At 34.0% G+C, this 61,724-nt stretch overlaps 5 protein-coding genes and 3 non-coding genes across 12 annotated transcripts; 4 read left to right on the plus strand and 4 right to left on the minus strand.

Moving 5' to 3' along the window:
- Positions 1–3,586: 3,586 nt before the first annotated feature.
- LOC115718411 (uncharacterized) lies at positions 3,587–12,654 on the minus strand. Of its 2 annotated transcripts, XR_009686160.1 has the most exons (4): positions 12,508–12,654; positions 11,091–12,384; positions 10,677–10,983; positions 3,587–3,651 (listed from the first exon to the last, which is right to left on the minus strand). XR_009686160.1 is itself a non-coding variant. In XM_030647188.2 (3 exons), the coding sequence occupies exons 2-3, from the start codon at positions 11,925–11,927 to the stop codon at positions 10,840–10,842; spliced, it is 981 nt and encodes a 326-aa protein (XP_030503048.2). In that variant the 5' UTR covers positions 11,928–12,431; positions 12,508–12,640; the 3' UTR covers positions 10,732–10,839. The 2 variants fall into 2 exon arrangements, 1 of the variants encoding a protein (XP_030503048.2); XM_030647188.2 differs by lacking the exon at positions 3,587–3,651 and having other exon boundaries at positions 10,732–10,983; positions 11,091–12,431; positions 12,508–12,640.
- Positions 3,636–5,652, minus strand: LOC115718510 (putative F-box protein At3g44060). 2 transcript variants are annotated; one of them, XM_061110228.1, is made up of 4 exons: positions 5,567–5,652; positions 5,525–5,533; positions 4,086–5,357; positions 3,636–3,972 (listed from the first exon to the last, which is right to left on the minus strand). In XM_061110228.1, exons 3-4 carry the CDS (start codon positions 5,349–5,351, stop codon positions 3,793–3,795), a joined length of 1,446 nt encoding a protein of 481 aa, XP_060966211.1. In that variant the 5' UTR covers positions 5,352–5,357; positions 5,525–5,533; positions 5,567–5,652; the 3' UTR covers positions 3,636–3,792. The 2 variants fall into 2 exon arrangements, with proteins under 2 accessions (XP_060966211.1, XP_060966212.1); XM_061110229.1 differs by having other exon boundaries at positions 5,564–5,651.
- Positions 12,655–14,410: 1,756 nt separating the features above from the next.
- Positions 14,411–17,041, minus strand: LOC115720833 (uncharacterized). 3 transcript variants are annotated; one of them, XM_061110230.1, is made up of 3 exons: positions 16,759–16,943; positions 16,035–16,294; positions 14,411–14,999 (listed from the first exon to the last, which is right to left on the minus strand). In XM_061110230.1, exons 2-3 carry the CDS (start codon positions 16,270–16,272, stop codon positions 14,680–14,682), a joined length of 558 nt encoding a protein of 185 aa, XP_060966213.1. In that variant the 5' UTR covers positions 16,273–16,294; positions 16,759–16,943; the 3' UTR covers positions 14,411–14,679. The 3 variants fall into 3 exon arrangements, 1 of the variants encoding a protein (XP_060966213.1); XR_009686161.1 differs by lacking the exons at positions 14,411–14,999; positions 16,759–16,943 and adding an exon at positions 16,960–17,006 and having other exon boundaries at positions 16,035–16,291; XR_009686162.1 differs by lacking the exons at positions 14,411–14,999; positions 16,759–16,943 and adding an exon at positions 16,960–17,041 and having other exon boundaries at positions 16,162–16,294.
- Positions 17,042–36,995: 19,954 nt separating this feature from the next.
- LOC115721633 (small nucleolar RNA R71) lies at positions 36,996–37,102 on the plus strand. The gene has a single exon (XR_004012640.2). It is a non-coding gene; the product is annotated as a small nucleolar RNA R71 (small nucleolar RNA).
- A 2,213-nt stretch (positions 37,103–39,315) lies between these two features.
- On the plus strand, positions 39,316–40,047 carry LOC133034175 (secreted RxLR effector protein 161-like). The gene has a single exon (XM_061109211.1). The coding sequence runs from the start codon at positions 39,316–39,318 to the stop codon at positions 40,045–40,047; it is 732 nt and encodes a 243-aa protein (XP_060965194.1).
- A 10,497-nt stretch (positions 40,048–50,544) lies between these two features.
- On the minus strand, positions 50,545–52,569 carry LOC115721226 (F-box/FBD/LRR-repeat protein At3g26920). The gene is made up of 3 exons (XM_030650482.2): positions 52,393–52,569; positions 50,971–52,245; positions 50,545–50,869 (listed from the first exon to the last, which is right to left on the minus strand). The coding sequence occupies exons 2-3, from the start codon at positions 52,180–52,182 to the stop codon at positions 50,684–50,686; spliced, it is 1,398 nt and encodes a 465-aa protein (XP_030506342.2). The 5' UTR covers positions 52,183–52,245; positions 52,393–52,569; the 3' UTR covers positions 50,545–50,683.
- A 2,954-nt stretch (positions 52,570–55,523) lies between these two features.
- TRNAG-GCC (transfer RNA glycine (anticodon GCC)) lies at positions 55,524–55,594 on the plus strand. Its single transcript has one exon. It is a non-coding gene; the product is annotated as a tRNA-Gly (tRNA).
- Positions 55,595–55,598: 4 nt separating this feature from the next.
- Positions 55,599–55,683, plus strand: LOC115721602 (small nucleolar RNA snoR114). Its single transcript, XR_004012613.2, has one exon. It is a non-coding gene; the product is annotated as a small nucleolar RNA snoR114 (small nucleolar RNA).
- Positions 55,684–61,724: the final 6,041 nt, after the last annotated feature.

Raw genomic sequence — 61,724 nt, forward strand, 5'->3', positions numbered from 1 at the left:
CCCTAAGTCAAGAAAAAGGGAATGGGGGTCCCCTAACCGCTGGAAAGAGGCCCCCTCCGGACACGTGTCACACGGGAAACCCTAGAAAGATTCCCTGAACAAGTGTCGGGTGCAGTAAAATTGCAGAAGGTGGTTTCACACAATAAGGGGAACAAAAAGAAAAAGACCCTATTCTATGCCCTAAACAACCATTGAATGAAGAACGTATGGTCTTCTTCAACAAAAATGCACAATAATAACAGAGGCATGATAATGGCGATCCTACAACTAAAGCAGTAAATGCAAAACAGAATACATGAAGAACCTAAACACTTGCATACCCAGAAATCTCAAAATGCGAACCCAGAAAAGAACAAACAGAACAAGTAAAAGCATGTCACTACCAAAGGATGCAGGAAACTTACAATGAAGTGTTGAACTGAGGGTCCTGACGTGAGTCGAGTAAAGACGAGAAGGACTGATAGCAGCAAGCAAGGAAGAACTGGAAAAAATGGCAAAGTGTTCAAAGGTTTCGTGCTGGTTTTGAGAATTTTCTCTCTAGGAAATTCAAGCAAAATTGGCAAGAAATGGAAAGTAACCGAAATGAAGGAGAGATGGTGGCTTTTATAGGCAAAGGTGCATGAGGAACAGGCGTCACCACCTACCAATCGAACGGTGGGGGAAACGCACGATTCAAATACCCAAAGATCAACGGGCCAGATTGATTTGCAATAAAGGCGGTGGAAACGTTTGAGTATCCGTCTGACACCATTAATGCGCCGCATCAATCAATGGGCATGAAACGAATCGACCTCTGCAAAAAGCGAATCGCTGCATTTAATGCCATCATTAGACGCACCCTCACGCGCTCCAAGCTCGTGCCGGGAAACCGAGGAGTCGGCCGGAGACACCTCTGCAAAAAGCGAATCGCTGCATTAAATGCCATCATTAAATACACCCTCACGCGCTCTAAACTTGAGCCAGGGAACCGAGGAGTCAACCGGAGGCACCTGAGCAAGCCTTGGTTTATTTTTCAAGTAAACAAGGCTTGGGGGGTAAATGTTGCCCCTGATTTCACCCAATATACGTGGACCAACCGAACAGGGACACGTGGATCAGATAACTTATGAATATTTGCTAAGTCTTTGTATGCCACAAGGAAATACCCTAAGCATAAGTCCCGGAGGAGGCACCCGGAGTGCAAGGCGCTCCCGGACGCTCGCATAGCATAAAGCCTCTCCGTGAGGTGTCAGGCTTCTCCTGAGCAATCAAGTCGCATTTAATGCTGCATGGGAGGAAGCGTGTTGGGACTGCAACACGCAATAAAGTCTGACGGCACAACCTCCAATCAGCAGCGCCACAGTAATGATCATTTAAGTCTAGCGACGGCTACACTGCGAAGAGTCACATCAATCACAAGGCAAAAAGGACATTCTTCATAAAAACCCTACAGCACCTAGGGATTTGACCATGCATTACCCATGGTATATTCATTGGGAATACCCAACTTTATGGATACTTACAGATACACTTGTAAGAACAATTCTAGGGATTATCCCACCAAAACACTATAAATACCCCCTCAAAGCTCATTAAATGGGATCGAGAATCTTGGACTGCATATGAGCAAGAAGAGTAAATACTCACCAAGAACATTCTCTGTATTTATAAGGGTGACATTCTCTCAAGTGTAGAATCTGTATTAAATACATCCATTAATAACAAAGACTCGTGGACTAAGGCTCATTAACGCCCCAACCACGTAAAAATCCTTCTCTCACTTTCTTACAGCTCAATAGTATAATCATATTTTATTAGTTGCCGAAAATCTCGGTCAACAATATGTAAATATTATTATTTTGTTTATTAAATTAGTAGGTTTAATAAATAAAAAATAAAATAAACATATATACACAAAGTATTTTATATAATTAGTATGTTTATTATAATTGTAGATATAAAAATAGACATAGCCAATTTATACTATACTAAAATAAATATATTTTCTTTTTATTGTTTCTATATATTCATTATTTTCTAAAGAGTAAGTAAACGAATTAAATACAATTCTTACATCAAAAAAATAAATAAACAAATATAACTTTATAAACTCCAAATATTATTTAATTAAAAAAAAAATAAACAGGACACAATAAACAAAAACAAAAGAAAAAGATAAACAATTTTTTTTATATATATATATTATTTATTTTATAAAAAATTACTAAAAAATAAACATGACACAGATAGAGTAATATAATAAACATATGTGAATATTATTATTTTATTTATTAAATTAATATGTTTAACTAATAGAAAATAAAATAAACACATATATACATACAAAATATTTTATATTATTGATATGTTCATTATAATTGTAAACATAAAAATAGACATATCTAATATTTATACTATACTAAAATAAATATATATTTTTTTCTATTGTTTCTATATGTTGATTATTTTCTAATGAGTTAGTGAACGAATTTATTTATTGAGAAACAATTCTTACATTAAAAAATAAATAAACAAACATAACTTTATAAATTTCAAATATTAATTAATTAGAAAAAAATAAAATATAAATTGTAGATAAGTGGAAATTAAGATTTTTAAAAATCAGCTAATAATGATATTGGACATAGTTAATTAAAAAAAATTATGATTATATATGTTTTGAATTTTAAAAATATATGACGTGATTTGTATGACAAATACAAATTTTATTGTTTATTATTAGTATCTTATTATGTTTTGTAATTATTAATTTACAATTTTATGTAATTAGTAGGCTTACTCATTAATACTATCTAAATTAATCATAAAAATAGTTATACAATTCTAAATATAATAAGTTGACTCATTAATATATCTATTATAATTTAATTAAGAATTTGTATGAATTTTTGTAAATATGTTTTCAAATGTGTAAATTTTTAAAATTGTGTTTTTTGCACATTTTTTATAATTATTTAAGAAAATGTATACATTTATATAAAATGCCTAAATTTATTAAAAAAATAAAATAATATTACAAATATATAACACATAACATATTATTACAAAATAATTATAAAATCACATAAAAATTATAAAATTACAATAAAATAAAGCTAATAACTTCAAAAATAATTAAAAACTTACTAAATTAATTAAAAAACTAAACAATTTATCATTCTAATGAGATCTTTAAAAAAAAAATAATGAGATCTTTATATCTCATTTAGATATGGTCAAAATTCATTCAGAGTCCATGTGGAACTAAGCAAGCTTAAGGCATGGTGGCCTAATCTCAATTCTCAACCTGAAGCTGGATCTTTGTGTTTGTGGTACATACTACTGGTGTTGTTATGAGAATTGAGAATTGTTGCTGCCAACCCAAATCGATATGAAACTCATCATAGACAAACATATCAATAAACAGCCTATGATCTTCTTATCCAAAGTTCATTCATACACATAAATATAACAGGTAAAAAAAGAACAAAAGCCATGCCCATTGTTCTCTTCTTTATATTTGTGTATCAAGTTGTTGCAATTATGTAATAATGTGTTTATACTGCAGCCTTAGAATATTCCAAGACTATTTCTTCAGGTGCTCATATAACAATATCATCAATAAGTAGGACAATATCAACTAGTTCACAGTAAAATATAAGAAAGAAATATCTCATTCTTTTGCAAAGTAAACTAGTCAAGTTCATCATCCAAAGCTACTAATAAAATAAACATAATCTCATAAAGGACTACGGTACCATTTTCTAATCTAAAACTAATAAAAGATAGTCATTCTTAAATATTTTAAAGCAACTAAAATATCTGCATTTTGTTAATAGACAATGTTTCTAAGGATGGTGAAATCCAAATCAACGAGTCCTTCAAATCTGATATTATTTCAGGATTATTACATTTAGTAATAACTTTGAGATGCTTCCAATTGAGCAATGGAGAACGACATACCCTCGTGAACTTTTCGGGCCAAATGAGAGCCTTCATGCATTGCAAACATATAAACATATTACTTCACAAACAGTAAATAGATTAATATACAGCATTGAAATAAGGCCACAAAATCAAATAAAATTAAAACACAATACAAGTACCTCGCATTCTTCAACATGTAGGCTAATAGTATTCCAAGAGCAATTGAGATTCAAAAGAAAATTCAACATATCAATATACCAGGCTGCATCATAATCTTCCTTACAAATCACAATTTTTCCACTCAAGGAATTAGATGACTCTATTGATATGGTTAGATCGATATAACCTTCATAACAAAAGTATGATAACTTTGGAACTGATTCAATTGTAATATTGCACGGTTCAAAGTGACAATTCTTAAAACTGAAACTTTTCAACTGTTGACTCGAGATTCTAAGATGTTTTTCATATTGTTTAGGTCTGAATGTCAAAGTCAAATTCTCAAGAAGAGGATAATAAGAAATAAGAGCATTTAACGATGGCGGCTTAATAGCATCGAAAACCAAAACAGTACCATCAAATGAGAGATTTCTAATTTTCTTGCAAGCAGAGAAATCTATATTACTCGGGAATCGACATGTTATTACCAAAGATTCAAGATTTATGGCTTCAACTTGCAAGCCATCTAGATTTGTTGTATATGTCAGTTCCAAGAACTTAAGGCTTAAACTTTGCAGCGGAATCTTATCACCACTGCGCAAGAATTCATACTTATGTAACCGCAATTTCTCAAGACAACGACAACCCAACAAAAACTTAAACACAACATCATCTTTTGCTTTATCTGATTGCTGAATTTCTTCCAATGACAAAGCTTTTAAAAATGGAAAACTAAATGAATGAGAAGAATCCAATTCTAAACACTTCAACTCCAAAACAGTCAAATATGTTCCATTCTCTACAACTTTGGGTAAGCAGTAGTACTCAGGATAGAACCTATTATTCTTTCTCTCTAGGCCTATCCTAAGATGTAATTCCTTGACCTTATTCTCAATTGCAAAAGCTAACCATTTATCTAATATACCAGCTTTACTTCTTTGATAGAAATCATACATGTCAAGATCAAAACTAGTTATGACTGAATCAACAATATAATACATAGCTTTCTTTCGGTGTTTCAAATACTTATCCACATAACTATAAAACTTTTGTCGACTCTGTTTCCATTCGAGTTCACTGGCAATATCATTGGAGAAAAAGAGTGTGGGGACTGCATACCAGATGAGCTTCCAACGTTTCGAAAGAATGCATGTTTTAACCACTTGATCAGTTGGGAGAAACGATAGAATGTGTAAGATCACTGAATCAGTAAGTTTCGAAATTCTGTCTTCACCACCCACCATTGATGTACTTTTAGCCCTTTTCTTCCAGCCATTATCATCCATTATAAGCTGAAATCGATCAAAATTGGATTGTGAACATTAAGAGAACCAAAATTAACATAAATATCAATTAATTTCATACAATACTTGATTTTAAATAGTTGGTAAATTTGAGCATATACATTGTATATTATATACAAAAAGAAAGAAGTAAAAGATGATTAGTTAATCCTTACATGGATGAAGATGATGATGATGATGATGATGATGATGATGATGATGATGATGATGATGCAGATTTAGGGCTTAGAGCTTCAAAGTTCAAAGGACTGAGATTTAGGGCTTTTCACCAATAAGTAAACCTCATTATTAAAAAATAATAATAATAAATAATTTTTAAAAAATTACTTCTAATATTTTTTTAATTTTTTTTTTCTAAATTATAGAGAAATTCTATAATGTACCTTAATGGGAATAAATCGATACATTTCTATCTATTTTAATATTCAAAATAATTTTTTAGTCAAATTTTTTCTCATGTCATGTAAATTATACTTATTTTAAGACATCCTGTAAAATTTTAAAAAATTCGAAAAAGTTTAACACGCCAAAAATTAAGTTCAAGCAGTGTGTTATACGCGTGACTATTTTATTTTATACCCGTGTAAAATAGACTATTTGAATATTTTTTTATATATTGTAAATTTTTCTGAATTTCTCTAAATTTTGTAGAATATCTTAAATAGCTATAACGTACATGAATATGAAAAAAAAAGACTAAATTTTTTTTCTGAATGCCGAAACAAGTAGAGGGTGCATCAGTACATCTCTTTTAAAGGGGTGCATTGTTGAATCACCATATTTTATATTAATGTGAATACTTATTTTAATTGAGAAATTCTACAATGCACCCCCTTAAAATGGACACATTGATGTACCCTTATATGTTTTAGCACCCGAAATAATTTTTAAGTCAAATTTTTTCTCATGGTCATGTACGTTATAGTTATTTATGACATCCTGTAAAATTTTAAGAAATTTGGAAAAGTTTAACACGCCGAAAACTACGTTCAAACAGTGTATTGCACGCGTTACTATTTTATATTATACGCATGGAAAATAGATTGTTTGAACATTATTTTCTATATTATAAATTATTCGGAATTTCTCAAAATTTTGTAGGTTATCTTAAATAGCTATAGCATACATGAATATGAAAAAAGTTTAGACTAAAATTTTTTTCTGGATGCCGAAACAAGTTAAGGTTGTATCAGTACATCCCATTTAAGGGTGTGCGTAGAATCACCCACTTTAATTTAATTTACTTATTTTTCTCTATATCATGTACATATATTTTTGAAAAATTCTACAATAAACCCTCTTACAATGGGTGTATCGATGCACCCTTATCTATTTCTGTAATAAAAAACTACTTTGTTCAATTTTTTTTTTATGATCATATACATTATACTTATTTAAGACATCTGACAAAATTTTGATAAATTGGAAAAAATTTAACACGTCGAAAATAGTGTTCAAAGAGTCTCTTGCACGCGTGACTTTTTTATTTTATACGCGTGTGAAATAGACGGTTTAAACATTGATTTCTATATTGTTAATTATTTCAAATTTCTCAAAATTTTGTAAGATGTCTTAAATAACTATAACGTACACGACTATGAAAAAAATTTAAACTAAAAAATTCTTATAGATACCGAAACAGTTAGGCTTGCATCAGTACATCCATTTTGATAGGGTGTATTGTAGAAACACCTTATATTTTTTTTTTCTAAAAAAAAATTATATAATTTTTTATTTTATTTTTTTTCGTCAGGTATATTTTTTTAAGAATTTAAATTGAAAGAAAAAAGTTAAAAAAACATAGTATAATTAAAAATATAAATTTTATATAAAATAAAATTATTAAAAAAAGATGTTCTTAGAAATTTTTAGAGTGTAAATAGTTTTTTTTTACTAATCCAATAAAATTATAAGATTATTCTATAATGTACACCCCAAAAAAAGAGTGCACTAATGCACCCCACTATTTCGAAATTCAGAAAAAAAAAAAATTGTCCAACTTTTTTCACATTCTTACATGTTATAATTATTTAAGATATTTTACAAAATTTTACAAATTTCAAAATAATTTACAATATAAAAAATAAGGTTCAAACAATATGATTCACACAATAAAATAAAAGAGTAACACATGCAACATACTGTTTGAACCTTATTTTTGGCGTATTATTTTTTTTTAATTTCTCAAAATTTTGCAAACTATCTTAAGTAAACGTAACATGACCATACAAAAAATGAATTGGCCTTCTTATACACTAGAATGAACTATACGTCCCCTTTTTTTATGCACTTGCTTTAGTTTTTTTGTAAAATCTATATATAGATAGCTTGCATGTTTTAGTAGCACTATTTTTTAGTAGATACCTTTAAATACGTAATAGTATAAATAGTAGTCGCACAAAGATTTACATTTTAATTTAGGTATAAATGTATAATGTAAAAAGACGGTCGACACTTAGATTTACAAAAATAAGGTTTTACTTTAGGGATGCACGATAAGCTACTTCTATATATATATTCACCTAAACTGTTAGTTAAGAACGAACAAAAATAAGAAAATAGAAAAAAAGACATCTAATCCCATCAAGTCTGTCTGATCATCTTCAAAACATTATCTCTTTCTTTTTCCTCAACACAGGCTGCTTATAAACTTTAAAGTATAATAAGCATGCTTGTATTCAAGACTTTAAAGTATAATAAGCATGCTTGTATTCAAGACTCTAATTTCATATAACAACATATAATAGCTCGTTCCATACCCTCCGGCATACAAGCATGCTTTTTATACACTCTTTGTTTGTTTTGTTTTGTTTTTCTTTTTCTTTTCTTTTTTTTTTTTTTTTACACAAACAAGGTTACATTAATACTATTTTATTTACCAAAATACCTATTTAGACACCATTTCAACTGAGACCACTATACACACATTAAAAATAATTCTTAAATCTATAAATTTTTATTTATTAATAAAACATAATCATAGTTTAAATGCTACTGCAGACATAGATAAATAACATCCTGTCGAATTACTTAAATTTGTATATTCTATTATTTATATATATATTTATATTTATATGCGTAGATAAACATATATACATATACTTGTGCTTATAATTAATACATACGTATTATACTATAATTACGTCTATTCATATAATTTATATAATGTAATATATTTAATTATTATGCAATATTATAAGCTCTTATTTATATCTTTTTTGTTCTTATTATTAAATATTTAGCTAGAACCCCTAAACAAACAAGAAAAGAAATAACAATCTTTATAGCTCTCCATGGTGTGAGCCTGTAAAAATCATGATACAAAACAAGTTGAGTTGAGAAAAAGTCTTGTGGGAGCCAAAAACGAAAGTGAGTTGGCTTCGGTAAGCACAGCAAAATTAGATTTTTCTGATGCTCTTTGTGGCGAGACAGTTACATGTTGTTTGGGACTAGACATGGCAAAAGTTAAAAGTTGCAATTTCATTATTGTGGAGAGCAACTCTAAAACAGTGATCAATATTCTCAATAGCATGGAGGCTAAAAGAGAGATTATGAACTACTCTGCCTTTTGCTAAAGAATATCTCCTTAGTTTGTTAGTTGTTTATTTTCTAGTATTGGTAAAACTTGTAAATTTATAACTCATAATGTGGCAAAGTGGACTTTTACCCACAATCAGTATGGTTGTTTATATGTATCCTTTATTCCAGTAAACATCTTTTGTAATGACCGTGAGGTCTAATTTTATCTATCAATGCACGTTTTAATTTCAAAAAAAAAAAAAAAAAGTATTTAACAAGAGTCGGGTTCAAGGGTTGTTTTCAGGCTTCGGCTATGTCCTTGGCAGCTCGAAGACCAGCAACAACACTGTAACAACCTAGAAAATAGAGCATAATGCGGAGCACTGTAACAACCTAGAAACTAGAACATAACGCGGGCGCCCGACGCTAATGTAGAGGTTACCGCCATATGATCATAGCTTAACTGCACAGAGAATCACCAGAAAGTTTCAATTCGTTAATCTATAAAAACCAATAATTTTGCTGTCATAAGCTATTATTCAAGCTAATTGAATGTGTTCATAATATATTTAATTCAAATCTTTTCTTCCCAAAAACTATAGCAAATAACTTCCAAAATATCCCAAATAGCTGGTATTCTAGAATTCAATCCATCACATCTTTTTCATATTTTATTATGAAATCAATGCTTTTTTTGTAATTTTATGTATTAAAGAAACACTTTCACTTATACAAATAATGTATGTATAAGTTCTTATATACACTCTGTTGCCCAACAACAAGACATTAGGTCTGATGATAATCTTAATCAAAGTGAAGGTCACAGGATCAGATTATTGTTTTGACCAGCACATTCATAAGATCCAAGAGTTATTCCTCTAGGTACGAATTTCTAGCATAAACTCATACAAATACAGAGACTAATACTACCAATGATCATCAATCAAAACTTTGGATCAAATAAACAGAAATTTTAATAATTCTCATCACACCTAGACAGAAGTATAGCATGATAATACCTTACTTGGCTTAGCAGAAAAGGGATGATCTCACCATAAATCGAAGGCAAAGGCGTCTCCTGTACATATTCCAGAAATTTTCTTGTTTTACATCTTCAGGAGTTCCTTACAAAAACAAGAAGAGACAGTTGAACAATATAAAAGGTTTATCGGTTGCCTTAAATTCATTTCTTCCCTCACTTTTATTTTGTGAAGACTTATTTCCCCTTGCTCAGGAATGAGAATCCATAGATTATGCCAATTGTTCTCTTCTTTATACTACAGCAGAACCTCTATCCAAGAATACACTTTGGACTAAGTAAATTATATTCTAATTGGGATATTATAACTAAATAGAGTTACACTAAAAAAAAAAATTAAAAAACTAAAAATTATCAATGTAATAATAATAACAATAAATAATCATTAATACTATATCATAATAGAAATATTTTAAAGTAAATATAATTTCATACATGTATTATAATTTAAAATAAAATTATTAATTTTACATAAATAAATTTACAAAATACATGTATATATTTTATTAAGATGTAATTATTCTTATATATAGGTATACTTTGTTAATACGAGACTTAAAAAATGTATAACTAATTACAATTTAGAGATTATTCTTATTTATAACTCGCCTAAATCGGGACTTGATTTTTTTATAACAAATTAGTAGGTTATTCTTGAATAGAGTATTCTTAAATAGAAGTTCTACTGTAATATGTTATACTCATCATAGAATAATAATTAATGAGTAAGACAATATCAACCAGTTGACCTCATTCATATGTAAAGTAAAAGTAGTCAAGTTCATCATCAGTACAAGGCTACTAATAAAATAAACAGAATCTCATAACGGAAAACAGTACCATTTTCTAAAACTAAAAAACGACAGTCATTCTTAAACTAAAATATACGTTTTTCATTAATAGACAGTGTTTCTAAAGAAGGCGAATCCACGTCAACGACTCCTTCAAATCCGATATTCTTTCAGGATTACCATAATTAGTAATAACTTTGAGATGCTTCCAATTAAGCAATGGAGAACGACACACCCTCTTCAATTTTTCTGGCCAAATGAGAGCCTTCATGGGAACATATAAACATATCACATAATATATGGCAAATAGATCAATAATATGACATTTAAAGAAGGCCACAGTCAAATAAAATAAAAACATAATAAAAGTACCTCATATTCTTTAACATGTAGGCTAATCGCATTCCAAGAGCAATTGAGATTCAAAAGAAAATTCAGCATATCTGTAAACCAAATACTATCATAGCCATTATATCCATCATTGTATCCCTCACAAATCACAATTTTTCCACTCAAGGAATTAGATGGCTCTATCAATATGCTTAGATCAAGATAACCTTCATAACAAAAGTATCCTAATTTAGGAGCTGATTCAATTGTAATATTGCACGGTTTACAGCAAAGATTCTTAAAATTGAAAAATTTCAAGCATTGACCCGAGATTTTGAGATGTTCATCATTTGTATACTTGAATCTCAAAGTCAAATTCTCAAGAAGAGGATAATTAGAAATAAGAGCATTTAATGATAGCTCGAAAATATCACCAGTATCATCAAATGAGAGATTTCTAATTTTCTTGCAAGCAGAGAGATTTACATTGTCTGCAGAATCACCACTTATTACTAAAGATTCAAGATTTATAGCTTCAATTCGTAAATCATCCTGATTATCTGTTCTTTTCAGTTCCAAGAACTTAAGGCCTAAACTTTGCAGTGGGAGCTTACCATCACCGCGCAAGAATTCATAATTATGTAACCGCAATTTCTCAAGACAAGGACAACCCAACAAAAACTTAAACACCACATCCACATTATCTTTTGAAGTATCTGCTTGGTGAATTTCTTCCAATGACAAAATTTTCAAAGACGGAAAACTAAATGAACAAGAAGTGTCCAACTCTACCCCATCTAACTCCAAAACTGTCAAATATGTTGCATTGTCTACTACTTTGGGTAAGCAGTAGTAGTACTCAGGGTAGTACATAAACATTCTCTTTTTCCCTAGGCCTATCTTAAGATGTAATTCCTTGACCTTATTCTCAACTGCAAAAAGCTAACCATTTATCTAAGAGACCAGCTTTACTTCTTTGATAGAAATCATTTATCTTAAGATTAAAACTAGTTATGACTAAATCAGTGATATTATCCATAGCTTTCTTCCGGTGTTTCAAATATTTTTTCATATAAGTATAAAACTTTTGCTGGTCTTGTTTCAATTCAATATTATAGGAGAAAGAGATAGTGGGAATAGAATACCAAATGAGCTTCCAACGCTTAGAAAGAATGCATGTCTGAACCACATCTTCAGTTGGGAGAAATGATAGAATGTGAATGATCACTGAATCAGGTAATTTCGAAATTCTGTCATCATCATCACCAGCCACCATTGATGATGATGATGATGTGGTTTTAGCCCTTTTCTTCACGCCCTCATTATCCATAATAAGCTGAAATCAGCCCAAATTGGATAACGAAAATTAGCATAAAGAGAAATCTGTCAAGGAGTTACGGAAGTAAATTTGAGCATATACAAAAAGAAAGAAGCAAAAGTGTGATTAGTTAATCCTTACATGAATGAGAATGATGATGGAGCTGCATAAATTTTGACAAGAATGAAGGCTTAAAGCTTCAAACTTCAAACTGAAAAGGATTGAGAATTTTAGGGCTTGGCTAAACAGAAATGGGTCTTCTTCTTTTTTATCTTAATTCTTAAGGCATAAAGGGTCAATGCACTCGTGTGAAATTAATTTAAAGGTAAATAGCTACATAATTACTCAAAATTTTAAGTTTGTAAGTGTCATAATCTCAATATTTATTTCTAGCGGCATAAGTACCCAATATTTGTAAAATTGTAATTTTTCTCTAATTTTGTTAGTACAAACTCTATTATTTTTTAAACAGACCGCATATAAGGTCCAAATTCTAGAGTATTGGGTCTAGACAGAAACATGTAGTATCAGTTACTTTTAAATGTTCTTTTAATAAATTCAAAACGGAGTCTGTACTGATAAAACTAGAAGAAAATTACAGTTTTACGAATATTGGATACTTATACCGCTAAAAATAAACATTGAGTTTATGCCACTTATAAACTTAAAACTTTAAGTACGTATGCCGCTATTTACCATAATTTAAAATGATAGTCATTTCCACGTGACTTCTGTGCTCTCTTTTATTTATTTATTTATTTTTAAAAAAATCATACAAATTTATAAATAGCAATCTATTTTTCTAAAAAAAAAAATAGCAATCAGTTAAAATAATACCCCATAATTTAGAGATACGATCAAGATTAAAATTTAAAAAATGAATCAAACAATTAACCGTCTAATTCTTAAACAATTTAACAAAAAAAAAAACTAAAAAACAAATCTGATTAAAGAGATTGCAGCATCACAGTTAACCTTAACAACATCTATATTCAGTTTCATCTATAACTCAAAGGATACAACAATAAAATTTTTTGCAGCAAGTTTATTGAGGTTGAGCACTCAACTATTGTGCAAAGTACGTAATTGGACTACTAACAACCCCTTCAGTCGTAGAGAACTTGTTATTTTCAACCACTAATAGCGATTTGATGGTGAGTCATCAAAGAACAAAAAAAAAACCAACAACGAAACAAACAAAACAAAAGCATGTCACACAAACAACACTAAAACACTCAAAATCATGTCACATAGATAAGACTAATCGTAATAGCAAAAATTGAATTGCAATAGCAACACAACCCCAACCATATCATTTTCTTATTGGTATATTTAAATTAATTTTTAAATAAAAATTTAATGACCTAGACTAATGATGGATTGCCATGTGACCATTAATTTAACAATTTGCAATTAAGTACCAACGAAATTTCAAATATATAACTTAAATATTATTACCGTAAAAAATTAAGGTAATTACTCTTTTGCTTGAAGGGCCATGTATTATTGTATTGTATCTTAATAATTATCTCATTTTCCTTTCTATTCCAACTCCCTTTTCAAATTCTTAATAGAGTAATTTGCGGTATAAATACTTAAATTTAATTTTCGGTTGTAAATAAATACTAAATTTAATTGTTAGTTGTAATAATACCTAAGTTATAATTCTGAAACTTCTATAAGTACTTGACTCTTAAATTGTCATGTGATAATTCCTGATTGGTATAAATTATTAAATGTTTATTTTTTATTTAAAAATTAATATAAATATACCAATAAAAAAAATGACATGGGAATAATGTCTTGACATTTAATAACCAAGTACCTACAGACATTTTAAAAATATAACTTAAGTATTATCTACAATCGAAAGTTAAACTTAAATATTTACGCCGCAAATTACTTTTTTTTAATATTGTACAAAAACACAACACACTTGTTTCCTATGCTCTCGATCCTAAAATATGAACTCAAATGAAACAGATTAATTTAATCAAAGACAAAAGCAATTTAAGACAAACACATGGGATTATGATTTCTTGGTCCACATCCAATTTTGGAATCACTATTAAGTTAAGCATCGAATTAAATTAAGTTAAAGTAACTCATCATAGAATAACAATTAACAAAAAATGAAAATAATGCCATTCTTAAATTTTTCCAAGACCATTTCTTAGGCTGCTCATGGGGTTTGAAATGTCCATTCAGAAAATTAGAAGACGACTCTTATTATTAACACAAAAGAAACAAGTAAACTCTATTATTTTGCTATTTCTCAAATCATGAAAGATACAAAATTCGTTTTGCTTAGAGTCAAAGAGAAATACCGCCCGACTCGGCCTCGAGATACTTACAGATCCTCTCCATAACCTCTCTACCCTTGGCACTATTTTGCACAAATCTCTCCGCACATCGCTGTTCCACCTTCTCCGCCATTGATGCCAATGCCGACAAAGGCTTAATCTGAATGCTAGTCTCCTGTCGACACATCGTCCAACTATCTGGATTATCTGGATGGGGATCATACTGAATCTTCTCCTGCACTTCTATGAACTTCTGAAGGCTGATATTACGAGTGGTCAATTGCATCGACCGTGAATGACCATCTACAACGATTGATTCAACACAATGACTGTAAGAACCATTATTCGAATCCTGAGTCGACTCCGTCTCCGCCCTCACCCCCAGTCAGTTAGAAACCTCGTACGTTTCTAGGTAAGGCTCCTCCCCTGACTAAAAAGGTTAGTCCTTCTCTGTCGTCACCTCCTTCATCTGTGTCAAAACGAGTCACTCGTTCTTCATCGTGTCTACAACCTCCATCAAAACCTGTAGGACCCCCTCGTCCTCCATCTAAGGTTTCTATTCCTTCCCCAACCAGTGAAAGAGTTCAACCAAAACGAAAGTCCTCCCGTGATACCACGTATCAACCACCTGAAAAGAAATCCAAGACCAAACCCATTCCAGTACCCTCTACAGACTCATCTCCCAAACAGTCGTCTAGAGGCTCTAAAAAATCTTAACTTCCCAAAGCACCTATATCAACTGTCGACCCAGCCTCTGTACAATGCTTTGTTGATGCCTCTAAAGCCTCTGTTTATCAAAGATGGTTTGGTAGTCGTGAGCTTTAGTTCGAACAAGTGGTATCAGAGCCAAATCTCAAAATTAGCCATGTGAATGTATCCCCGGATTTCCAAACAAAAAGAAGGTGAAGCTTGCTAGAGTCGTCGGAGGTTTAGATCTGGTTCGAAGGGATTTCGAATCTTGCTGGTGAAGGGATTCATCTAGCTTACTCAAGGGGATCTTGAGTGGTTGAATCGAGGGATTCTTGTATTCGAAGGGATTTCGAATCTTGCTGGTGAAGGGATTCATCTAGCTTACTCAAGGGGATCTTGAGTGTTGGAATCGAGGGATTCAAGTTTAGATCTATAATCGTCTAAGGGGGGGCAAAGTGGTCCTTAGTTTGAGGGGAGGATTGTTGGGTGTACATCCAAAGTCCCACATTGGCTAGAAATGGGAAGGATCTTGGGTATATAAGGATGAACACTATCTCCATTGGAATGAGGCCTTTTGGGAAGGTGCCCAAATACAAATCCGTGAGGGCTTGGCCCAAAGCGGACAATATCATTCCAATGGAGAAATAGATGGTTTCCGACGGTCCTTACAATGACAGATATCCTGGCCGATGATTTTGCGAACAAACCACGGTCCAGGAGCATGGATAGTGATAGCACGAGTGGTGTAAAGCTTTCCAGAATCAGAGTCAAGCTTGTAATTGAGTGTATCAACTTCAAGGATATGGGATAAGATTCGTTTGTTCTCAGGGTCAGCAAATTTTCGCCAAGATGCAGAAGTTACCCGCTCCCATGGGTGCCTGTATGTATACTCTTGTTTGTATGCTTTAACCATCAGGTTTTTTGTTACCCCTCTGCTAAAAAAGGAAAAAATATTTGCACTTTAAAAGGTTAGATGTTATACACATAGAAATCAAAGAACTAAATATATTTATAACATCACAAACCAAAGACAGCAGCATTGATTTTGATTGGCACTTGATGAGCAATGTACTTAGATTATTACCCCATATACACAATCTTATATAGCTAGCAATCTAATGAATATGACATCATTAAAGTAACTTTGGGAAGGAATTGGCCATTTCTTCATCCAAATATCAGACCCAAAACAGAAGCAAAATCTATTCTTAAACTTGAAAATGGACTTCCAATCTGACAAAGAACAGAACTAATGCTACCCTATTCAAAATTGGTTCTTTTAGTAAGCTATTCAAGGTTCAACAATTTCAAATGTACTTGTTGAGCTATCTTATACTAGATTGTAATACTTTGAAAGAGAAAAAAAATAAGAACTAACAATAATAAATAAGTAATTCACCTGAATCAAAACATCATAAAAGTAGAGTTGCAACAGATGGTGATTGTGAGCTTTGCTCCATCTTAAAAATCATTCATAAATAATTACACATACATATATATACATATAGTATGCTATAATAAAAACACCTAATCACTCCCCATATCTATGAGACAATTAAGTTACATACATAAAATTATGTATTAATAATTAACAACATACCTGATTTTCCTTCAACTTTAATTCCTCCTTTGTCTCAGATTGTGGATCTAAAAATATTTAAATCAATACAAATGAATAATGTTTTTGAAGATTGTAAGATATGCTGAAGATTTCATCATAAATAAGATAAAATCAGACAGAAAAATCAGAAAATTTACATTGATAAATAGAGGGTGAAATGGCAGGGACGATGATGGTTAAAGGTCGTGGCTGAAATCGCAGTGAAGCCCTAACAACATAGAAGATTGAAGAGATCGGAGAGCAATAGGTAAGAGTAAGACGACAAACGTAGGGTGTTCTACAAAATTTACAAACGGCCCAACCCAAATAAATCGCCAAAACCAAACCGAATAAACCGACAAAAAATACAACCCGAAATAATACAATGAAAATCCAAACCGCCCAATGAATATATTGGGTGGTTTACAAATTATTCTAAACCGCCCAATTAACCCGAATAAATCGAATTAAACCGATTTATATATTTTTTTATAGAAGTGTATATATTATATCACATAAATTATATTTATTAGTTAAACTATTTTGTATTTAAAGTTTAGACATTTTAGTGTTTAACTTAAAATTTAGACTTTATAGTTAATAATTTTTATTGTATTTGGATATTGAAGTTAAAGTTTAAAATCTCTACCATATTTTATTACTTTTTTTTTAATTATTTTATGTTTACTCAATTATATTTATCTTATATTAAGGTTCTTAAAATTAATTTAAACTATAGTATTTTTTAACTTGAAATATAAATAATATATTTTTATTTTTTTAAAAATCTAATTATTTGAATAGTAGAAACTAACAATAATAATTATAAAAAAAAGTGAAGAACGGTTTGGACGGGTTAACCCGACCAAACCGACAAAATCATTGGGCGGGTTGAACTTTCTCTAATTTTTGATTGGGCGGGTTACGATTAAATATTTGCAACCCGATATTTATATTGGGTTGATAAAAATATGCTATAACCCGACTAAACCGACCGACGTACACCCCTACGACGAAGTGTGTCTGACTTGTTTGTTGGTTTGGCTAAGTGAGAAGAAAAGACTCGAAAAGAGGCATTTCGCCATGGGCTTGGGTTTGGGCTTGGGCTTGAGCTTGGGCCGGGCTTATACATATCACTTAGGGCTCGTTTGGAAGGTTGTATTAGGTCGTATTGTACTGTATTATATTAAATTGGATTATATATCATATTTTTATATAGGGAGCTAATAATAGGTTTTGTAATTTTTAACTATTAATAGGTATAATGATTTATAACCATTGATTTAATCAAATGACTTAAATTAACTCTTGGAAACTACACCATAATTAATATTTTTTATTTATAATTAATTTTAAATATTAATTTGGATCCAACTAACAATACTCCAAAGCTAACTCCAAACCTATAATTTTCTTACTTATTTACCTTATAACTTTTTATAATTTTAATTAATTATTTTTTTAATTTTGAATTTATACATTAATTTTATTTTCTACTCAACAATAATTATAGTTAAAAGAGTACAAAATATTCAAGTTATTTAATCTTAAAATAATCAATACAATCAATAATATAATCATAGTGTAAGTGGTAAAATTCTCTTACATAAACTACAATGTTTATATTGATTATTATAAGTTGAACATGTTATAATTTTCTATAAGTATAATTATTGTTTTAAAATAAATTTAATTAAAATATATTTTTATGTAAGTTTAAAATTAAAAAATATATATAATTAAAATTAAATTTTTAGTAGATGTAAAATAAAAAGTAAAAAAAAAAAAAATTATGGTTTGGAGTTTTGTCACTTAAATCTATAATTAATAATATTCAAGATTAATTATAAATAAAGAAATATTAATTATGGTGTAGTTTTCAAAAATTAATTTGAACCATTAGATTAATTCAAAGGTTATAAATTAGTATCTCTATTGATAGGTATTTTACCTAATACCTACTGTAATAGTCCCCTTTTATATAATACTATATTAAACTTTATTGTATACTAAAATATTATATATTTAAGTGTCCATAAAAGTTAATATCACATATAATTGTACATAAATATATTGTATAAAGTACAATTCAATATAATATTATACGTACAATACAATACGGTGTAATATGGCGTATGTTGACCGAGGTTTTCGGCAACTGATTAAATGATATATAAGAAAGGTTGTAGGAAGTTTAATACATGAGATTTTTACGTGGTTGGGGCATTAATGAGCCTTAGTCCACCAGTCTTTGTTATTAATGAGAGTATTTATTACAGAGAATGTTCTTGGTGAATTTCTCTCCTATTTTCTCTCTTTGATTCCTCTAAACCCAGAATCCTCGACCCCTTTCTCAGTATGTTTGTGAGGTATTCATAGTATTTTTTTGGGGTGATCCCTAGGGAAATGGCTTTGGCACAGTCTTGTCGTGTGGTGTACCTACCCTCTCTTATTTATGTTTTGTTACTCTCTTTTTTTTTTGCAATCGACCCCTCTGTCGAAAGATTACTTAAGATATGGGACAGTTTTCATTCCCACGTTCCGTGTCTTTCACTTTTCCTCTGCTTTCGCTGCTTTTGAGATATTTGCACCCGATGTTTGCTTAGGAAAATCCTTTGAATTTCCATCTTTGGCAAACATCCGGAGGGGGCCTCTTTCCAGCGGTCAGGGGACCCTCATTCCCTTTTTTAACACTAGGGTTTGGTTTGGGGGCTAACTGTTGGATTTTTCCTTTTACAGAACCAAATGTCTACTTCTGCATCTGGAACCAAATCTTCTCGCAAGGGGGCAGTTACTCTGGCTACCCTGGAGGAAGTGATGAAGGGTCCTGTCGTCCAGGAGAACTATACTTGCCGATCCAATGGTTGGGAGGCGGATGAGCTTCGCTTAACCTTGACCTGCGCCCACCAGTTGGAAAAGATCGTGACCGTGGCTGGCATCAAGCCCTCCGCTTTTGGGGTGTTTCACCGCTTGCCTCGAGACGAAGAGACGCCCAATCACAACTATGGAGGTTTTGGAGCTTGGAGCCAGACCCATCTCATGTCCAGAGCCATGCTTCCCCTTCAAGATTACTTCATAAATTTTCTAGTTTTTGTTGCTCATAAAGTTTGGAGAGTTTCCGATTCAAAAAATTAGCTAATAAACTTCACATGTATCGGGTTCATAAGAAAATAGTCAAGGTCTCATTCTTATGCAAAGAAAGAAGGAAAATATCAACAAGTTCATCTTCATTAGTACAAAGCTACTAATAAAACAAACTCCATCTCATAAAGAACTACTGTGCCATATTCTGAAACTAATAAAAGACAGTCATTCTTAAACTTATAATCAACAGTTACAAAATTCTAAAGCAACTAAAATATGTGCTTTTTGTTAATAGACAATGTTTGTAAAGATGGTGAAAGCCACAACAAGGACTCCTTCAAATCAGATATTCTTTCAGGATTTCTAGAATTAGTATAAACTTTGAGATGCTTCGAATTAAGCAATGGAGATCCACGACATATCCTCTTCAACTTTTCTGGCCAAATGAGAGACTTCATCCAATCCAAACACATAAACATACCACTTAACATACTATAAATAAATCATAATCAAATTATTAAAATAAAAACATAATACAAGTACCTCATATTTTTCAACATGTAGGCTAAGAGTATTCCAAGAGCAATTGAGATTCAAAAGAAAATTTGACATATCAGTAAACCAGTTTGCATCATAGTCTTCATATCCATCATTGTCCCCCTCAAAAATAACAATTTTTCCACTCAAGGAATTAGATGGCTTTATTGATATGCTTAGATCAATATAACCTTCATAGCAAAAGTACTCAAATTCAGGAGCTGTTCCAATTGTAATATTGCAAGGTCCAAAGTAACAATTCATAAAATTGAAATTTTTCAGTTGACCCGAGATTTTGACATGGTCCTTATATTTCTCCTTGGTGACCAAAGTCAAATTCTCAAGAAGAGGAATTTGAGAAATAAGAGCATTTAATAATGGCTTGCAATGATAACTAGTATCATAAAATGAGAGATTTCTAATTTTCTTGCAAGCAGAGAGATTTATATTGTGCACAGAAGCACCACATAGTACTAGAGATTCAAGATTTATGGCTTCTACTTGTAATTCATCATATATTGAGGCTTAAACTTTGTAGCTGGAGCGCCATTTCATCACTGCGCAAGAAGAAATAATTTTGTACCTGCAATTTCTCAAGAGAAGGACAACCCAACAAAAACTTAAATGCCTCTCCATGCTCAGCAATATCTGAATTCTTAACAGTTTCCATTGACAAAGTTTTTAGTGATGGAAAGTTAAAATGAGAAGCATCCAATTGTACCCAATTAAACTCCAAAATAGTCAAATATCTTGCATTTATTTTAGGTATGCAATAGAAAGGCCCCATGGCCTATGCACAGATACATTTCAGTAACCTTATTCTCAGCTGCAAAAGCTAACCATTTATCTAGGAACTCATCCTTACTTGTTTGATAGGAACCCTTCATTTCAAGCTTAAAGCTGGTTACAGCTGAATTCCCCATAAAGTACATACCTTTCTTGCGGTGTTCCAAATATTTGTCGATATAATTGTAAAATTTTTCTAGACCATGTTCCAATTCCATTAATTTTGCAGTGTCCATTGTACTTGTTAAAATTAGACCTCTCTGTAATATTTATTATTACAGTTTTACAAGATGAAGAGAAAATACAAATAAATACAACAGAATACCAGAAATGATCCTATGTGGCTTCGCCTCTAGTGGATCAAGATCTGGTTGTTAGTTACAACCGAAATTGTAACTAACTTCCAGATCTTTGATCAACCCTAATCTACAAGTATATAAAGGGACTAGAGCATTACCAAATCTCTAAGTTAAGAGATACCAGAAACCAGAGCCCTAGTTTACCAGATCTGGAAGTTGTTCAGCTCCAAATCGAAGTTCCAAGTTCATGCAAAGAAACAACAGAGAGTTAGTGAGTGAGAACAGAAAAATTGAGAGATAAACACAGAAAATCAAAAGAGAGAAAATCTGAAATACCAGTCAAGAGTTTGTGACTTGGATTTCTCACCTGATGTAACTTTTCTTCATTATAGTGCAAGATCTGAGGTCGATCTTCAAGGCGAGCTCATCAGAGGACGTACCCCTAATTTCTAGGGCGAACCTCTATATTTCTGGTGTTTGTTTTCTCTCTAACTCTACTATTTTGTGGCTTTAACTTTGTGTGTGTGTTGTGTGGTGTTTCTAGGAAAGTTTGTGGGTAAGATCGATCAATAGATCGAGCTAGATCTCTGGTTCTAGGGTTTGAGAACCAGAGAGAAAGGAGAGAACGAGAGAGAGAGAGAGTCTGAGAACTCTCGAAGGTTCGAAAGAGGAAATGAGCTAGGGTTTGCTCTGATTCCTCTTGGTTTTATTCAAAGGAGAACGACAAATCGTTTATGATCAAACGATTTGTCGTGCAGGTAAGGAACGACAAGTTCCATTGTCGTGTGAAAGAAACGACCAAGACTTCTTTGTCGTATGAGTCTATTGTTTAAATTGATTTTTTCTGGGACAATATTGTCCCTATCGTTTTTGACTAAAAGCTTGAGTGGTGTAGGGCATTCTTGGAATTTCACCAAGAAATTCCTACAGTGGTATCAGAGCTTTGGTTCAAGCTTAAATCAACTCAAGAAAGGATCAAGAAAGTGACAAAGACTGGGAGAAGAAGGAGAAACACAACAAGAAGTTGTGGACAGTGAAAAACCTGTGGAAATTCCACAAACAGATATTCAATCAACTTTTCTCAACTCAACTCAATTTAATTTTGATTTTTCTTAACATGAGTAATATCAAAGTTGATATTGACCGTTTTGATGGATCTGATGATTACAGGATCTGGAGAAGAAAGATCAGATCTCTGCTGGCTCAACAGAAACTACTTAGGGTTCTTGAAGACCCTATTGAATGGCCAGACAACACATCAAAGATACAACAAGAAGAGCTGTTAGAAACAGCTACTGGAATCATAATTTTCAACCTTTCTGATGCCATTATCAGATTGGTTGATAAAGAAGAAACTCCTGCTAAGATTTGGAAGAAACTTGAAGAACAGTTTCAACAGAAGTCCCTAACTAACAAGATCTACCTAAAGGAGAGAATCTTTGGGTTCAAGATGAGCCATACTAAAACCCTAGATCAGAACCTTGATGAGTTTCTCAGAATGCATATTGAATTGGCAAATTCAGGGGAGAATGAAGCTCTAAGTGATGAAAATCAGGCAATAATCATTTTGAATTCTTTGCCTGATTCATACAGAGAGGTAAAGACAGCAATCAAGTATGGAAGGACTTCAATCACACTTGATGAAGTCATTTCAGCCCTAAAATCTAAAGACTTAGAGATGAAGAGTGAAAAATCCAATTCTGGACATGGTGAAATGAACCTAAGTAGAGGAAGGCCATCTCACAAGAAACCCTACCAGAACAGAGGTAGAAGTAATAGTACACATCATCACAGAAACTCAAACAGAGGGAAGAGTAGATCATCATCAAGAGATTCTGGTGATTCTACAGGTTGTTTTTATTGTGGAAAGACTGGACACTATAAGAAAGATTGCTACTTCTACAATAATAAATACAAAAACAAGAAAGGGGGAAGGTTTTCAGAGAGATCAGATCAAAACAAACAGCAAAGTGACAAGCAGCAAGAAGCAAACTATTCAGATGGCTATGACAGTGGTGAAGTCTATGTTGCATCTACATCTTTCAAAGATGACTGGATTTTGGATTCTGGGTGCACTTTTCACATGACAAACTCTAGGGAATCCTAACTGACTACAGGGATTCTAAAGGTGGCAAAGTAATTCTGGGAAATAACAACACATGCAATATAGAAGGCTCAGGTAATGTCAGTTTTAAAATGTTTGATGGAATTTTCAGAACTCTAACTGGGGTGAGGTATGTTCCTAATCTTTCTAGAAATTTGATTTCAATAAGTGTTCTAGATGACATGGGTATTGTTAGCAAAATTGAAGCAGGTTCAATGAAGCTAAGTAAGGGAGCTATGACAATTATTAAAGGGCACAAACATGAAGGACTTTACTACTTAGATGGAGAACCAGTGACTCAATGTAACACTGTAGTCACTAGCAATCTAGAAGACCTAAAAGCTGTTCTATGGCACAGAAGGCTGGGGCATATCAGTGAGAAAGGCCTACAGATCATGAGTGATCAAAGGCTACTGGGTAAGGACAGAGTAGGCAAAGTTGATTTCTGTGAATCTTGTGTTTTAGGTAAACATCATAGACTAAAGTTTAAAACATGTATTCATAAAACTAAGCACATTTTGGAGTATGTTCACTCTGATCTTTGGGGACCAGAGAAAACTCCAACACATGGGGGTAATGTGTATTTTATGTCTATTGTAGATGACCATTCTAGAAAAGTTTGGGTATTTTTACTTAAACATAAAAATGAGGCTTTATCTAAATTCATACAATGGAAAACCCTAATGGAAAATCTAACCAATCAAAGGGTTAAAACCCTAAGAACTGACAATGGTTTAGAGTTTTGCAGTGATGAATTTAACAGGTATTGTGGCTCTGTTGGAATTCAAAGGCACAGAACTGTGAGAATCACTCCTCAACAGAATGGGGTAGCTGAGAGGATGAATAAGACCTTGATGAACAAGGTCAGATGCCTATTATTGCAATCTGGACTTACTAAAGGATTTTGGGGAGAAGCTGTGTTAACAGCAGCCTACCTGGTGAACAGAAGTCCATCCAGTGCCATTGAATTCAAGACACCAGAGGAGATCTGGTCAGGTAAGCCTCCCAATCTCTCAAATTTAAGAGTATTTGGATGTGCAGCCTATGCACATCAGAGTGTTGGTAAGTTGGAGCCTAGAGCTCTCAAATGTGTGTTCCTAGGCTATCCTGAAGGCACTAAAGGCTACAGATTATGGGTAAGAGAGAAACAAGGGTTTAAAGCTATAAACAGTAGGGATGTTGTTTTTAAGGAAGACTTATTTCCTTGTATTACTAATAATAATGCTATATCTAGTCCTACTTTAGACACTAACCCTGCAGGCACATCTGTGGACATGCAAACAAGGAACACTCAACCTAATACTGTTCAGGTGGAACCAGAACAGGTGGAAAATACTCAGGGAGATGAAAACTTGGAAGGAAATGACCAAGTTCAGGATGACAACATTCAGGTGGAACCTATTACTGAAGAAGGACAAGAAAATGAGGCAATACAAGATTACCAACTGACCAGAGACAGAACTAGAAGGGTTCCTAAACCTACACAGAGATTCAGCTTCACTGCTTGGGAAGAAGTGCTAGCCTATGCATTTTTTTGTGCTATGGGAGTAGAAATGACAGAATCTAAGACCTATGAGGAAGCCATGACTGATAAAGATGCCAAGAAATGGTCCAAGGCAATGGACACAGAGATGGAATCTCTGAGAAAGAACAGAACCTGGATACTAGTAAAGAAACCTAAGGGAAAGAGCATAGTATCATGCAAGTGGCTTTTCAAACACAAGGAAGGATTTACTGAGACTGACCCTAAGAAGTTTAAGGCAAGATTAGTGGCTAAAGGGTTTACACAGAAAGAGGGGATTGATTTTAATGAGATATTCTCACTTGTGGCTAAGTATAAAACCATCAGAATTATACTTACCATAGCTACTCAATTTGACCTAGAAGTTGATCAAATGGATGTAACTACTGCATTCCGACATGGGGAACTTGAGGAAGAGATCTACATGCAACAACCTAAGGGATATGAGGAAAAAGGCAAGGAAGACTTGGTTTGCAAACTGATTAAGTCCCTGTATGGACTTAAACAGTCACCAAGGCAATGGAACAAAAGGTTTGATGAGTTTATGATCAAGAAAGGGTTTTCTAGAAGTTATTATGATACCTGTCTATACTACAAAGGTACTAAAATTGATGAAGTCATCTACCTACTTCTGTATGTAGATGACATGCTCATTGTGAGCAAGGAAAGGACCAGAATTGACCTAATGAAGGGATGGCTAAGGGAAGAATTTGAGATGAAGGACTTAGGCAAGGCTGCTAAGATCCTAGGCATTAATATCTCTAGGAACAGGGAACATGGGACACTAAGACTACATCAGAGAAACTACATAAAGAAAATCATAGAGAACTTCTCTATGGCTAATGCAAAGCATACTGTTGTGAAAATTCTATTGCTTTATAATTGCGCAAGTGTACACAATCACAAACAAGTAATACAATGATAAGTAATCAAAGTTCGTCTCCACAGGGACTTTTTACTAAATAATGTTAAATCAACTAAAAGCAATTCCAAGAATTTCAAATAAAAATAAAATAAAATCACACATCAATTCACAAGGAAAATTTATAGTCTTGATTCTAAACTTGAGAACTAATTTTTTAAACTAAATAAAGTAAAAATAAGAAGCTAAAAGTGTTTAAAGTGGTGGTAATTTCAGATTTGGAAAATAGACTTGGGTGATTAATTTCCACTTGTATGTCCCAGTTGATACAGCAATGACCCAGCATTGACTCAGCAATCCTGGCAGAGTTAACAGATTTCAAAAAAAACCAGCAAGCTTTTTCCAAAACTTGCAATAAACCATTCACAATCTCACAATGCATTCCTACATCAGTTTAGATCACAAATAGCCTAATAAAGCATCAAATCTTTAGTTATGCATGGTAGCAAAATATTCCTATTTCACTACTAATTAATACCTAAAAGAAAAGGTAAAAATCATGCATCAATTAGAGGGGTTCAACTAGGTCTTGCTTTTCCAAGTAAGATCTAGCTTGGTAAATGTTAAAAATGGCCAAAAATTAACATTCAATCAACATTTCGTCACAACTAATTGAACTAAGACAAGATTACTTCATCATTGCAAAATCAAAACACTAGTCCATACAAGGGTTCATAATCACCCAAATCTCAAAGAGTTTAGTTCATAGCTGAAATTAAAAACAACAAACCAGAAAATAAATTGTTCATGGAGTTAAAAAGAAAACTAGAGAGAAAGAAATGATACAAAATGAAGAGGAGAGCAAGGGAAATGAGTTTGAAGCTCAAGTCCTCTCTTTGTAGGTTGCCTTCTTCTCCTTCTTCTCAATCTTCTTCTTCTTTCTTTGTACTCTTTTTTTCTCTGTACTTAGATATTTTCTGCTGTAATTTTCGTACCCTCCATTCAAAGTGCAGCCACCATCATATTCTATGTCCTTCCTCTTTCTTTTTGCCCCCCAATTAGGGTACCAAAGTTTACCCTAATTGGAAATCCAAGTCATCACCCACTTGTCCTTCATTTTCCACATGTTTGTTGAGTCAATAGCCAAATTCCGCCACCTCAGCTCGTTTTTCTTTTCATTGAAGCCAGCTGCACTATCTGCCAAAATAAACTTACTGGGCTGACAAATTGCTACGCGATGATTGCTATAGCAATGCCAGTCAGCAATAATCATTTTTCTGCTCCTTTTTCTCCTTCTCCCAAATATTTCCAAATACCTATTCTTGTATTTTTTCTGCTTAAAACACATAAAAACAATAACATAAGTCTATCTAACACTTACTAACACACACACTTCCATTTATTACAAAGACACAACAAACTAAACACAATTACACAATATAGACATTAATTGCTCCACAATTCACTTTAAAATTCAAGCTTAAAGATATAAAAATAACTCTAAATCTTAGAGTTATCAACACCTTAAACTTAGAATCTTGCTCGTCCTCGAGCAATGACAACACAAAATAAACAAAATAAAACACAACAAAAAATTTTTACACAAAAACTCAACATACAAGAAAAATGAGAGATTTCATAGAAATTAAAGTTGGCCTAGCGAACATTGATGCTCTCAGAAAAAAAATGGAATTAAATGGAATAGGAAATTGCTTGCCGTAACTTTATATGCTGCCCTTTTAAAGTTTTTGTCATTGGATAACATTAATATTTCCCAAAAGTCACCTAATCAACAATTTATACAAGTATATCCCACCAACACTTTGAAATTTCCTACAACTACCTTAAACTTTTTTTTTTCATTCATTTAAGCTCCATAAGTTGGATTAGTGCACTCCTCTCCACTAATGTAGTCTAAACTTATCCCCTTGATCAATAGGACTTTATTAGGCTTGTAATGTTAGGCTTGGGTTAGGGTATGTTAAAGGATGTATTTTAGCTAGCTCAACACCTAACCACTTCACTTGTCAAAAACCGAGCCTCTTCCTTATGATTTTTTCTTGACTCACTTCCCTAATTCAATACTCACAAGTACTTGATATTAAAATTAACTTCTCTTGCTATGTTTATTCTCTTTTTTTTTTATTATTTAATTCAAATGGGTGGAACACCCCAAATTTAGTTGCAAGTAAATATATATATACTTATTTTTTTTTTCTTTTCTTTGCTGATTTTTTTTTTTTATATGTTAGAAAGGAATTTAGTACTATATTATACTTATATATAGCAAGAGAAAGTTAATTAAAAAAAAAAATTCATACTAATATACCTTGTGAGCTAATTCCCCCACCCCAAACTTACAACCCAACATTGTCCCCAATGTGGCTAAAAGTATAATCTTGAATTAGCTCGCCACAAATTACACTCACCGCACTCACCCCAAACTTAATGTGAAACTTGGCTCTTGACAAGTGAGCAATTAAGTTAGGACATATGTGGAAATGCAATTTAGGATGGATGTGATATGTAAGATTGGGTTGCACAACAAAACGAGGCTAACGGCTCAAACTTGGGTGACTAGGGAAAAATTGATTGATAGGGAGGGTTAGAAAGGCTCAAACGTCCAAGGAAGGCCTAAATCATTTCTAAGGGACAAATCTAACTAGGATTTCGCTTCAAGGAGATGCACTAACCAATTCTAGATGCTAAAATTACATGTGAAATAATCATATGAGAAAGGCAAATCATGGTGGAATAAATACAAGTATAAACTAGTGAGGAGAGACTAAGGGAAACATCCATAATATCCAACAATGCAGCATGATAAGGCAACAAGTAAAATTAGGCAGCAACAATAATGGAATGGGCGGAAAGTATCATCATCGAGCAGAACACTAGGCCACCGAAAAACTTAAAAAAAAAACTCTCAATGCCAAACTAACAACTACATAAACAACATAGAATAAAAGTTCCAAGCACAAAAACAGCACACAACGAGCACAATACAATCGAAAAAACAAACAACACAAAACAGAAAAAAATATAAAAAATAGCTTAGGTATGAGAAAAACTCCCTCTACTCGGAGTCCTCGTGGGGCTCCTCTGTGTTCGAAGCTGATGGGCCTCCCCACGGGTCTAGAACATGCTGAGGGAAGTCCAGGAACTTGGGATCAAAACGGGGCGTAGTCCTCTTGAATGCACGTTCCATGACGGCGTCACGCTTCTGCTCATAATCCCACATCGCGTGCAATCGGCCACACATTTGTTGTTGCACTTGCTCAAAGCGAGCAAAGCGATCTACGGGAGGCTCCGTGGCGGAGGACGTCGCTGGGGTAGGCGTTGTTTTCGGGGCTCGAGGTGGACCAAAATTTATAGGCCCCCGAGGATTCAGGGCGCCTTCTTCCTTCCATATGGGTACACCTGCCTTGCGACAAAGAGCAGTGATGGTAGCAGGGAGGAATAACTTCCCCTTCCCCCTGTGTGCACAATCAGCAATCTCTTGGGCAAGGACAACCCCGACGTCAACATCCCAGCCCATTCTAAGGCAATAAAGCATCCAGGCGCGGTCTCTGCTGACGGTCGAATCATGTGAAGTGGGGCAGAGGGCAGTTTGCACGAATGTATACCAACATTTCAACTCGTGCTCCAGATCAGTGCGCCGAAATCGAAGATTGCCGTAATTATCGAAACTCCATTCAGATCCTGGCTTGGCGAGCACCGGCATCATGTCACCCACAGTCTCGTCGCTCACCTGCCCTTTTAGCGCGGAGTATTGGCACTCGACAGAGTTTAACCCAAACAGGTCGTTGATTGCTGCAGCTGAAAATGATACTGGGACTTCACGCACTACCACTACAGTAGGCCATTCTTGGGATAGGAAGTTGGCGTAAAATTCCTTGACAACTTCCATGACCGCCTGCTCTCTTTGTTGGACAAAAAGTCCCCAATCTCGCTTATGAATCGTTGCACTGACCCATTCGGGCAACTCATCAATATCCTCAATATCGGCTACTAATCCACGCTCCATATAAAATTCCCGATTGTCCACCTTCTCGTGATACTTTGTCTCAGCTGCCGGGCAATGAAACTTAGGAATTTCATGCAGTGATTTCTTTTTATTCTTGTTGGCGGTCTTCTTAACTTTGGGCATTTTCTTTTCTTTTCACTTGCACACTACCCCAACACAATGAATTTCTTCTTTGCTGTCTTACTCACTGCTGCCCCTCAACACAATAAGATCTCTTACAATGTACTTCACTGTCTCCAACCCACTCTTGTTCAAAAATTACTACTTTTGCCAACCCACACCACACCAAGTAAAATTTTGACACCTTACACACAATCCATGTAGTGCTTGGCCATGATACTTCCCCTGTGCAACTCACTCAATGCCCAACTTATCCAACACTAATCTGTTCAACTTGCAATATTCCCAACACTACAACAAATTCCAATTCACACCATTTCACTAATTATCACCATCATAAAAGCCACTGCAGAGAACAATTTTGAAATTCAAATGCACACCAACAATGTCCAAGTTACAACCCCAATTTCAAACGATCAATGTAACCCAATCAACTCCTTTATACCAAAGAAACCATCTTCCACGCATCACTCTGTTCACAATCAATACTTTTCTCAAATTCACCAATCTTTCTCAGCCCAATACTCAAAAAGTCCACCAAATTCCAATTCAAATCATCCAAATCAAAATTATCACACTACTGCTACCACACTTAAATCACAATGACAATCTCAAGCACCATTTAATAGAACACTAGCAGTTCAACTACATCCACCAATTATGCACTTTAATCCAAAATAATTTTCAAATTAAATCACCAAATCAGAACTTAGCTTGGATTGGCTGAGAAACTTGGCTTGACAGAGGACTCTCGGTTGCTGGGCAGTGATTCGTGCAGGTGTGACTGTGTTGAAGTCGACCAAGCGAAGGAGGGTATTAGGGTCGAAGAGGTGATAGTGGTGGTTCGGTTGCTGTGTTGCTGTCGGGTTGTCGTGTTGGTCGAATGGGAGTTTCTGGGTTTGTACAGAGGTGAGCTCAGTGGCTACGGGTTCAGGTGAAATGGAGGTTAGGTCGTGTGCTTTGAATGAGGTTCGAATGAGACGGCTCGGGCGTATGGGTGCAAGCTGAAGTGAACGGAGATGGAGTTGTGATTTGAGTCTGCTGGGTTGTTGACGTGGTGGCTACGAGTTTAGGTGGGTTCGAACTTGTGGGTGAATGGTGAGGTGCGAGTTGGGTGAAGGAGGCTTCGGCTGGTTCTTGGCTGGTTCGGCTGTTCAAGAGAAACGAAGAAGATGATGTTGAATGTGTTAGGGTTGAGGGAGGGCTGACCATTGATTGGACTGGTCAAACTTGCTGGGGCCCAGTTGACCAAAGAATTTGGCCCAAGACTGATTTAAATAATGTGAAGTGGGGTCTTTGTATCTCCAAAAATTACTTGGGCTCACTCAATTCAACACTAAAGTACAACCTCAAATAATTTGTCTGAACAATAATAGACCTATCCAATGATTGAATCATGAACAACATGACAATCACATGTTTTTATTTTTCTGACAGACCATTCACTTTATTTTTTCAAACCCCAGTTCATTTGATCAGCCTAATACCAAAACACTTCTTGCTAAGCTGTTGCTATAGCAACTGAACAGCAACCTGACACCCCAAACTTAGTGCTTTTGGCCAAATCAAAATTTCTTCATTCCACAGCCTTTTTCACTTGATTCTCTGCACAACGAAAAGAACACAATCTCAATTTCACCATGACAATTATTTATAGCTAATTATAATATATATAGATATAATTTCTTTTTTTTTTCTTTATTTTTTTTTATATATATATATTTTTTTTCTTTTGCTTTTCTTTTTCTTGTTTTTTTTTCAAGGGGTGCCTTTCACTGAGATTTTTTTTTTCTTTTCATTCTTTTTCAAATTTTTTTTTTCTTCAATTCAAGCTTTTTTCTCTCATTTTTTTTTCTCTTTTTTTTTTTTTTTTTTTTTTTTTTTTTTCAGGCACTCCAAATTACAATGATCAAGCATCTTTCAAAGAAATCGAGGTCTTCTCTCGGTTGACCTCGCCTCTCCAATAGTGTTTCAACCGCTGCCCGTTCACTTTAAATTCCCTCCCGGATTGTTGATCTTTCACTGTAATCGCACCAAAAGGAGTCACTTCTTGCACAGTAAACGGGCCAGACCAACGGGACTTTAATTTTCCAGGAAAGAGTTTGAGCCTTGAATTAAAGAGTAACACTTCTTGTCCTTTTGCAAAAACTCTTTCCTTGATTCTATCATCATGCCATCTCTTTGTCTTCTCCTTATACAATTTAGCATTCTCATATGAAAACAAACGCAATTCATCCAACTCGTTCAGCTGTAACTTTCTTGCTTCTCCAGCTGCTGAAATATCCATATTGAGATTTTTTAGTGCCCAAAACGCCTTGTGTTCTAACTCCACGGGAAGATGGCATGCTTTCCCATAAACTAGGCGATATGGAGACATGCCTATAGGAGTTTTATATGCTGTCCAATACGCCCAAAGTGCATCATCGAGGCGTTGGGACCAATCTTTTCTGTTGGGATTTACAACCTTCTCCAATATGCCTTTAATTTCCCGATTAGATATTTCAGCTTGCCCGTTAGTCTGTGGGTGATAGGCAGTAGCAATTTTGTGTTTTACACTATATTTTGCCAAGAGGGCAGCCAACACTTTGTTCACAAAGTGTGTTCCCTCATCACTTATCAAAGCTCTAGGAGTCCCAAATCTTGTAAAGACATGTTGATGAAGGAATTTCATAACCACTCGAGCATCATTCTTGGGACTAGCAATTGCCTCCACCCACTTTGACACATAATCCACCGCCACTAGAATGTAGAGATTCCCAAAGGATTGTGGGAAAGGTCCCATAAAGTCGATACCCCAAACGTCAAACAACTCCACCTCTAAAATACAATTAAGAGGCATCTCATTCCCGGCGGAGATATTTCCCACTCGCTGGCAGCGATCACATTGTTGAACAAAAGCATGAGCATCTTTAAAAATAGAAGGCCAATAATACCCGGATTGAAAAACCTTGGCCGCCGTGCGTTGTCCACCAAAATGGCCACCATAAGGAGCTGAATGACAATGCTCCAAGATGCTTCTAACTTCACCCATTGGCACACATCTCCGCATAATACGATCTGGGCACTGCTTGTACAAGTATGGCTCATCCCAAAAATAGAACTTGCTATCATGAAGGAACTTTTTAAGCTGCTGCTTGGTAAAATCGGGTGGATAGGCACCTCCAACTAAGTAATTGACAATGTCTGCATACCATGGTACCCGTGTTTGTTCTACCACTAGCAGTTGCTCATCTGGGAATGAGTCTTGAATTTGTAATTCTCCCTCTAAGTGGCTGCTGTGATTGTTAGTTTCCAACCTAGAGAGATGATCCGCTACTTTGTTTTCTGTCCCTTTTCTGTCTCGAATTTCCAAGTCAAATTCCTGTAGCAACAAAACCCAACGAATAAGCCTCGGTTTAGAATCTTTCTTGGTTATCAAATACTTGATTGCCGAGTGGTCAGTATACACAACAACCTTGGTTCCCACAAGGTACGATCTGAATTTCTCAAAGGCAAAAACCACCGCTAGCAACTCTTTCTCAGTAGTGGTGTAGTTAATTTGGGCATCAACAAGAGTTTTGCTTGCATAATAAATGGAATGAAAGATCTTATTCTTCCGCTGCCCAAGAACAGCCCCAACGGCAAAATCACTTGCATCACACATGAGTTCAAAGGGCAATGACCAATCGGGTGCTACAATCACGGGGGCCGTAACAAGAGCTGTCTTCAACTTCAAAAATGCTTCATTACATTCAGCGGTAAACTCAAATGGTCTATTTTGTTCTAGCAAGTTACACAAGGGTTTGGACACCTTAGAAAAGTCTTTAATGAAACACCTATAGAAACCCGCGTGTCCAAGGAAGCTTCTTATGCCTTTCACCGTGGTAGGGGCTGGTAACTTCTCAATCACTTCTAGCTTTGCCTTGTCAACTTCTATCCCCTTGCTAGACACTTTGTGACCCAACACAATACCCTCTTGAACCATGAAGTGGCATTTCTCCCAATTAAGCACCAAGTTGGTTTCTTCACATCTTGCTAACACTCTTTCCAAATTCTCCAAACAAACCCCAAATGAATCCCCGTAGATAGAGAAGTCATCCATGAATATCTCCAAAATACTCTCAGCCATATCCGAGAAAATAGCCATCATACACCTTTGGAAAGTCGCGGGAGCATTGCACAATCCAAATGGCATCCTCCTAAAGGCAAAAGTACCATATGGACAAGTGAAGGTGGTTTTCTCTTGATCTTCCGGTGCTATAGAAATCTGATTGTAACCCGAATATCCGTCAAGAAAGCAATAAAACTCTTTTCCCGCCAAACGATCCAACATTTGGTCAATAAATGGCAGCGGGAAATGATCCTTCCGAGTAGCATTGTTTAGCTTCCGGTAGTCCATACACACCCTCCAACCGGTCACGGTTCGAGTAGGAATCAACTCATTGTTTGCATTAGCCACCACCGTGACTCCTCCTTTCTTGGGCACACATTGAACAGGACTAACCCATGAGCTATCCGAAATTGGGTACACAATACCATAATCTAGCCACTTGATCACTTCTTTTCGCACCACTTCTTTCATGACGGGATTCAATCTTCGCTGATGCTCAACAGAATTGCTACAACCAGCTTCTAAAAGTATCTTGTGCGTGCAAATCGTGGGACTAATACCCCTTATGTCCGCCATAGTCCACCCGATTGCTTTTTTATGCTTTTTCAACACCTCTAGCAAGGCACCTTCATCTTCAACTACCAAGTTTGATGCTATAATAACTGGTAGCGTGTCATTCTCCCCCAAATAGGCATACTTCAGATGGCTTGGCAAGGGTTTCAACTCCAACTTCGGTGGTTCTTGGATGGAGGGTTGTGGAGGCTTAAAATTACTTTCCTTCAACTCCAAAGATTCAAAGGGCTTCTTGAAGTTAGGAATAGGTTGCAATGGCTCCACCCAAGCAACTTGGTTGTCTTCATCTTCACTCAAGTCTTCAAGCTCATCAAAAGAACTTATAAATTTCTCATCCTTCCAAGCTTCCTTGTGAAATTTTTCAGCCACTATCGAGTCAATTACACTTATGCGGGAGCACTCTTCTATCTCATCCGGAAATCTCATAGCATTGAACACATTAAAGGTGACTTTTTGGTCATTCACCCTCATTGTGAGCTCCCCATTTTGCACATCAATCAGAGTTCTCCCGGTAGCAAGGAATGGTCGACCCAAGATAATAGGCACATCTCTATCAGCTTCATAGTCTAGGATGATGAAATCAGCTGGAAAAATGAACTTGTCAACCTGTACTAGAACATCTTCTATTTTTCCTTCCGGATGGGCCATGGACCTGTCAGCAAGTTGCAATGTAACAGTTGTAGGACGTGCTTCACCAATACCCAACTTCTTAAAGATCGACATAGGCATGAGGTTGATGCTTGCACCCAAATCACATAAAGCTCTTCCAACATCCCGCCCCCAATAGAACAAGGGATTGTAAAACTACCCGGATCCTTCAACTTCGGTGGAATCTTACTTTTCAACATGGCGCTGCATCCTTCGGTAAGAGCTACAGTTTCAAACTCCCCCAACCTCCTTTTCTTCGTCAAAATGTCTTTTAAGAACTTGACATAGTTCGGCATTTGCTCCAATGCTTCCACCAAGGGAATATTGATATGGAGCTGCTTCAACACATCTAAAAACTTCTTGAATTGCCCATCTTGCTGCTGTTTCCGAAATCTTTGAGGAAATGGAAGGGGTGGTTTAGTACATACTGGTGCGGATTGCGGCCGTCAGTTGCCGACCCGATGCCGTATCAACCGGTCCGGTATCGGCAATTTCCTGGGCGTTTTTACTCAATTTTTCGTCGTTTTGGATTGAAGTGGGCTCCCCACTACCCTTTATTTCCTCCTCGGAATTTTTCAGATGCTTGCCACTCCTCAAGTGAATGGATTTGCATTGCTCCTTCCCATCCCTCCTTGGATTCTCCGTGTCACTAGGCAAAGAACCTTGCGGCCTAGCTTTTAATTCATTGGCCAAATGTCCAAGTTGCAACTCTAAGTTTCGAAGAGAGGCAGCTTGACTTTGTATCACCGCATCATTTTTGGCCATATAATCCCGCATTAGACTCTCCAAAGAGCTTGGTTGGGCATTTTGAGCATGTTGTGAATGTCGGGATTATTGTGAAAAACCCAGTGGATATGCTTGTCTTCCTTGGGCTGGTGCGGTACTTGAGCTTGCTCCTTGACCTCCCCAAGAGAAATTAGGATGATTCTTCCAAGATTGATTGTAAGAGTTTGAGAATGCCCCATTGTTTCTGTTAAAATTCTGATTTCCCATGTAACAAACGGATTCCGGATTAGATGGACACTTCTCAAACACATGCCCTTCTCCACAAAACACACATGAGACATCATCACTTTGAATGGCAGCAGCTGGTTGAATATTTTTAGCGTTCCCAATACTCAAATTCTTCAAAACATTCGTCATGGAAGCCATTTGAGCTGTCAAAGCCGTTATTGCATCTACCTCAAGGACTCCCGCCACTTTTCTACTTGTTGGAGCTCTTGTGTTGGACCATTGGTAGTTGTTACTTGCAATGGTCTCCAAAATCTCAAATGCTTCATTGTAAGACTTCGACAAAATAGCACCATTGGCCGACACATCTAACACCATTCGAGAAGCTGCATTCAAGCCATTATAAAAAGTCTCCATCTGAATACAATGTGGAATGCCATGATGTGGACACTTTCGCAAAAGTTCCTTAAACCTCTCCCACGCATCACTTGTAGACTCATCTTCAAGTTGCTGAAAAGACATGATCTCACTTCTGAATTTTGCATTTCTAGTAGGAGGAAAGTATTTCCTCAGAAACTTCTCAGCAAGGTCATTCCAATTGGTCACAGAATCAGGAGGCAAAGTGTTGAGCCATGATCTAGCTCGGTCTCGTAGTGAGAATGGGAATAGCTTCAACCTTAACACCTCTTCACTCACTCCTTGGATCTTGAAAGAATCGCTCACCTCCAAAAATGAACGGAGATGGAGGTGAGGATCTTCAGTTGGCATCCCACTGAATTGCCCCACGGTTTGGAGCATTTGAAACATCACTGGCTTGAGCTCAAACTGCGGTGCTTGTATTTCAGGCCTCACAATGCCTGGATTGAGCTCATTAAACATGGGGGCTGCATACTCCCTTATAGCCCTTGCTCGATCATCTGCCAATATGATGGGATTAACAATTTGTGGAGCAACCCCATCGTCATCAAAATTGTCAGCCATGATGTCTCGGCCCTTAGCCTTTTGAACCCTTCTTCTTCTTCGAAATGTACGTTCAATCTCGGGGTCAATAGGAGCAAGTTTAAAGTCCTCTTGTTGGTTCATACACTATAGATACCTGAGATTTCAAAGACAAACCAGCAAGATTAAAAGCACAAAAATTCTTAGAATGTCATTTAGTTGATAAAACAAAATTTAGAACTTAAAGTCCCCGGCAACGGCGCCAAAAACTTGTTGTGAAAATTCTATTGCTTTATAATTGCGCAAGTGTACACAATCACAAACAAGTAATACAATGATAAGTAATCAAAGTTCGTCTCCACAGGGACTTTTTACTAAATAATGTTAAATCAACTAAAAGCAATTCCAAGAATTTCAAATAAAAATAAAATAAAATCACACATCAATTCACAAGGAAAATTTATAGTCTTGATTCTAAACTTGAGAACTAATTTTTTAAACTAAATAAAGTAAAAATAAGAAGCTAAAAGTGTTTAAAGTGGTGGTAATTTCAGATTTGGAAAATAGACTTGGGTGATTAATTTCCACTTGTATGTCCCAGTTGATACAAAGAATGACCCAAAAGAATGACTCAAAGCAATCCCGCAGTTAACAGATTTCAAAAAAAACCAGCAAGCTTTTTCCAAAACTTGCAATAAACCATTCACAATCTCACAATGCATTCCTACATCAGTTTAGATCACAAATAGCCTAATAAAGCATCAAATCTTTAGTTATGCATGGTAGCAAAATATTCCTATTTCACTACTAATTAATACCTAAAAGAAAAGGTAAAAATCATGCATCAATTAGAGGGGTTCAACTAGGTCTTGCTTTTCCAAGTAAGATCTAGCTTGGTAAATGTTAAAAATGGCCAAAAATTAACATTCAATCATCATTTCGTCACAACTAATTGAACTAAGACAAGATTACTTCATCATTGCAAAATCAAAACACTAGTCCATACAAGGGTTCATAATCACCCAAATCTCAAAGAGTTTAGTTCATAGCTGAAATTAAAAACAACAAACCAGAAAATAAATTGTTCATGGAGTTAAAAAGAAAACTAGAGAGAAGGAAAAGATACAAAATGAAGAGGAGAGCAAGGGAAATGAGTTTGAAGCTCAAGTCCTCTCTTTGTAGGTTGCCTTCTTCTCCTTCTTCTCAATCTTCTTCTTCTTTCTTTGTACTCTTTTTTTCTCTGTACTTAGATATTTTCTGCTGTAATTTTCGTACCCTCCATTCAAAGTGCAGCCACCATCATATTCTATGTCCTTCCTCTTTCTTTTTGCCCCCCAATTAGGGTACCAAAGTTTACCCTAATTGGAAATCCAAGTCATCACCCACTTGTCCTTCATTTTCCACATGTTTGTTGAGTCAATAGCCAAATTCCGCCACCTCAGCTCGTTTTTCTTTTCATTGAAGCCAACTGCACTATCTGCCAAAATAAACTTACTGGGCTGACAAATTGCTACGCGATGATTGCTATAGCAATGCCAGTCAGCAATAATCATTTTTCTGCTCCTTTTTCTCCTTGTCCCAAATATTTCCAAATACCTATTCTTGTATTTTTTCTGCTTAAAACACATAAAAACAATAACATAAGGCTATCTAACACTTACTAACACACACACTTCCATTTATTACAAAGACACAACAAACTAAACACAATTACACAATATAGACATTAATTGCTCCACAATTCACTTTAAAATTCAAGCTTAAAGATATAAAAATAACTCTAAATCTTAGAGTTATCACATACTAAGCAACCTATGACTAATCAGTACTATCTAAGCAAAGATCAATGTCCTAAAACTACAGCTGAGAAAGAATCTATGAGTGAAGTGCCTTATTCAAGTGCAGTGGGATCTGTGATGTACCTAATGGTCAGTACTAGACCAGATTTAGCCTATGCCATTAGTGTACTAAGTAAGTACATGGCTAACCCAGGTAAACAACACTGGGAGGCTATGAAGTGGCTGCTAAGATACCTATTCGGATCTACAGAAGTGGGATTAAACTACAAGAGAAGGGATAATAGTAGAATGATCACTGGGTACAGTGATGCAGACTATGCAGGTGGCAGAGATAGTAGAAAATCTACCTCTCCCTATTTCTTTACACTATGGGAGAATTGTATCAACTGGAAAGTACAACTGCAGCCTGTTGTAGCACTATCTACAACAGAATCTGAGTATGTAGCTGTTACAGAGGCTATTTGGCTTAAGGGATTACTAGAAGAAATTAAACTACTAGATGAAGAACCTATAATCTACTCAGACAGCCAAAGTTGTATCCACTTGTGTAAGAATCCTGTCTTTCACGACAGAACCAAACATGTGGAAATTAAGTATCACTTTATACGAGATAAAGTGACACAGAAGGTTGTACAGATAGAGAAAGTTCCCACTGAAGAGAATCCTTCTAATATCGGTACTAAGGTGGTACCCTTAACAAAGTTCAAGCACTGCTTGGACTTGTTAGGGGTTGGTAATGGTGGATGACCATTACCACTATGAGCTAAGACCCTTGAAGAACGAAGCACTATAATAATAAACATTACAGGAGAGATCTAAGGTGGAAATTGTTAAAATTAGACCTCTCTGTAATATTTATTATTACAGTTTTACAAGATGAAGAGAAAATACAAATAAATACAACAGAATACCAGAACAGATCCTATGTGGCTTCGCCTCTAGTGGATCAAGATCTGGTTGTTAGTTACAACCGAAATTGTAACTAACTTCCAGATCTTTGATCAACCCTAATCTACAAGTATATAAAGGGACTAGAGCATTACCAAATCTCTAAGTTAAGAGATACCAGAAATTAGAGCCCTAGTTTACCAGATCTGGAAGTTGTTCAGCTCCAAATCGAAGTTCCAAGTTCATGCAAAGAAACAACAGAGAGTTAGTGAGTGAGAACAGAAAAATTGAGAGATAAACACAGAAAATCAAAAGAGAGAAAATCTGAAATACCAGTCAAGAGTTTGTGACTTGGATTTCTCACCTGATGTAACTTTTCTTCATTATAGTGCAAGATCTGAGGTCGATCTTCAAGGCGAGCTCATCAGAGGACGTACCCCTAATTTCTAGGGCGAACCTCTATATTTCTGGTGTTTGTTTTCTCTCTAACTCTACTATTTTGTGGCTTTAACTTTGTGTGTGTGTTGTGTGGTGTTTCTGGGAAAGTTTCTGGGTAAGATCGATCAATAGATCGAGCTAGATCTCTGGTTCTAGGGTTTGAGAACCAGAGAGAAAGGAGAGAACGAGAGAGAGAGAGAGTCTGAGAACTCTCGAAGGTTCGAAAGAGGAAATGAGCTAGGGTTTGCTCTGATTCCTCTTGGTTTTATTCAAAGGAGAACGACAAATCGTTTATGATCAAACGATTTGTCGTGCAGGTAAGGAACGACAAGTTCCATTGTCGTGTGAAAGAAACGACCAAGACTTCTTTGTCGTATGAGTCTATTGTTTAAATTGATTTTTTCTGGGACAATATTGTCCCTGTCGTTTTTGACTAAAAGCTTGAGTGGTGTAGGGCATTCTTGGAATTTCACCAAGAAATTCCTACAGTGGTATCAGAGCTTTGGTTCAAGCTTAAATCAACTCAAGAAAGGATCAAGAAAGTGACAAAGACTGGGAGAAGAAGGAGAAACACAACAAGAAGTTGTGGACAGTGAAAAACCTGTGGAAATTCCACAAACAAATATTCAATCAACTTTTCTAAACTCAACTCAATTTAATTTTGATTTTTCTTAACATGAGTAATATCAAAGTTGATATTGACCGTTTTGATGGATCTGGTGATTACAGGATCTGGAGAAGAAAGATCAGATTTCTGTTGGCTCAACAGAAACTACTTAGGGTTCTTGAAGACCCTATTGAATGGCCAGACAACACATCAAAGATACAACAAGAAGAGCTGTTAGAAACAGCTACTGGAATCATAATTTTCAACCTTTCTGATGCCATTATCAGATTGGTTGATAAAGAAGAAACTCCTGCTAAGATTTGGAAGAAACTTGAAGAACAGTTTCAACAGAAGTCCCTAACTAACAAGATCTACCTAAAGAAGAGAATCTTTGGGTTCAAGATGAGCCATACTAAAACCCTAGATCAGAACCTTGATGAGTTTCTCAGAATGCATATTGAATTGGCAAATTCAGGGGAGAATGAAGCTCTAAGTGATGAAAATCAGGCAATAATCATTTTGAATTCTTTGCCTGATTCATACAGAGAGGTAAAGACAGCAATCAAGTATGGAAGGACTTCAATCACACTTGATGAAGTCATTTCAGCCCTAAAATCTAAAGACTTAGAGATGAAGAGTGAAAAATCCAATTCTGGACATGGTGAAATGAACCTAAGTAGAGGAAGGCCATCTCACAAGAAACCCTACCAGAATAGAGGTAGAAGTAATAGTACACATCATCACAGAAACTCAAACAGAGGGAAGAGTAGATCACCATCAAGAGATTCTGGTTGTTTTTATTGTGGAAAGACTGGACACTATAAGAAAGATTGCTACTTCTACAATAATAAATACAAAAACAAGAAAGGGTGAAGGTTTTTAGAGAGATCAGATCAAAACAAACAGCAAAGTGACAAGCAGCAAGAAGCAAACTATTCAGATGGCTATGACAGTGGTGAAGTCTATGTTGCATCTACATCTTTCAAAGATGACTGGATTTTGGATTCTGGGTGCACTTTTCACATGACAAACTCTAGGGAATCCTAACTGACTACAGGGATTCTAAAGGTGGCAAAGTAATTCTGGGAAATAACAACACATGCAATATAGAAGGCTCAGGTAATGTCAGTTTTAAAATGTTTGATGGAATTGTCAGAACTCTAACTGGGGTGAGGTATGTTCCTAATCTTTCTAGAAATTTGATTTCAATAAGTGTTCTAGATGACATGGGTATTGTTAGCAAAATTGAAGCAGGTTCAATGAAGCTAAGTAAGGGAGCTATGACAATTATTAAAGGGCACAAACATGAAGGACTTTACTACTTAGATGGAGAACCAGTGACTCAATGTAACACTGTAGTCACTAGCAATCTAGAAGACCTAAAAGCTGTTCTATGGCACAGAAGGCTGGGGCATATCAGTGAGAAAGGCCTACAGATCATGAGTGATCAAAGGCTACTGGGTAAGGACAGAGTAAGCAAAGTTGATTTCTGTGAATCTTGTGTTTTAGGTAAACATCATAGACTAAAGTTTAAAACAAGTATTCATAAAACTAAGCACATTTTGGAGTATGTTCACTCTGATCTTTGGGGACCAGAGAAAACTCCAACACATGGGGGTAATGTGTATTTTATGTCTATTGTAGATGACCATTCTAGAAAAGTTTGGGTATTTTTACTTAAACATAAAAATGAGGCTTTATCTAAATTCATACAATGGAAAACCCTAATGGAAAATCTAACCAATTAAAGGGTTAAAACCCTAAGAACTGACAATGGTTTAGAGTTTTGCAGTGATGAATTTAACAGGTATTGTGGCTCTGTTGGAATTCAAAGGCACAGAACTGTGAGAATCACTCCTCAACAGAATGGGGTAGCTGAGAGGATGAATAGGACCTTGATGAACAAGGTCAGATGCCTATTATTGCAATCTGGACTTACTAAAGGATTTTGGGGAGAAGCTGTGTTAACAGCAGCCTACCTGGTGAACAGAAGTCCATCCAGTGCCATTGAATTCAAGACACCAGAGGAGATCTGGTCAGGTAAGCCTCCTGATCTCTCAAATTTAAGAGTATTTGGATGTGCAGCCTATGCACATCATAGTGTTGGTAAGTTGGAGCCTAGAGCTCTCAAATGTGTGTTCCTAGGCTATCCTGAAGGCACTAAAGGCTACAGATTATGGGTAAGAGAGAAACAAGGGTTTAAAGCTATAAACAGTAGGGATGTTGTTTTTAAGGAAGACTTATTTCCTTGTATTACTAATAATAATGCTATATCTAGTCCTACTTTAGACACTAACCCTGCAGGCACATCTGTGGACATGCAAACAAGGAACACTCAACCTAATACTGTTCAGGTGGAACCAGAACAGGTTGAAAATACTCAGGGAGATGAAAACTTGGAAGGAAATGACCAAGTTCAGGATGACAACATTCAGGTGGAACCTATTACTGAAGAAGGACAAGAAAATGAGGCAATACAAGATTACAACCTGACCAGAGACAGAACTAGAAGGGTTCCTAAACCTACACAGAGATTCAGTTTCACTGCTTGGGAAGAAGTGCTAGCCTATGCATTTTTTTGTGCTATGGGAGTAGAAATGACAGAACCTAAGACCTATGAGGAAGCCATGACTGATAAAGATGCCAAGAAATGGTCCAAGGCAATGGACACAGAGATGGAATCTCTGAGAAAGAACAGAACCTGGATACTAGTAAAGAAACCTAAGGGAAAGAGCATAGTACCATGCAAGTGGCTTTTCAAACACAAGGAAGGATTTACTGAGACTGACCCTAAGAAGTTTAAGGCAAGATTAGTGGCTAAAGGGTTTACACAGAAAGAGGGGATTGATTTTAATGAGATATTCTCACCTGTGGCTAAGTATAAAACCATCAGAATTATACTTACCATAGCTACTCAATTTGACCTAGAAGTTGATCAAATGGATGTAACTACTGCATTCCTACATGGGGAACTTGAGGAAGAGATCTACATGCAACAACCTAAGGGATATGAGGAAAAAGGCAAGGAAGACTTGGTTTGCAAACTGATTAAGTCCCTGTATGGACTTAAACAGTCACCAAGGCAATGGAACAAAAGGTTTGATGAGTTTATGATCAAGAAAGGGTTTTCTAGAAGTTATTATGATACCTGTCTATACTACAAAGGTACTAAAATTGATGAAGTCATCTACCTACTTCTGTATGTAGATGACATGCTCATTGTGAGCAAGGAAAGGACCAGAATTGACCTAATGAAGGGATGGCTAAGGGAAGAATTTGAGATGAAGGACTTAGGCAAGGCTGCTAAGATCCTAGGCATTAATATCTCTAGGAACAGGGAACATGGGACACTAAGACTACATCAGAGAAACTACATAAAGAAAATCATAGAGAACTTCTCTATGGCTAATGCAAAGCATACTAAGCAACCTATGACTAATCAGTACTATCTAAGCAAAGATCAATGTCCTAAAACTACAGCTGAGAAAGAATCTATGAGTGAAGTGCCTTATTCAAGTGCAGTGGGATCTGTGATGTACCTAATGGTCAGTACTAGACCAGATTTAGCCTATGCCATTAGTGTACTAAGTAAGTACATGGCTAACCCAGGTAAACAACACTGGGAGGCTATGAAGTGGCTGCTAAGATACCTATTGGGATCTACAGAAGTGGGATTAAACTACAAGAGAAGGGATAATAGTAGAATGATCACTGGGTACAGTGATGCAGACTATGCAGGTGACAGAGATAGTAGAAAATCTACCTCTGCCTATTTCTTTACACTATGGGGGAATTGTATCAGCTGGAAAGTACAACTGCAGCCTGTTGTAGCACTATCTACAACAGAATCTGAGTATGTAGCTGTTACAGAGGCTATTTGGCTTAAGGGATTACTAGAAGAAATTAAACTACTAGATGAAGAACCTATAATCTACTCAGACAGCCAAAGTTGTATCCACTTGTGTAAGAATCCTGTCTTTCACGACAGAACCAAACATGTGGAAATTAAGTATCACTTTATACGAGATAAAGTGACACAGAAGGTTGTACAGATAGAGAAAGTTCCCACTGAAGAGAATCCTTCTGATATCGGTACTAAGGTGCTACCCTTAACAAAGTTCAAGCACTGCTTGGACTTGTTAGGGGTTGGTAATGGTGGATGACCATTACCACTATGAGCTAAGACCCTTGAAGAACGAAGCACTATAATAATAAACATTACAGGAGAGATCTAAGGTGGAAATTGTTAAAATTAGACCTCTCTGTAATATTTATTATTACAGTTTTACAAGATGAAGAGAAAATACAAATAAATACAACAGAATACCAGAACAGATCCTATGTGGCTTCGCCTCTAGTGGATCAAGATCTGGTTGTTAGTTACAACCGAAATTGTAACTAACTTCCAGATCTTTGATCAAACCTAATCTACAAGTATATAAAGGGACTAGAGCATTACCAAATCTCTAAGTTAAGAGATACCAGAAACCAGAGCCCTAGTTTACCAGATCTGGAAGTTGTTCAGCTCCAAATCGAAGTTCCAAGTTCATGCAAAGAAACAACAGAGAGTTAGTGAGTGAGAACAGAAAAATTGAGAGATAAACACAGAAAATCAAAAGAGAGAAAATCTGAAATACCAGTCAAGAGTTTGTGACTTGGATTTCTCACCTGATGTAACTTTTCTTCATTATAGTGCAAGATCTGAGGTCGATCTTCAAGGCGAGCTCATCAGAGGACGTACCCTTAATTTCTAGGGCGAACCTCTATATTTCTGGTGTTTGTTTTCTCTCTAACTCTACTATTTTGTGGCTTTAACTTTGTGTGTGTGTTGTGTGGTGTTTCTGGGAAAGTTTCTGGGTAAGATCGATCAATAGATCGAGCTAGATCTCTGGTTCTAGGGTTTGAGAACCAAAGAGAAAGGAGAGAACGAGAGAGAGAGAGAGTCTGAGAACTCTCGAAGGTTCGAAAGAGGAAATGAGCTAGGGTTTGCTCTGATTCCTCTTGGTTTTATTCAAAGGAGAACGACAAATCGTTTATGATCAAACGATTTGTCGTGCAGGTAAGGAACGACAAGTTCCATTGTCGTGTGAAAGAAACGACCAAGACTTCTTTGTCGTATGAGTCTATTGTTTAAATTGATTTTTTCTGGGACAATATTGTCCCTGTCGTTTTTGACTAAAAGCTTGAGTGGTGTAGGGCATTCTTGGAATTTCACCAAGAAATTCCTACAGTACTACTAAGGTTAACATTATTAGAGAAAAAGATTGTGGGGACTGAATACCATATGAGCTTCCAACGCTTTGAAAGAATACATGTTCGAACCACTTCTTCAGTTGGGAGAAACGATAAGATGTGAAGGATCAATGTATCAGGTAGTTTCGAAATTCTGTCATCATCACCATCATTACCCACCATTGAAGATACTGATGGTGATGATGATATCCTTTTAGCTCTTTTATTCATGCCCTCATTATCCATACTAAGCTGAAATCGACTCAAATTGGATTGTGAACTGTAACAGTAAATATTAACATAAGTAAGAGAAATCTATCAATTAATTTGAGCATATATTTGAGAAAGTTTACACCTATTTAGTCCATATAGAAATATTTTCTTGAACATTGATGTACATGGCAATTAAAATATTGATAAAAAAGAAAACCAATAAAGCTAAGGCACCATCTCCTCTACAATTTTCGAAAAGCAATGAATTTAATTAATTTTCTTCTCTTGTTTTAACTATAGAAAAATTAATAGGTTCCAATGAAATAGGTTTCTCTTTTTTCTTCTCTTGTTAAAACGATTCAAGGATTATGATTTTTCTCTGTTTTAGTTCAACATGTTAATTTCTTTATCACTCATATAAAATATGCCATAACAATATTCAGTTTTAAAGATAGTGATGATATGGTGATTTTGGTTAATGATCTTCCAAGAACAAAACAAGACTTAGGGTTTTCTAATTTTTTCTTGAGGGGAAGATGAGAATACAAAAATTAGCTCTTGTTTCTTGGGGACTACTACCAATTTATAACCTCATAGCTAGGTTATTAATTTTAAGTATTTCTAATTTAGCCACTGAATAAATTAGAAATATCGCTTAGGGTATCTACCCATTTAGCCCATGATACTTTAACACCCACCTACAATTACTAAAATGATCTTTATTTTGGGACAAACTTCAAATAGCAACACAACCAATTTGCTACTGTCAAAATATATTTGTATATTATGTATAAAAGTAGATAACTAATTCCTTACATGAATAAAGATGAAGATAATGCGAGAGTTTCAACTAACCAGAGTAGAATGAAGGCAAGAGCTTCAAACTGAAAGCATTGAGATTTAGGGCTTGGCTTCAAAAATGTATATATAAAAAAAAAGGATTAATACCATTTTATACTTAGTTTTTTGTAAAAGTTATCGATTGTACCATCTGTTTTATTAAATAATAAGATAAATCCTGCATTTTTTAAAACATTACAAATATTATCCTAAGTTCAATTTTTGACAATTATTTTAATATAACCAACTTGAAGACCATTTCTAGCACGAACAGAGGTAGAAACGTAATCAATTTTGTCATAAAACTTCTATATTGAGTTATTATTATGTTTTATATTACAAAAAAAATTAATTCAGGGTACTATTTAGTACTATTTTAAAAAATATAGGATTCAATTTATCATTTAACAAAATAGAAGGTTTAATAAATAATTTTTACAAAATATGAGATCTAAAATCGTATTTACCTAATAAAAAAATGAAATAAAATGTAACCGTGAGAGAGAAAAGTAAATTCTTAAAGCATCTCCATCGCGAATGCTCTAAAAAATATTTGATGACGTAGATATATATATTTTTTGGATGATGACCATCCTTTATATCTTCTCTTTTTTATTTATTTTTTATTTATTTTGTCTTAAATAACAGTATCAAACTATCAAATATGTCTAAAAAAAGGAACTGCACTTTAAATATAATTAGTTTTCATTTTCTACAATATTATTAAATATAATTACATTACTAAAACAAACAAAAGAATACAAAGCCATATATGATAAACTAATATAAATGTAAGCAAAATTATTACACTTTTTTTTCTCTATTTTTTTAAAACAATGCTCACTCTTACCGAATCACAAGATCATCAATTAAGGTGACATCTGAGGCATCGAAATAAAAAAACAAAAAACGAGTGTTTGTTGTCAATAATCTTCCTCTTGGAGAAACAATTCATCAACAATAAATTTCGAGAATGTATTTTTGTGGTGGCAGTTGAGTCACGAAAGGGCTGTAACTTTCTCATGGGATGCCTTTACTGAGGGTTCATTTGATCTGTCCAAATTTAGAAGAATGTCGTTGTTGTAATCGTCAAGAACATTATTGATTTGCCATGAGTGAAGAACAATCTCAGAACTTTCGAGTTCAGTTAGATGTGGAGTTTGGCTAGGCGCTTCAGCATGTGAGAAATAATAATCCTTACAGCTCTATGGTCTGAGCTATAAAAGTCCAAAAGCAAAACAGGTGGAGTTGTAAAACAGCAACTGTTTTTACAAAAACTCGGCTTCCCAACAACATTCTTTAGGTTGAGCTAGCTGGCTGGCAAGGTAGAAATCACCACAACCTTGTTTCCATGGTCATCTTCATGACGAACGTGTTGGCGATCCATTTTTGGAGTAGAAATAACTTACATTTGAGGGATTAATTTTCCAGAGAAATTTTAGAGTAGAAATGGCGAGACTTATCTACCTTGGCATCAATTTTCGATACAAAGTTCATCCTCTCAGCAAGTCAACTGCAGTATACACTAACTGTTTCTTTGATTTTTTAACTTTACTCAAGCTATTAGAATTTGATCTTGAATTCCTACACAACTCACAAAACTAATCAAGACACACCAGCCGATCAATCTTGATCTTGCAGCAATAGATTTCACAAAGACAATTTCCAAATTGCATAAAACATGTCCATTGAATTGTCAATTTGTTAATGTTAATTCAAACTATGATTTTGATCAAGAACCACATTCGAACTAATGAATGAAAGATGCAAACAATCAATCTTTGACATAAACATGTAATGCAATCAAAACAGAAATTAAAAGATGAATAAGCTAGAAAAATAGAGATCAAACGCAAGAATTTTGCCAAAGTTCACCCTAAACTTTGGACTACATCCAGATAAGCTCTTTTCCACTATAATCCAAACTTGGACAGTTACAATAATGGTGGAGATTTCTTGTCACACTCTTTGACAGATAGTCTCAATGATCTTCTCAATTACAATCTAGTTTGGTTTCTCTCCTTTCTTGCAGAAAACCACTTGACTAACTCACTTTCTCTGGATTGTTAGAGCTTCTCTCACTAACTTGAAGAGAACTTCTTGCTCTACTCTTATCAATGAGATCAGATGTATTCATAGGCTTCAGTTGAAGTCATTTGAGGGAGAGTGAGTGGCAGCAAGGGTTAGTTATGCCACATAGGATCTGTTAAGTTATTTTGGATCCAACTGTAGTGTCTTTAATTGAGTCTTGGTTTGTTCCGAGTGATCAAGTGTGGGGAGGATTATTGTAAGCTGTCCCTGCTTACGATGGGGTTCAATTCAACACAAGCCATTAAGAAGAATTAAGTTAAATAATTCAATATCAACACTTTCATCTTTCTGCAAACTAAAATTTCAATAATTTGCAAGCTTCCAACACTTTGATCGTAATGCAGCCTTGAAATATTATAATGGGCATGCCTTATATCAGCAAAGTATGCAGCCTTTGAATTTTTCAAAGGGCAATTCTTAGGCTGCTCATCATGAAGTTTGAAGTTTCCATTCGGCAAATTAGATACGTATATATGTGTAGTAAAAACTTCAAACTAATTTTGTTGTCATGAACAATAACAACTAAGAACACCACATTCAAATCAATCATAAATTGAAAGAAAATCTTAGCTCAAAATGATGAACTTTTTTGAATATAATCAACACCAATCCAATCCAAGATTACAACACACAAAAGAAGACCGTGGTGATAAACATTTGATCAAACACACAAGAGCCCTATTTACAACCCATCACTCAATTTTCTTGGACAAAATTATGCTAGGGAGAGTTGTGTGTCGGTTAGGCATAAGTTGAAAGTTAGGCCGAGTAGAGTAGGAACCAACTGACTTAACTAACCCCTTAGCTAACTAGGATTAAAGGTGCTGATGTGGCACCTGTTGAATGAGGCAAATCCCAACAATATATCATATTTATAACAAAGGAAAGGTTTTGTGATGTCAAGTGTGTCGATTTGTAAGAATTGCAACAATATGTGGAAAAAGAAATCTACAATATAATTAATAAACTAGTTCGCAATAGAATGGTAAGAAAGAACTGCGGTACCATTTTTCATAGAAAACTAAACAAAAACACTCATCCATACTCAACCAACATTATGATGCTACAAAACAACTAAAACACGTCCTTTCCGTTAATAGATAATGTTTCTAAAGAAGATGACATCCACATCAAGGAGTCCTTCAAATCTAACACTTTCATATAAGGCTTACGATATTCGGAAATAACTACTCTGAGATGCTTCCAGTTAAGCAACGGAGAAGGACATATCGTTTTGAAGTTTTCTGGCAAGATAAGAGCCTTCATGCAAATGTATAAACATGTAAATTAATATATGTTATAATATTGACAATATGAACTTCAAATAAAGAAAAGAATTAAATGAAAATAAACCAATTTACCTTGTCTTTACGAACATGTAGGCTTACAATATTCCAAGAGCAATTGAGATTCGAAAGAAATTTCATCATATTGGTAAACCAGTTTGTGTCATAATTCTCCTGCTGCTCAAAAATCACTATCTTCCCATTCAATAAATTAAATGAATCTATTGATATTCTACAATTGATATATCCTTCATAAGAAAAGTAATCTAGATCTAGAGCTGATTCAATTGTAACAACATTGATCATATCCGAGTACTTAAAATTGAAACTTTTCAAGTATTGACTAGTGATTTTAAGATGGTCCAAATCTGCATCGCATTTGCTCAAAGTCAAACTTTCAAGAAGAGGAACATCAGAAATAAGAGCTTGTATTGAAGGCCGAAGATTTTCTGGACAGTCAACTAATGAGAGATTTCTAATTTTCTTGCAAGAAGAGAGATTCATTTCATCCAATATAACACCATGTAGAACCAAAGATTCAAGATTTACAGCTTCAACTTGAATGTTTAACTTATAATAATCGTATGTACGTTTAAGTTCCATAAACTTGAGGCTTAAACTATGCAATCGAAACTGAACATCATGATCAGTAACTAAGAAAACATAATCAAGTAACAACAATTTCTCAAGAGAAGAACAACCCAACAAAAACTTAACTACCCCATCATCCTCAGCAGTCTCTAAATTCCGAACATCTTCCAATGACAATGTTTTCAAACAAGGAAAACTAAATGAACAAGAAGTATCCAACTCTACACAATTCAACTCCAAAACAGTCAAATATGTTGCACTCTGCAATATTTTAGGTAAACAATAGTAATACTCATCGAAATTTTCTAGATCCATATCTAGGTTTAACCTAAGATGTATTTCCCTAACTTTACTCTCAACAACAAAAGCTAACCATTTATCTAAAAGACCAGCCTTACTTCTATGATAACAATCAAACATCTTAAGCTTAAAACTAGTTATGATTGAATCAACAACAAAACCCTTTTTGAGGTGTTCCAAACAATTATCAACAAAATTGTAAAACATTTCTATATCCCAACACCACGTGAGATCAGGACTAGTAACATTGGAGAAAAAAAGTGTGGGAACTGAATACCAAATGAGTTTCCAACGCTTTGAAAGAAGACATGTTCGAACGACATCTTTAGTTGGGAGAAACGACAACATGTGAATGATCACTCCATCAGGTAGTTTCGAAATTCTGTCCTCACCCATTGATGAAAGTTTTGATTATTTTCAGGCGGGTTGTCAAAATGTTGAAAATCATGACATTGTTGACTGTAAGAACAGTAAAATAATAATAATAATAATAATAAAAAAAGAAAAAAAAAACTCATTACAACACAGTACAAGAGAAATCATTCAAATAATAAATTAAATTTCGTTTAGGATACTATGAAAATAAATGGATTAGTTCATACTTACATGATGATGTAGATTAGCTTAGCTTAGCTGAATAAACTTTTTCGCTTTCTTCAGAGATTGAACATTGAAAGAAAGGAGTGAGTTTGAACTTTGAAGGGTTGATTGACTAAGTAGAGAGAGAAGAGATTAGAATCAGAGTCAACGACAACAATGGTGAATGGAGAGATGTCCAATTATTCTTGTTATTTTAAATTTATAAATTAATGGGTAAAAATATTATTTCACTCTAAAAATTTATAAATACCCCTCATTTCAATATAGAAAATTTTACAATACATCCTTTTAGAAGTAATGCACTAATCACTCTTATTTATTTCGACATTAGAAAAAAAAAAATTAGCCTAATTTATTTTCATAATTATTTACATTATAGTTATTTAAGATATCTTGTAAAATTTTAAAAAAGTTTAAAAAAATTTAACACGTTGAAAATAAGATTCAAATTGTCTGTTATACAGGAAACTCTTTTATTTTATATGTATGTAAAATAGTCTGTTTGAATTTTATTTGTAAATAATTTCTAAAAATCTTGCATGTCTTAAACAACTATAACATACATAAATATATATAAAAAAAAAATTGATTAAAAAATTCTTCTAGAAACCAAAACAGGTAGGGTGCATCAGTAGATCCTTTTTAAGAGATGCATTATAGAAGCATCCTAAAATATGTATCTTTAATTATATTAATTTTTTTAAATTCTTTCTTCCAGTTCATATTCTTAAAAAATATATCTATAAAAAATAAATCATATTTTAAATATTATAATAAAAAAAATATGAAATTATACTAAAAAAAATTATACATAATTTACCAAAATATGAAAATAAAATTAAAATAAGTATTGAAATTAATACAAAATAATGTGAGAAAAAAAAATTAAAAATATTATAGTGGCTTTTAAAAGTTATTTAAACTTATTTTTAAAAATATTGGGATGTACTTATCATTTTATGGGGTGCAAACAGATACTTTTTCTTTAAAAAAAAGTTAATATTTAAGTGCTGCAAACTTAATAAATTAAATACTTTAACTGCAAGTATTTCTATAAATAACAAAAACAGAAGTTAGATAGAAATTCTATAATAAATAGGAAGATTAAGTGGTTATTTGCAAATTTGGATTTTGGCTTGAATATGAATAACAAAATTAAATTCTATAATAATACACTTATTATCCTATTTCAACTTCAAATTGAGATACACTTTGATCTGCAACTACAAATTTCTTATACAATGTTACCTCACTTTAACACTAGTCATTAGGACTAATAATAGCTTGTTATAATAAAAAAAATTCCAATAATAAATCTTATTGTCATGATTATTATACCAAGCATCTTCGTACCACTCATATTGTCATGATTTATGCAAATAAGTTAATACCAATACAGATATATGGTCCAATAAGTAGGTACCATACTACAATGTTTGTGTTTGATTTTTCTTTTTTCTATTCGTCTAAGTCTACTTCAGTCATTTTCTTCATTAACAAATAAGCTTTCTCTCTAGCTTTGGTTGATCCTCTAACCGAAAGATCCGCCAAGACAGCTTTGGTTGAACAATTACTGTAAAAAAATTAGAACAACTACGAAATACAAACTATAATTCGAACCAAACCAATTTATTTCTGAGTGGTTTGGTTTGATCATTTAAATGATCTGGTTTAGTTTTAAACTTTTAAAAAACAGTAATACTGATTTAGTTTGAAAAAATTAAAAATTCGGACCCAACTAATTCGAGAAAACCCCTATAATCTATTCTACATAGGATGATAGGAATCCAATCCAAAGTCTAAGTCTACCTCAGTCATTTTTTTCATTAACAAAGAAGCTTTCTCTCTAGCTTTGGTTGATCCTCTAACCGAAAGATCCGCCAAGACAGTTAAGAACTCAGGCAACCTCATGGCATCTCTCACACACTCTTCACTTTCATCAAACAACCGAATAAGTATCTCCGCCGCTCCTTCCTTACTCATCATGCACCTCCCTTTCACCACATTCACCATTCTACTAACTATCCATTGTGTTGTTTTAATTTCATTCAATCCCTCATCAAACTTAGCTACCAAACATAGCACAGCCACACAAGTTCCCGAAAGCTCTTCCCCTTTATCGCTCTCCACAACATCCATAAGGGTTTGTACAGCTCCCGATCGCACTGCAAGTGTAGAGTTCCCATGGAACTGCACAAGCTCCGCGAGGGAGCTGAGCAAGTGATGTTTTGCCATTAGTGACATACCAAAACCATGTTGGTCATCATTTGACCCTAATGAAATAGCCTCAATGAGCAATTCAACCGTACCCGCCACTCCAAACTTGGCCTTGTTCTTGTCATTCATTGCCAAACTACACACTAAGGAGGAAGCTAGTCTGCCTGATTCTTGTGAAATTGTTTCCAATGAGGCAATCATGGAATTGAGGTGGGAAATTGTTTCCATACTTGCCAAAGATTTTTTCAGGCCGGGGTTTAAGGAGAGGTTAAAGAGAATGGCTAAAGAAAGAACTTGGATGGTGGAAGAGGAAGAAGACTTGATGAGGTTGAGTAAGGCTTGTATTGCTCCTAATTCTGATTGAGCTACCAAGTTCCTATTTTGAGGGCTGACCTTGGTGATGGAAGCAAGAGCTTGAAGAGCCCTCTCTTGGGCATCATAGTTATCAGATTGAGCTTCAGAGACACACTTAACAATTTTATCATACACAATTGATGACATTTTTTCTTTTTTGATAGATTTAGTTACACATACAACATTTGTTCAAATTATTGATAACATAGTTTGTTGGGATTAGTTAAAAAAATATTTTTGAGAGCTTTTGTGTCAAGAAAAATATGTGTGGTATATATGTATATACATAGGTGAGTGAGTGAGACAAGGTTGTAGATGTTTCCCATGTTTGTAAGTTATTAGATGGTAACAAAGCTTACCTATGTACATCAAGTGCTTTGGATTCTTCGTTTTTTCCTTGGAATCTATCTAAAATCAAGATAGAATAGATACAATGAAACCAACTACAGAGTTTATTCTTATGCTAAATTAATTGGGTTTCAACTTTCATTCATAGAGTAGAAGTAGTGTTTAACTTTGGAATGAGTAAACAATAATATTAATAACTAAGAAGTTAGAAACAAAGAGCACCAGTGGTCTAGTGGTAGAATAGTACCCTGCCACGGTACAGACCCGGGTTCGATTCCCGGCTGGTGCAAATTAAGCTGTGATGATATTTGCACTTCTGTGTTGGAGGGGTCCATCACCATTATCTTATTTCAGATATAACCAAGTGCTTCTGAGCTTTAACCTTTTTTTTTTGGTCTACATGTGTTTCTGTGGTTCATTCATATTCCTATAATTATATTCATTTGATTAATCAATCCAATTTTTATTATATTAAACATATTCCTAAGGCACCGCAGAGTAGTAGCAGTTGGTATTGGAAGAGAAATTCAAGACAACTCAGATGAGAGTTTCTTGGCAAAGAGATCGAGGTCGACTCCAAACAAAGGATAGGCTGCTTAGATTTATTATTTGTTCTGATGTTGTTTGTTTAATTTGTGGCAATGATCAAGTGGAAAATCACCAACACTTACCATGTTTGGAGGGTAAGGAATATGATAAAGAAACTATACAAACAGTGGTGAAAAAGGATAAAAGTTTGATGTAAAGAATACAAGTTCTTAGCATTATTATTCCTACAAATATTGTACACGTTGATATATAGTATAGAATATATAGCTGTAAGATAAATCAGTATTGCAACAATATGAAGACAAAAAATCTATAGCAATATTAAAGTAGAAAAATCTCATTTCTTATGCAAAGTAGTCAAATGCATTAGTATAAATATAAGCTAAGAACTAAGGAAATTTAAACAATTTGAAAAAGGACTAAATAAAAGGCATTCATCTATACTAAAATATGACATTTCCATTGATAGACAATGTTTCTATAAAAGGTGAGATCCACATCAAGGAGTCCTTCAAATCTGAAATTCTTTCGAGTTTAGGATATTTAACCGTAAATACTTTGAGATGCTTCCATTTAAGCAAGGGAGAAGAACATTCTTTCTTGAAGTTTTCTTGAAATATGAGAGCCTTCATGCAAACATATATAAAACATATGAATTAGTAACAGAATAATTTACGGTATAAATATTTAAGTTAAATTCTTAATTGCAAATAAATACCTAAGTTTAATTTTTAGTAGTAATAATATTTAAGTTATATTTATAGAATTTCTATAGATACTTGGTCGTTAAATGTCAAGTCAGATCAATCATACCTAAAAATCTAATAATTTGGATCAATCAAGAATTGCTACGTGACAATTTACTTAACATTTAACAACTAAGTATAAAATTAAAATTAAATATTTATACTGCAAATTACTCTTAATAATATAACCTTCAAACAAAGATGAGAATCAAATAAAAGAAAGAAAAAAACATATTTACCTTATCCCTACTAATTTGAACATATAAGTTCACAATATTCCAAGAGGAAGTGAGATTCGAAAGAAATTCCATTGTATAAGTAAACCAATATATGTTGTAATTCCAATCATTAAACATTACCACCTTTTCCATTGGACTTATTTTGAATTTGCGATCATCATAACAAAATTCTGTTAATTCTAGAGTTGATTCAACTATGCCACATCTTATATATAATGGATCTTGAATTTTCAATCTTTTCAAGTGATATAAACTTGAAATTTTTAAACATTCTAATGCCCACCTACATCATCTGAAAGACAAATTCTCAAGAAAAAGAATATCAGAAATAAATGCTTCAAATATGTGTTGATTTGCATCTGGCCAAAGCAATGAGAGATTCTTTATTTTCTTGCAAGAAGAGATGTTTATTGTGCCTGGATCAACATAACGTAGAACCAAAGATTCGAGATTAATGGCTTCAATATGAACTCGAGGATTCTCGTTCTCATAATCAAATCTAAGTTCAATGATCTTGACACTTGAATTTTGTAATCGAAAATTTTCATCAATAATTCGGTAAATATATTGATCTATATGCAATTTCTCAAGAGAAGTGCAACGCGAAATAAATTTAGATAGCCAACCGTCGTTTGTTGACGATGAAAATCGACATGACACCAACGATAGAGTTTTTAAATGTGGAAAATTAAATGAACAAGAAGTATCCAATTCTACTTCTTTCAACTCCAACACGGTCAAATATTTTGCGCTCTCTACTATTTTAGGTAAGCAATAGTAGTAGCATTCATAATAATAGAACTCTTCACATATGAGAAGACTTATTTTCTTAACCTTTTTGTCAACAACGAAAGTTAACCATTTATCTAAGAGGTCGGCCTTACTTCTTGGATAAGAAACCGTCATCTTAAGATTAAATCTTGTTATGGTTGAACCGACCCTAAAATGCATACCCTTTTTGCGGTGATCCAGGCAATTTTTAAAAAGATTGAAGGATTTTTTCCCTTGTATTAAAAATTTAATGCAGGGAATGGATGCCAGTAACGCTTTAAAAGAACGCATGTTTGAATCACATCTTTAGTATAGAGAAACGAAAGGATGTTAAAGATTACTCCTTCAGGAAGTTCCGAAATTCTATCATCAATCGTTGTCGTTTTAACCATTTTTTTTCCCAAATAATGTTTTATCCACAAGTTGATCAAAAAGATTCCAAGTAATAAATTCTGAAACGTGAACAGTAAAAGAAACAATTATCCAAATAAAATATCAGTGTTTAATCATCATGTTAATAAATGGTCGGTTTATTCAGTTAGCATATTAGTGGGAGTTAGTTAGTTACTGTTAGTTGGCTTTCCTATTTTTGGGCAAGCTATATATACTGTACTACACACATCTAAGAATGTAACTTGTATTCATTAATTGATAGTAATCAATACAACAGAAACACTATTCTTTCCCAACTCTCTCTCTCTCTCTCTCTCTCTCTCTCTCTCTCTCTCTCTCTCTCTCTCTCTCATTTTCTTTCTGGTTTAAGGAACTGTATTCAGTTCGAGTGTGCAATCATGCATGGTATGCAGCATCAGTAGAAATCGATTGTTTCCCAACACATCAAAATGAAAAACACTTTAATTAATTAATCTCCAATATATCAATAATAATCATTGTTGGGGTTTGTTAGAAACTGTTAGTTGTTAGACTGGTTAGTGTTTGTTTTAGCATAACTAAGTCATAACCATGTGATTGAGTTTTAGTAATTTCATCAATGCTAAAAGTGTGATCGAAGTGAGTAATTACCTGAATGATTATTATTGACACTTGTGTATACGTGAAAGTAATACTTCTTCAACTGAAATCTCGTAAAGGAATTTCGCCACAAATAACGATTAGAATGTATATAATTATGTTTTTCTTTGCTCTAACCACTTTCGTTTAACTATAGGGGAAGAAATCAAGAAATTTTGTGTAAATAGATGAAGAACAAAAAATAAAAAAAATAATTAGGACCACAAATTCATAATCATACCTGAGTGAAGCCTTGTTCCTCCTCTCCGATGAGATGAGTGATTGTAGTATGAGAAAGAAAAAGATAAGATTAGAAGCTAACTAATTAGTAATTAGGGTTTTTTCTTAGACGGAATGAGAGAGATTTTGAGTAATAGGGAGTTTGCTTGTGCCATAAGAAAACGTGTTACCTTTTTATTTATTTATTTATTTATTTTTTGTATGGAGGCATATTTATATACTAGTATATTGTTACGTGCGATGCACGTATGCTATGTTTTATATTAAGTATTATATTAAGAGTTCGGAAGGAAATAAATGAATCAAAAATAAATAATATTTAATTTAGAGAGATTTGAATAATAAATTTAAATTTAACTTTTATGTCTAGTATAATGGAGTTTAAATTAAACTACAAATGTTAATAAAAATATATTGGAAACAATAATAATAAGGTTATAATATATGTTGCATTTGTTCCCGTTCAAATATTACAAAATTAAGAATAACTAACACTTGAAGGAACATTCTCACTACCAAGAAGAAATCTTAGATATAGAGTCAAAAACAGAGCAAAATCAAAATTAATGTGTACAAGTATTCCTAAGAAGCTACCACTATTAGCCTACCAGAAGTCATGAATTTTAACAATGCTAACTGAAATCTCATCTGCTCATTATAAAGCCACCGTCACTCAAAATAGCACAACAAAAGTAACAAAGAAGTATTAAAGGTGTAATTTTTACCAAAAGCAATGAGAATTAACAATTGATGATTGCATTCTGACCTTTAGCTTGGACACTCTTGTAAAATAACAGAACTGCAATCGATGAGAAAGAAATATGAAATCTGAGAGAGAGAGGCTTTTGTTGTGTTTGCCTGTATGGGTGATGAATGGGTTAATCGTAAAGATTGTTTAATTTTTTTTTGATTTAATTATTGGGTTTATTTTTTGAAATTTGAATGAATAAAAAAATTTCAAAAATTGTAGTTTGTTAGAGAGATATGTAAGTTAATCGTAAATATTATTTAATTTTATGGGTTTAATTATTGGGTTTATTTTTTAAAATTGGAATGAAGCCGTGAGATATGTGGGTAAGATATTTTTTTTAATTTTGAAAAAGATTGTTTAATTTTTTGGGGTGATGAATCGGTTAATCGTAAAGATTGTTTAATTTTTTTTTTGAGTTTAATTATTGGGTTTATGTTTTGAAATTTGAATGAATAAAAAAATTTCAATAGTTTGTTAGAGAGATATATAAGTTAATCGTAAATATTATTTAATTTTATGGGTTTAATTATTGGGTTTATTTTTTGAAATTGGAATGAAGCTGTGTAATTTGTTAGAGAGATATGTGGGTAAGATATTTTTTTTTAATTTTGAAAAAGATTGTTTAATTTTTTGGGTTTAATTATTGGGTTTATTTATTTGTTAACGTTTAACGTTAACAGTCTGTTAAGTTAATCGTGTTAATCGTGTAAGGCTAAATAAAAAAAAAGAATCGTTAAACCAAGAATCGTTAAACTAAGAATTGCCGTTAAATAGACACTTTTAATATATAAAGACTAGAGATTATTGTGCTTGGGTTTAAAAAATAAAAGATAATAGGGTACGGTTGATAATTTTTTTTAATAAGTTTTTTTCTTTTTTTTCAAAAACATATTCTAAAAAATGATTTTTACTTTTTTATTTTTAAATTGATAAAATTTTTTTAAAAAAAATTGAAAATAAAAAAAAATCACTTTTACAATTTTTTTTTCTTAATTAATATTTTGGACTTTGACCCCAACTTGGACCTTGGGATTCGGGCTCCAGTCTCAGCTCCAGTCTTGGACTCGGACCACGGTCCCACACTCGGCCTTGGACCCAACTTAAATAAATCAAAAAAATAAAAATAAAAATAAAAGTTATAGAATACACTTTTGTTTTTTTTTTTTAAATTAAAAAACAAAAGTGATTATAGAATACATTTTTGTTTTTTAAAACAAAATTTTACTTTCTTATTTGTGATTAAAAAATTAAAAAAACAAAAGTGTTACCAAACGCTCTCTTAGTAAACAAACAAATGGGTTTATTGTTATTATTTTCTTTGTTTATTTCGAGTTTTTTTTTTTTTTTTGCCACATTAAGGATAAGGTGATTTTGAAAGGTGAGAAAGTATTAGTGTAAGGGCTTATTAGTAATTTATAAATAGTGTGAAAGTCTATAATTATATAATTATGTAGTTATTATTGAATATGGAATGGGAAATTAAAATTTCAATTGAATTGAAAGATTAACACTGTCTCAAAAAGTGCATTTCAAAAATTTGTCTTATATTAAAGCACCTTGAAGCATAGGACAAATGTTCAAAATGCACTCTTTGACACAGTACACCAATCTCTCAATTTAACCAAAGTTCTAATTTCTCATAATGTTTCCTTCCATATCCAATAATAACTACAAAATTACATATTTATAAGCTTAAATATGAATTCCTATACTTACATTACCTAAAAAAATTTCCCCTAAATGCAAAGTTATTAAAATTGGTAATATATGACCATTTTACCAATTTTCCTAAACTACCCCTCTCATTTGTATTTAGCCTCTCTCTTCCTCTCTCTTCGTCTCTATCAGCCGAACACCAAACCCACACCCCCAAAAACCAAAAAACCCACACAGTCGGACGAAGAACTCGCAACCCCAACGTTGAGCACACACTCGGACCAACTCGCAACCCGAACGCTCGCAACCCCGACCCACTCCGACGAACTCCCAACATCGACCCACTTCGAAAATGTCAAAGGTATGGTTTTTTTTTGTTTTTTTTAGAAAGGATTTAAATATTTATTTTGTTTGAGATTGTTTGTGAGATATTATTGGTTAGATTTAAGTTTTATT

Source organism: Cannabis sativa, chromosome 2, assembly GCF_029168945.1.
Source record: "Cannabis sativa cultivar Pink pepper isolate KNU-18-1 chromosome 2, ASM2916894v1, whole genome shotgun sequence".
Taxonomy (NCBI): Eukaryota; Viridiplantae; Streptophyta; class Magnoliopsida; order Rosales; family Cannabaceae; genus Cannabis; species Cannabis sativa.

What these genes read in the sequence shown, in the direction of transcription:
- LOC115718510 (XM_061110228.1), bottom strand. Translation starts at nt 5,351, where the DNA reads ATGGATGATAATGGCTGGAAGAAAAGGGCTAAAAGTACATCAATGGTG. An exon ending in TACATGTTGAAGAATGCGAG is followed by an intron (nt 3,973 to 4,085) that starts GTACTTGTATTG and finishes CAATGCATGAAG; the next exon opens with GCTCTCATTTGGCCCGAAAA.
- LOC115718411 (XM_030647188.2), bottom strand. Translation starts at nt 11,927, where the DNA reads ATGTTTATGTACTACCCTGAGTACTACTACTGCTTACCCAAAGTAGTA. An exon ending in TACATGTTAAAGAATATGAG is followed by an intron (nt 10,984 to 11,090) that starts GTACTTTTATTA and finishes GTTCCCATGAAG; the next exon opens with GCTCTCATTTGGCCAGAAAA.
- LOC115720833 (XM_061110230.1), bottom strand. Translation starts at nt 16,272, where the DNA reads ATGGTTAAAGCATACAAACAAGAGTATACATACAGGCACCCATGGGAG. An exon ending in AATCATCGGCCAGGATATCT is followed by an intron (nt 15,000 to 16,034) that starts GTCATTGTAAGG and finishes ATGGTTCTTACA; the next exon opens with GTCATTGTGTTGAATCAATC.
- LOC133034175 (XM_061109211.1), top strand. Translation starts at nt 39,316, where the DNA reads ATGACTAATCAGTACTATCTAAGCAAAGATCAATGTCCTAAAACTACA.
- LOC115721226 (XM_030650482.2), bottom strand. Translation starts at nt 52,182, where the DNA reads ATGGGTGAGGACAGAATTTCGAAACTACCTGATGGAGTGATCATTCAC. An exon ending in TACATGTTCGTAAAGACAAG is followed by an intron (nt 50,870 to 50,970) that starts GTAAATTGGTTT and finishes ATTTGCATGAAG; the next exon opens with GCTCTTATCTTGCCAGAAAA.